The sequence below is a fragment of the Anomaloglossus baeobatrachus genome, chromosome 5, assembly GCF_048569485.1.
Source record: "Anomaloglossus baeobatrachus isolate aAnoBae1 chromosome 5, aAnoBae1.hap1, whole genome shotgun sequence".
NCBI lineage: Eukaryota > Metazoa > Chordata > Amphibia > Anura > Aromobatidae > Anomaloglossus > Anomaloglossus baeobatrachus.
Window position 1 is genome coordinate 400,176,734 of NC_134357.1, and position 72,089 is coordinate 400,248,822.

At 47.7% G+C, this 72,089-nt stretch overlaps 1 protein-coding gene across 1 annotated transcript; it reads right to left on the reverse strand.

The window, feature by feature from the left end:
- Positions 1 to 6,168: 6,168 nt before the first annotated feature.
- On the reverse strand, positions 6,169 to 14,631 carry LOC142311625 (keratin, type I cytoskeletal 19-like). Its single transcript, XM_075350186.1, has 8 exons — positions 14,166 to 14,631; positions 13,392 to 13,474; positions 12,985 to 13,141; positions 12,732 to 12,893; positions 12,522 to 12,647; positions 11,743 to 11,963; positions 10,274 to 10,302; positions 6,169 to 6,331 (listed from the first exon to the last, which is right to left on the reverse strand). Exons 1-8 carry the CDS (start codon positions 14,598 to 14,600, stop codon positions 6,273 to 6,275), a joined length of 1,272 nt encoding a protein of 423 aa, XP_075206301.1. The 5' UTR covers positions 14,601 to 14,631; the 3' UTR covers positions 6,169 to 6,272.
- Between the last annotated feature and the right edge of the window lie 57,458 nt (positions 14,632 to 72,089).

The following is a 72,089-nucleotide window of genomic DNA, read 5'->3' on the forward strand; positions in this document are numbered from 1 at the left end:
CCACCTGAAGTGAGTAAAAACCCTGAAAGACATCCTGCCTGTGTGGTCATTCTGCGACTTGTGGTACTACGCACCTACACTGGGTCCTGGGGCTTGCCTCACTCTCAGGAGGCTATTCCAACTAACTGCACACACCATCAGCCCCAGGCGTCCCCTAACCTGCAGTGGCGGTCCCCACTGACCGCAATACTGAGAGTGGCGTCACGATCAAAACTGAAGATTCCCTACCTGTGACCAGAACCAGCTACGTGGAGTCCCTGAAGGTATGCACCGATACAGCACTTGTGGGGCTTCACATCTGGCGTCACGAACAGGATAAGGACTAGACCTGTTCAGACAGGTGACCATGTGCCTGGGCGGTCCGCTTGAAAAATTGGAAGCGCCGCCATATTGCCACCATGAAAAGCGCGCTGAAAAACAACAGCAGCCCGCGCTGGAAGAAGTTACCGCCCACGAAGAGGTGTGGCTACCCAGAGATCCCCTGCAGAGTTCTGACCTTGCCAGCTATGAGAGTGGAAGCGTCGAGAAACGGCGGAACAGAAAGGGAGCCACAAGCCTGCTGCTGGGAGAGGAGCTGCTGAAAGAGGCAGAGCAGAAACTGGACAGCTTGTTACAGGAGGCAGCGAAGAGTCCACTGCTGGGAGATCGTGCAGAAGACGGCGCAGAAGAAATGGCGTCTGACCGCAGGAACCCAGAACCAGGCTCCGCTGCCTGGTGGTATCGGGAGCTGGCCCAGTTCTGTGACCGACTGGAGACCCGGGTCATAGAGCAGATCAGAGAAGAACGCACGGAGCTCCTGGAGATGGCTGCGGCGGTACGGACCTACGAGGAGGGAGCCGCGCGACGCCTGCCAGACCGAGCGGCGACGACGCAGACCCCGATGCTGCTACCGGTGGGTGAGTCCAGAGATGCCCCGGCCAGCGCAAGTGCCCCGACCCCTGCTGCCACGCCCGCGGTCCCAGAAGAGGCGCCCGGCGCGGCGACGCTGGACCAGGCCGCAGCCACGCTAGAAGCGGCCCGCCAAATCCAGGCTGCTGCAGCCATGCCCCGCCTGTCCCGCAGGGCTCCGACCACCACGGCGGTGCTCATCCGTGCTGCAGGTGTGACGCTGACCCAGGCTGCCACCCTGCTGAACCCGGTCCGCCAAGACCCCAACGCAGCAGCGACGCTCGTCCGCGCCGCAAGTGATATGCTGAACCAGGCCGCAGCCCCGCCGGGTGCGGCCCGCCAAGCTACGGTCACTGCAGCGACGCCCGGCTCAGCCTGCACGGACCCCATCGAGGCTGCGACGCTAATTGAGACCGCGGCTGCAATGCCCAGTCCGGCCCGCCAAGAACCGGCCGCAGTGGTGATGCCCACTGCAACGCAAGCTGCAACCGTGATGCTGGACCAGGCCGCCGCCATACAGGGCGCGGCCCGCCAAGACCAGGCCGCCGCCATACAGGGCGCGGCCCGCCAAGAAAAGACTACCTCATCATTTACCCCGGCCTGTAAGGCCAGAGCAGACACCGCTCCCCGGTCCACAGAGGTCCCTGATAGGCAGCCCACGGTGGGTGAAGACCCTGCATATTGGCAGATGAGGGCTGACATGGAGGCCAAATTTCCACAATGGTTGGTGAGCCAGTACATACCCCCTCCGCATACCCCAAAGAGTCTCCTGATAACTCCTGCAGCAGCTACACCAAAGAGTCCCCCGCCTGGGCCGGCTGAAGAGCATCCATCCCCAGCACTGCCACAGCCGGAGTGCCAAGAAGAACTAAGGGGGAGAGGAGGCCAGGAAGCAGAAGGGTTGACTCCGACTCCAGTGCCACCCGCAGCAGATGTGTATTCAGAGCCGGAAATGCTGCCATACTCCCGCTGGGATGAGGAAGACCTGACACCGTCTGCTGACGAAGATCAGCCCCAAGACCTCACCTGGGAGTTTGTGAGCTGCCCTCTACAGAACCCAGCCCGCAAGACACGGCGCCACAGAACACAGTGTGCTCCAGCCCCACAGTCTCCAGAGCAGAAGGAAGTCACCGCCAGAGACCTACAGGAGAAACGGTCCCTGAGAAGGGCCAAAAGCCAGGCTAGAGGACCCCTGTGTTATGGCGTAGTGGAAGACTTTAATCTGAGAAGCGGCTATGGATTTATTGTAGCACCTGGCATCAAAAAGGGAATATTTGTTAACAGGAGAGATGTCAGCGCACACCTGCCTAGAGGACACCCTGGCAGAAATCTGAAAATGGGAGATTCGGTACAGTTTACCATGCACCAAGGTGAAAGGGGATTGTACGCACTTGATGTAGCCTTACGTACCAGCAAACCCTACAGCCATCCCATGCCACAAGAAAGACAAGAAAGACAAGAAAGACAAGAAAGACAAGAAAGACAAGAAAGACAAGACAGAGATAAAGAAACAGATACAGAAAAGGAATCAGATGCAGACCAAGAAAGGAAAGACACAGAACCTATAGATGAGGCAACCACAGATGAAGACAGAGACAAAGAGCAGGAAAGTCACAGGTGCCAGTGCCCAACGTGCCCTCGCCCTAGTGAAAAAGAGGAGTAAAGTAAAGTACAGAAAAGAAGTACAGAAGTTAAAGTTTTGAAAGTTTTGTTTGCAACGTTTAAGAAATGCGCCCACAAAAACTATTGTGAGAAATAAACTTTAAGGCTATGAACTTGCTATAGCCACAAACTCTCGCAGTGTAAATAGTTACACCAGTGGCACCACCACCAGGGCCAGCCTGTTTAGGGGCTTGGCTCGTCTGCAACCAGGGGGGCCCGTCCGTAGAAAAGGGCCTTGGCTCACCTGCGACCAGAGAGCACGCCTGTTTATGGGGCCTTGGCTCACCACCACAAAGAGGGTACCTGGTCAGCACCAACTGTGGAGGCCGCCTCTGCATCCTGCCAGAAGAGGTTGAGGGCGCGGATCCACCAGGCCAGGTAGACCCTGAAACCACCAGCCCATGAAAGCCGCCTCTACATCCTGCCAGAAGTGGCTGAAGTCGCGGCCAACGGGAGAGGAAGATTGGAGGAAAGGTCTGGGGAAGTGGATGGCCCAGATCTGGTTACCAAAAGGACCGGTGACCTGCCTCCTGAGAGGGTTTTGGGTGGGTTAACGGACTTGTGGGTGGAGGGTGGTGATGTATGGTACCTGGTGCTTTTAAAAATGTTTTACATGTTTTAATGTTTTATGCATTTTAAAATGTTGTCTTGCAGCCCGAGGACGTGCTGGTGATAACTAAGGGGGAATGTGGCGCCCCTGACCTAGTCAGGCACCACTGAGTACTGCACCCATGCTGGGGACAGTACAATACAGGTAATCCAGAAGGCTGACAGGGGTGTGGAACACAGGCGCATAGTGACCAGGTCTCACACATGTACCCATGAGAGGACCCCTGGGGATCCCAGGAGGGGGCAAGCCTTCACCTTCACTGGAATAGTGGAGGGGGTAGAGCCTCCATCTCCTCTCAAGGGGTGTGGTGGAGAGTCTGGTTGCTAGGTGGCGTAGGCAAGAACAGGAGAGGAGGGGCAGTGAGTCAGTTAGAGCAGAGAACTCCATAGGGCTCAGTGAGGAGCAGACCTGTGGGGCTGTTGCTGTCTAACAGCGCCCGCGCAGTGGCTATTGACGGGGGAGAACGGTCAACTAGGAGTGCTGCCTGAAAGCCAGCTTCAGCTAGAGAGTGCAACGGAGTGGGAAGTAAGGAGACTGCTAGAGAGCACCAGGCCCAACCGGGCGGCAGATCCCGAAGCGAGGATAGATTCACCTTTCTTCTGCTAAACCTGCCGGTGTGGGGCTCTCAAAGCCCACACCACATCACCACAAAAGCCGCAGCCACGTAACCGCAGTGAGGGCCCATAGGTCATAGGAGGCAAGAAGCTGGAGTGGCCTGGTCCGGGGAACAAGCATACGGCGAACGAAGGGGAGAGAGGCTGCAGCATCTTCCCTGGGTGACCCCCATAGGGACTAAAAGTCGGGGTCACCCCAAACCACCAAGGGCTAAGGAAGGCGAGTCAGTAGTCACCCTCATAAAGTCAGCCTGAAGGATACCTGGTTCCCACCTGGTTCATCTCAGCTACGCCCGGGTTACTCACCCTGCCACATGAAGTGAGTAAAAACCCTGAAAGACATCCTGCCTGTGTGGTCATTCTGCGACTTGTGGTACTACGCACCTACACTGGGTCCTGGGGCTTGCCTCACTCTCAGGAGGCTATTCCAACTAACTGCACACACCATCAGCCCCAGGCGTCCCCTAACCTGCAGTGGCGGTCCCCACTGACCGCAATACTGAGAGTGGCGTCACGATCAAAACTGAAGATTCCCTACCTGTGACCAGAACCAGCTACGTGGAGTCCCTGAAGGTATGCACCGATACAGCACTTGTGGGGCTTCACATCGCGCATGGTATGAGCACTGACAGACGGACCCCCTCACTCCTTTAACCTCTTCAGCAATAATGGCAGCACTGCTACGTCTTTTTTGAAGAGACAACCTCAAGATATGACGCTGAGCACGTGCAATCAATGTCTATGGTCGACCATAATGAGGCATGTTCTGAGTGGAACCTGTCTTGTTAAACCGCTGATTAATCGTGGCCACTGTGTTGCAGCTCAGTTTCTGGGTGTTGGCAATCTTCTTATAGCCTAGGCCATCTTTATGTAGAGCTGAGCAACAATTTATTTTTTCAGACCCTCAGACAATTCTTTGCCATGAGGTGCCATGTTGAACTTCCAGTGACCAGTATGAAAGAGTGTGTGAGTGATAAAACCAAATTTACGACATCCGCTCCCCATTTACAACTGAGATCTTGTAACACACTTGTAACACTACTGAGTGACATGACTGGGAGGAAAAATGGCTATTTCAGCTAAAATTATTATTCTTTACTTTCCCTTAGGCTATTTGAACCTCTCATTGTCCAATCACTTATACTATAAACTGCTATATCACAGTTTTGCAGTATATAGTGTAAATCTCGGTCTACTTTGAAGCTCAGCATGTATCTGAGGTTCAGAGGAGTACCAAGATGGTGGCGATGAGCGCCTCTTCATGCTGTCTGCCAGAGAGTAGCACTTGTGGGCAGGGAGATGCCATTGTACATCTTCCCAACCTCTCCTCTCTGTCAATCCCTTCACTGGCTTCCTATTGCCCAAAGACTGAAGTTCAAAACCCTAACCATGACCTCTTTCATCCACAACCTCTCTCCTCCTGTGACCTAGTCTCCTGGTACTTACCCGGACATAGCTTTCGATCCTCACAAGATCTCCTCTATTCCCCTCTCAGCTCCTTTTTCCACCACCGCATGCAAGATTTCTCCCGCGCCTCCCCCATACTCTGGAATGCTCTGCCACAACATATCAGACTCTCACCTACCATGGAAACCTTCAAAAGGTACCTGAAGACCTACCTCTTCTGACAAGCCTACAACCTGCCATAACCCCCAGCCCGCTAGAGCACCGCACGACTATCTCTACCCTCACCTACTGTATCCTCACCCATCCCCTGTAGACTGTGAGCCCTCACAGGCAGGGTCCTCTCTCCTCCTGTACCAGTCTGTGCCTTGTTTTGTTTGTGATTATTGTACTTGTAACTACTATGTATACCCCTTTTCACATGTAAAGCACTATGGAATAAATGGCGCTGCTATAATAATAATAATTGTGCATTGCTGGTTATCACGCAGCTGGGTTAGATCGATCATACGGTATTACTCAGGTTGTTGAGCGTTGCTGTCAGTGTGCCACTGATTTGTCAGCATCTAGTTGTTTTACACTGGCTACAGCACTCAGCTAGATTTTTGGTGGAATGATAATTTTTGGGGGTATAATATATATATTTATATAACAGGAGATGCTCTAAGTGGGGGATATTATTATAATCTGGGGTGGAGGGTGATTAATTAATTTACTACAGGAGGTGACTCATTATAATTCACCGTAAATGCCCAATAGAGTGGTGATTCAGTACCGTATTTGGTGCATCTTTTAAGTACCAGTTAAAAATCTTGCCAAATGCCTCAAACAGCCCCACAAATAAGGAGGCTCTGGGATGTTGAGGATAGTGAATACTTGAGTTGCTACCTGACTGGAAACAACTTTTCGGCCTATGAATAAAGTGGACATACAATATTCTTTGAAATTCTGCAGATGATAATTAGAGGAAACGATAATGTTTTATCTGTAACTGTGATGCTTTATTATCGCAAATAGTTTTTGATAACATTTATTGTTCATTTATTCATTTGCAATATTGGAGACAACATGATGGTGTTGTTGTAGATCGCTTCTCACTTCTTGTCTTCTTTCACAACAACCTTAGTAGTGGTTGTTGTAGTTGTAGTGGATCCTGAGAGTTCAGAGAAAGGAAAATAAATATCACAATATACTTGTATTTGTGTAATGAGCATAGTCATCTACTACATAACTTAAAGTCCACAGCACCATTCTTGCCAATAGCTGTCTGAATGAAGTACAATGGAAGATAAGGGTGAAACTGCCCGCACTGCCGTATGAAGAATGAGATGAATCTTATCCTAGATTGTGATTTATTCAACGCGTTTCGAAGTAAAATTCCATCAGGACAATGATGAAGGAGTCTTAAGGTGGCTTTACACACTGCAACATCGCAAACGACATCGCTGTAACGTCACCAGTTTTGTGACGTTACAGCGACCTCCCCAGCGACATTGCAGTGTGTGAAACACATCAACGACCTGGCCCCTGCTGTGAAGTTGTGATCGCTACAAATCGTTCAGGACCATTCCTAGGTCCTTTGTTTCCCGCTGTGCAGCATGATCGCTAGAAAGTCTCAGTGTGTAAAGGGGACTTTACAGCGACTCCGCGGCTCTGTCTGTGTAGCGTCCTGATTAGCGGTCACCTGTGAAGGATTTACCGGTGACCGCTAATCCCCCGAGTGACTGAAGTGTCCCCCCCTCTACTCACCGATCCCCGATCACCGGCGCTGCACGGCATTCACACTGCTCCAGCGGCTTTTCCTTTTTTGAAAAAGCCGTCCGCTCATTAAACAATCTTGTATTCCCTGCTTTTCCCCGCCCACCGGCAAATATGATTGGTTGCAGTGAGACACGCCCACACGCTGAGTGACAGCTGTGTCACTGCACCCAATCACAGCAGCCGGTGGGCGTGTCTATACTGTGCAGTAAAATAAATAAATAAATAATTAAAAAATCCGGCGTGCGGTCCCCCCCAATTTTAATACCAGCCAGATAAAGCCATACGGCTGCAGGCTGGTATTCTCAGGATGGGGAGCTCCACGTTATGGGGAGCCCCCCAGCCTAACAATATCAGCCAGCAGCCGCCCAGAATTGCCGCATACATTATATGCGACAGTTCTGGGACTGTACCCGGCTCTTCCCGATTTGCCCTGGTGCGTTGGCAAATCGGGGTAATAAGGAGTTATTGGCAGCCCATAGCTGCCAATAAATCCTAGATTAATCATGTCAGGCGTCTCCCCGAGATACCTTCCATGATTAATCTGTAAATTACAGTTAAAAAACACACACCCGAGAAATCCTTTATTAGAAATAGAAAACACTAACAAATTCCCTCATTACCAATTTATTACCCACAACAAAGCCCTCCTTGTCCGGCGTAATCCACGGTCCTCTAGCGTCGCATCCAGCTTTGCTGCATGCAGGTGACAGGAGCAGCAGAAGACACAGCCGCTCCTGTCACCTCCACGCAGCTAATGAAGAGAGCCGTGTGATCGGCTGAGCTGTCACTGAGGTTACCTGGATCCAGCGGTGGATGCAGTGGTGGCCGCGGGTAACCTCAGTGACAGCTCAGCTGATCGCGCTACTCACCGCCACTCCGGTCAGCTCCACGCAGCAAATGAGGTGAGTAGCGCGATCAGCTGAGCTGTCACTGAGGTTACCCGCGGCCACCGCTGGATCCAGTGACAGCGGGTAACCTCAGTGACAGCTCAGCCGATCACACGGCTCTCTTCATTAGCTGCGTGGAGGTGACAGGAGCGGCTGTGTCTTCTGCTGCTCCTGTCACCTGCATGCAGCACAGCTGGAAGCGACGCTGGAGGACCGTGGATTAAGCCGGACATGGAGGGATTTGTTGTGGGTAATAAATTGGTAATGAGGGAATGTGTTTGTGTTTTTAATTTCTAATAATGGATTTTTCGGGTGTGTGTTTATTTACTGTCACTTACAGATTAATCATCGAAGGAATCTCGGAGAGACGCCTGACATGATTAATCTAGGACTTATTGGCAGCTATGGGCTGCCAATAACTCCTTATTACCCCGATTTGCCAATGCACCAGGGCAAATCGGGAAGAGCCGAGTACAGTCCCAGAACTGTCGCATCTAATGTATGCGGCAATTCTGGGCGTCTGCTGGCTGATATTGTTAGGCTGGGGGGCTCCCCATAACGTGGAGCTCCCCATCCTGAGAATACCAGCCTGCAGCCGTATGGCTTTATCTGGCTGATATTAAAATAGGGGGGACCGCACGCCGGATTTTTTAATTATTTATTTATTTATTTTACTGCACAGTATAGACACGCCCACCGGCTGCTGTGATTGGGTGCAGTGACACAGCTGTCACTCAGCGTGTGGGCGTGTCTCACTGCAACCAATCACATTTGCCGGTGGGCGGGGAAAGCAGGGAATACGAGATTGTTTAATGAGTGGCCGGCTTTTTCAAAAAAGGAAAAGCCGCCGGAGCAGTGTGAACGCCGTGCAGCGCCGGTGATCAGGGATCGGTGAGTATGAGAGAGGGGGGGAAATCACCAGCAAATGAGGTGAGTAACGCGATCAGCTGAGCTGTCACTGAGGTTACCCGGTGGCCGCCACTGGATCCAGCGGTGGCCGCGATTAACCTCAGTGACAGCTCAGCTGATCGCGCTACTCACCTCATTGTGGAGCTGACAGGAGCGGCGGTGAGTAGCGCGATCACCTGAACTGTCACTGAGGTTACCCGCGGCCACCGCTGCATCCACCGCTGGATCCAGGTAACCTCAGTGACAGCTCAGCCGATCACATGGCTCTCTTCATTAGCTGCGTGGAGGTGACAGGAGCGGCGGTGTCTTCTGCTGCTCCTGTCACCTGCATGCAGCAGAGCTGGATGCCACGCTGGAAGACCATGGATTACGCCGGACATGGAGGGCTTTGTTGTGGGTAATAAATTGGTAATGAGGGAATTTGTTAGTGTTTTTTATTTCTAATAAAGGATTTTTCGGGTGTGTGTTTTTTAACTGTAATTTACAGATTAATCATGGAAGGTATCTCGGGGAGATGCCTGACATGATTAATCTAGGATTTATTGGCAGCTATGGGCTGCCAATAACTCCTTATTACCCCGATTTGCCAACGCACCAGGGCAAATCGGGAAGAGCCGGGTACAGTCCCAGATCTGTCGCATCTAATGTATGCGGCAATTCTGGGCGGCTGCTGGCTGATATTGTTAGGGTGCGGGGCTCCCCATAACGTGGGGCTCCCCATCCTGAGAATACCAGCCTGCAGCCGTATGGCTTTATCTGGCTGTTATTAAAATAGGGGGGGACCGCACGCCGGATTTTTTAATTATTTATTTATTTACACGGCACACAGAGCCGCGCGGCATTAAATGAAGTCGGGTGAAGTTCACCTGCTTTTTTGACACGTCCCCAACGACCAGCTAGTCGCTCTGCAGGTCCGGATCGCTGTTAGGTCGTTGGCCAGGTCTGCCTGTTTGACAGCTCACCAGAGACTTTGTAGCGATCCCGGCTAGGTTGAGATCGCAGGTTGGATCGCTAGAAAGTGCCAGTGTGTAAACCCAGCTTTAGTACGAAATGCGTTGAATAAATCCCAATCTAGGATACAATTCATTCTTCACACAGCAGCACAGGCAGTTTCACCCTTATCTTCTATTGTCAGCTGTATACACCTTGGTCTGTAGGAGCCATGTTTACGTTCTTCCAATGGTTTTGTGTCACAAAACCTCACCAAGTGAGAAAATCCCTGTATACAATATCATTATCATCTCACATTTAAGACCCTATTGTGCTATTGTCTTTCCTGATTCTTCTTATGAATCAAGTACCAGAAATAGGCCATTGGCAGCAAAGGCACAGTTTTTGGAAAAACAAAAAAACAAAAACAGATGTAATCACTCATACTTATGAGGTTTCCAATGTATGTAAAATAAACAATGACACAAACTATTTAATGGACATTCATTTTCACACACACACGCACATGCAAACACACAAATTATTATTATGTGTAACATAGGAACTCTTAGTATGTATATTTTTAACTCAGGGTATAATATATTTACCTGCAGTTTCTTTGTGACATCCACCAATGCTGTGAAAAGAAGGGAAGGACATCAGGTTCTGCATACTGCATTAATTAAATACTGTGGGCTCAATCTTACTTTGGCACAATTACAGATGCAAGTCAATGCAAGGGCAAATAAATATTTGGCTCAGACTTGTTAAATGCCTTGTCCACTCCTTGCCAAGCAAATTGGAGAAAAACACGCTAAATGATATTAAGGTGAAATTTTTGATCAGGACAGTCTAAATGAGTTCTACAAAATCCTAGTTATGAATCATTGCCATAGGATATGCAATAAGTGAATGCATGGTGCCCACAGTGTATAAGGCCGGGGCCACACGGGGACTAATGCGATCCTCGCATGACACTCGACTCGCGCTGGCAGCCTCAGCTGCGGGGAATGGGCCGGCTCTGAGAAGGGGCGGGCCGGCGCTGCGGAAGGAGGGAGGGATCTATCTCCCTCTCTCCTCCGTAGCTGGCTATTGCTATTCTCGCACTGCACTCGCGGACACCGGTGTACCGCGAGTGCAGTGCGATCTTTCTTTCACTCCATAAACTTGAATGGGTGCGAGAGAATGAGTCTCACTTTACAATCGCAGCATGCTGCGATTGTTTTCTCAATCCGATTGGGGCCAAGAAAATAATCGCTCATGGATGCTGACATATAGCTTAATATTGTTCCGAATGGAATGCAATGTTTTAACGCACGCCAATCGGTCCAATTTTCATGCCGTGTGTCTTAGGCCTTAAATCAAAAAGCATAGCTGTGACCACAATTGTAAGTGTGGTAGTCAACCATACTGGCTCAGATGTTTTCATAGCCAGTAGGCGACGAGTTTATTCATGGTTCTCCTACCATTTGTGGACAACTTAGCTCTTACTACCCAATGAAAAGCTCAGGACCCTCAACTAGAAACCAAAGGGCCCAATTCATTAAAAATGGTGATTTCTTAATGAAGGAAACACTGGAGTAAGATGCACTAGATGACTCATTAGAAGGCGTGCACCTCTTTAATTTTGTGCATTTTTCCACTGTCGTTCACCAAAGTGAAAAATGTACACCAGTATACTTTAAAGGCACTTTTCTAAATTATTATGGATTTGTCAGGCAGGTTTGGCCACACAACATCCCACCGATGCTACACTACACCCACTTTGGTGGAGATCGTCAGGACTTGTATAAAATCATCAGAAATTGCAAATATTTGCACAACTTCAGCTTTGGGAACCAGGCCCATAGTCTGATAAGTAATCAGAATACCCAATCAATGAGGCACAGTTGATCAAGATGATGCACCCCTTTCTTATTTATACTGTAGTAACTCCCATAAATCCATATATCTTGGTTCTAAAAGATGAATTTGAAAATTTAATTCAAGAAAATGTTGAAAGGGTATAAGCTATATGGTAATTTTAGCAAAAAATAAAAAGTTTAACCACAGTAGGAAACTTGGTTGTAACAATTACCTTTGGTCATGTTCTTCCAACAATTTACGATATGTAGCAATCTCAGCTTCCAAGTGAGCTTTGATGTCCAAGAGGGTCTTGTACTCCATATTCTGACGTTCCAGATCAGACCGAAGATCTGAAAGTTGAGTCTCCATGCTGCTAATTACATTCTGGATATGATGCAGCTGGTTGGCATACCGAGCCTCGGTCTCGGCTACAGAAGCCTCCAGACCTGCTCTCTAATGGCAAATAACACTATAATGAGCTTCTTATGGAAATGCATTTTATTTCTAGATTCTTGATAGCTTATGCAGTTCACTACTGGCACTAAGTTTTTGCTTATGCTTGACTAATATGACAATACGAGTACTATAAATGTAGGAGATTTTAACTTACAAAATTAGTGGAGGGATATTTTTAATCCTTTGTAGGAACATACTGTATCTCCTGTAAATTTTAAGGTACCCATACACCTTAAATAGCACTTAGTTAACACTTGTTTGGCTAACATCTGTGTCTCCTGACTAGCCTCCCATGAAAACAAAAAGCATTGTATTTCAGTATGCCTGATCTGTCTCTCCCTTGACAAAATGTATTGGGGGAGTGTTGGAATGAAGCCATATACATTAGCTTATCCACAGGTCTGGCTGAAAACTGCAGATTTGGTCAAATGTTATAGCGTGTATATGGAAGCCATTAGAACCCAATGACATTTTGCTATTTTGGTTTTATTAGGCAATTTTGGTTGTTTATGAAGGTTACATTTTGGAAGACTGATTCCTAAACTAATGACTTACCATGCTGTGCTGCGATTGTAGCTCAATTTCAAGTCCATGCAAAGTGCGTCTCAGCTCAGTGACTTCCGTTTTGCTGGACTGTACTTGTTCTGTGTTGGTAACCACTTCCTTCTGGAGGGATTCACTCTAAAAATAGTATTTGGAAATTAATCTAGGCAATAGAGAGATAATAAGATAGATAGATAGGTAGGTAGATAGATACATTGTTACCTGAGTCAAATACCAGGCCTCAGCATCCCTCCTATTCCTCTCAGCAATGAACTCATATTGATCTCTCATTTCACCCAATACTTTGGTCAGGTCACATCCCGGAGCTGCATCCATCTCTACATTTACTGTGCCACTCATCTGCTGGCCCTTCTCACTCATTTCCTAAGGAGACCATCAAATAAAAAAATCAAACTACTGAATGTCTTGCATGACAAGGGTCTATAGTAACATTGACAGACCATGGATGTCTAACCTCCTCATGGTTCTTCTTCAGGTATGCCAACTCTTCCTTTAGGTTTTCAATTTGCAGTTCCAAGTCAGATCGGCTTAGGGTTAATTCATCCAACACTTTACGTAGACCATTAATATCGGATTCAACACTCATTCTCAGGGAATGCTCATTCTCATGCCTGAAAGACAAAGAAGGTTTCAGACATTTGCTCATAGGCTTTATTTGATATGAGAGCTCAACCCAATTCACTTGATCTGCAAAACCAACAGGGTTAATGAACAAGAGGGGTGCAATTACAGTATTAACAAACATCTCATCTTCTAAAAAAAATAGTTTCATCTAAAGGAAATGTAAGAAGATATTAAAGTCCTGATGGCTTGGAAATCACATTTTTTTAAACCTCAGACTCTTAAAACAAAGAAACTTACTTCAGTTTGAAATCATCAGCTGCGAGACGTGCATTGTCTATGGCCAGTAAAACTTGATTATTCTCAATACTTGCATTGAGGATCTGTAAAGATGAAGGGTAAATTACTGGTTAATTCAACTCTCCCAGAGACAATATATACTGTACGAGTCTTGAATCCTGGTCGACCATCTCTTAAACAAGATTTTGTGATCAACACATTATTTTAGACATCAGAGAGGAGGATCCTTCACACAGTACTACCCTCTAGGAGCTCTAGGAGCCACAGTGCCAAGCCTTAATCAAAGAGTTGCTCTTGTTTTACCCTGGTGTCCTGCCTGTTCGGTCATTCATGGGAACACCAGCAAAGGAAACACTTGGACAGTGGTAACTTTCACTGGAAATAGCCATTCATGGAAGGTTTCTGAATCTGGACTAGTGACAATCAGCTGGCCTAGTTTATTGTGTCTCCCTTTGGTTGGATCATATTAAACAACTTTTGTACTAGAATTTTCTTTACTTGGACTTATCAGCTCTGGGAAAACCAAACACCATCATCTCAAATATATTTAATTCCAGACATATGATTAAAAGAGGTCTGTTACATATTTTTACTACTAATGCAGCAATCAGTCTAATTAGTAACTATTCATAATGCATTATACTCATCATATAATAATGAAACACTATCACTTTACATTGAACCTGTAAGTCAAAATTCTAGCACTTTTTCAAAAATAACAATGTTAAGGTACATGCATATTCATCATTCCTCATACAGCCAAATGAACCTTACCTTCTCTCTCAGCTCTTCAATTGTAGTGTAGTAGGCAGAATAGTTTTGTTCACGCACAACAACCGAACCTTGGTTCGCATACCATTCACGGATCTTCTGCTCTAGTTCATTATTGGCTTCTTCCAATGAGCGCACTTTCTCCAAGTAATTAGACAGACGGTCATTCAGGTTTTGCATGGTGTACTTTTCATTTCCAGATAGCAATCCATCTCCACTGTGGGATGCAAAGCCTCCACCAAAACTGGATCCACCTGCACCACCAAAGGATGCTCCACCACCAAATCCAGATGACACTAACCTAGAAGAAACTGATTGGGTAATTCCTGCACCACCATGACCACCATGTATACTTGACCCTCCATAAACTCCAGGAAATCGAGAGGAGATTCCACTGCCTCCCCTGGAAGTGCTGCTATGGGCATAGCTATAACTCATGGTGGCAATGATGGATGGAGAACTGTGCGAACTGTAAAGACACCTGTTGGAATAGATTTGGAGAGTTCACCCAGGCACTTTTTATGCTGTCCCCATCTGCCGTTGTCATGGTAAAGTTGTGTACATGTTTGATGTAGACTCCTACTTGGACCCATGCCATCCGGATACCTTTCCAAACCTTACTTATCGCAGATTCCTCTCTTGCAGATGCGTATCAGAGTTTCATTCTCTTGTTTTCTTCAGAACAAAGACGGTACTCAGCACAGGAACCCTGCCTAAAGCTATGAGCTCAACATCAGGTTACCTTTCACTATTTGTCAAAAAGTAAATACAAGTTCCTGCTGCCTTGTGTCAATAAACTTGCACTTTTCATACAAAGAAGATACTCCTTTTAAAAAGGGCAATTTTAAGTTATGTGAAATTTTTTGCTTCTTTCTTCCTGGGCACAAAAGAAGACAAGATTACAGTATATCAAATCTAAGAGGCTTGAATAAGCCATGACTTATGACTTTTTTTTTTAATACACACTATATCAGATATGTACGGTACATTAGAGGTGAGTGGATCTTTTGAAATTTACATTCACCAATTTTGCTGAACTCTCCCCAAAAATTTGATTTGCAGTGAATAAATTTGTATTGTCATCGTGAATCAAATCTCAAAGTTTTTAATTCTCGTGAAGCCGAAATTCTACTCGAACTAGATCCATCACAGATCACTCTGCTCATCTTTAATGTATAGTTTTATAATTATAGTAAAGTTCTTTAAAGTTTTTGTTAAAAAATCAGATTGTACTGCTTTGTACACAATTTAAAAAAAACAAAAAAAACCAGAAGTTTTACAATCTTATAGTTTGGAAATTTTAGATAAATACTTTATTTAGTTATTATTTTAATTGTAATCAAAAATTCTCTGCTTTGTCCATTGCAGGTCAGTCTTATTTATTTAAGAGCTGCATTACAAGGTGCAGCACAAATTTGATAGATGGTGAGTAGAGATGGGCGAGCCCGAAGATGATCGAGTTCAGCAGGTCGGGCCAGACTTAAAAGAAAGTCTTGACCCGAACTTGACCCCAGACACTAAACCCAATATAACTCTAAGGTACCCAAGCTTAATGTTATAAAATGTTGTTAGCAAGAGCTAGGGGGCTGCAAAAGTTAGCAAAATGGAAATTAAAGTAGGAAAATTCTACTTACTGAGTTTCCGTGCCACTGTCACACTGCTTCCAGGTCTCCTCATTAAAGCTTATGAATATTCACTGCTTTTCCTGCCCACCCTCTATGACAACATCTGTGATTGACTACAGTCAGACTGCTTATGTGCTGGTGTCTGTAATTGGTTGCTCTCACACTAGCTGTCTGGGTCCCTGAAGTGGAGTGTAAAAATAAATAAATAATTGGAAAAAATTACGTTCGGTCCCCTGTATTTTGATACCCAGCAAAGATAAAGCAGACAGCTGGAGGCTTCAGCTCCCAGCTGTGTGCATCATCTTGGCTGTGTATCAAAATGCGAGGGGCCCTATGCGCCTTTTTTTAGTATTTAAAAAAAAAAAATAATTTTAAAAAATGGTGTGTGGTCCCCCATTCAATTCTTGTATCCAGCCAAGATAAAGCAGATAACTGGGTGTTGGGGGAGCCATTGGTTATTGGGCCCTCCTCAGTCTAAAACTAGCAGCCCGAAACCACACAACAATTGGCGCATCCATTAGATATGCCTATCCTGGTGCTTAACCCACTTCCCGATTGCCCTGGAGAGGTGGAAATTAGAGTAATATTAATGACAGCTGGGTTAATGACAGCTGTGATTTGTCAAAAAAGTCACAGCTGTCATCAAGCTGTGGATTAGTAATGGGTAGGGGTCTATGAGACCCCCATACACTAATCATCTAAGTAAAAAAATAATAAACACAGAGAAAAATCCGTTATTCAAAAAACACCTTCTTTCTCCAATTTATTAACCCCAAAATACCCCTGCAGTTCCAGCATAATCCATACCACGATATCTCATGACGATCCTAGCTCTGCTACATCCTGAAGTACGCGGTCACATTATAAAACGTGACTGAGCACTGCGGTATTATGGACACACTGACAGAACCGCAGCTGTAAGCGGTGATTTCAGTGAGTTCACCTGAGGTCACAGCTGTCAATTCCCTTGGTACCCCACCTATGACTTCAGGTGAACTCAACTAAGGTGAACTCATTAAGATCAAATCCAGTAATCCAGTATTGAGTTCAATGGTCCTGAATTACTGCATTATTGACTTCAGTAGTGCCAGATTACCTGATTTACTGGCACCATTGGAGAAAGAGGGTGTTTTTGTTTTTTCTTTTTTTTAAATAAAATGGATTTTTCCTGTTTTATGTTTATTTCTTTTTACTTACATGATTAGTACTGTGGGATCTTTTAGACCCCTACCCACTACCAACCTCGGGCTTGATGACAGCTGTGATTTTTTTAACAAATCATAGCCGTCATTAACTCCTCATATTACCCCAATTGCCATTGTGCCAGGGCAATTGGAATCAGCCAGGTAAAGCATCATGATTGGCACATCTAATGGATGCGCCAATTCTGGGGTGGCTAGAGGCTTCTATCTTTAGACTGGGGAGGGCCCAATAGTCATGGACTTTCCCACCCTGAGAATACCAGCACCTAGTTGTCTGCTTAATCTTGGCTGGGTACCAAAATTGGGGGAGACTTCATGCTGTTTTTTTTTTAATTATTTATTTCAATAATAAAAAAAAGCTACATGGAGTCCCTCATATATTGATACACAACCAAGATAACACACAGACACACACACACACACACACACACACACCTGGGGGCTGCAGCCTCCAGATGTCTGCTTCATCTACACTGGGTATCAAAATATGGAGGACCCTATGCTGTTTTATCCAATTATTTATTTGTTTTTACACTCCACTTCAGAGAGCCAGACAGTTAAGGCCGCTTTACATGCAGCGACATTGCTAGCGATGTTGCTAGCAATAGCACTCGCCCCCGTCGTTCGTGCGTCACGGGCATCGCTGCCCGTGGCAACAATATCGCAGGTACACGTCACACGAACTTACCTTCCTAACGACGTCGCTGTGGCTGGCGAACAACCTCTTTAAGGGTGCGGTTCATGCGGCGTCACAGCGACGTCACACAGCAGGCCACCAATAGAAACGGAGGGGTGGAGAGCAGCCGCATGAACGTCACTCCCACCTCGTTGCCGGAGGACGCAGGAACGCTGTTGTTTGTTGCTCCCAGGGTGTCACATGTAGCAATGTGTGCTGCATCAGGAACGACGAACAACCTGCGTCCCAAACGAGCAACGATATTTTGAAAATGAACGACGTGTCAACAATCAACGATCTTTCCCGTTTTTCAGATCATTAGCGGTCGCTGGTAGGTGTCACACGCAACAATGTCGCTAACGAAGCTGGATGTGCGTCACGAATTCCGTGACCCCAGCGACATCTCGTTAGCAGTGTTGTTGCATGTAACGGGGCCTTTAGTGTGAGGGCAACCAATCACAGAAGCCAGCAGAGAGATGGGGCGCATTATGACTGCAACCAATCACAAACACTGTCAGAGTCACAAAGGGTGGGTGGAGGAGGCAGTGAATATTCATGTGATTTAATGAGCAGGCCTGGAAGCAGTGTGTCAGCTGCTCGGAAACTTGATAAGTATAATTGTCCCACTTTAATCCCCATTTTGCTTCCTTTTTCCTTTTTTAAAAATTGTTTTTTTCAGGTATCTGAACCCAAACAGTAACACTAGATGTCCAGTAAGGACCCCAAACTTTACAGTTCGGATTTGACCATCACTACTGGTAAGTTTCGTTGATTTTATGTATGTGCTAATGGGAACAACTGGTGATCTAAATGCACCCCAAACGTTATTGAGCAGCAGTGAGGGGACTTAAAGTCATCACATTTCCTTGCTCAACACATTTCCTTGCTCAACACCAAGGAAAGGTCTCTCTGAATTAAGCTCCATGCACAATGGACAGCTGTCAGCCTCAACAATCAGCTGAAAGATGGTTATCTTTCAGCTGATTGTTTAAGGTCCAGTCACACTAAAGCTGGTGTCACACTAAACGACAGCGACAACGACGTCGCTGTTACGTCACCATTTTCGGTGACGTAACAGCGACCTTGTAAGTCGCTGTTATGATCGCTGCTTAGCTGTCAAACACAGCAGAAGCAGCGATCATAAGGTCGCTGTGCTACATGTTCAGAGAGCAGGGAGCCGCGCTTAGCACTGGCTCCTTGCTCTCCTGCAGCACACATCGGGTTAATTAACCCGATGTGTGCTGCAGCTACATGTCACAGTTCAGAGAGCAGGGAGCCGCGCTTAGCGCTGGCTCCTTGCTCTCCTGCAGCACACATCGGGTTAATTAACCCGATGTGTGCTGCAGCTACATGTCACAGTGCAGAGAGCAGGGAGCCGCGCACACTGCTTAGCGCTGGCTCCTTGCTCTCCTTGCTACAGTATACATCGGGTTAATTACCCGATGCGTACTGCAGCCACATGTCACAGTGCAGGAGCCGGCACTGGCAGCAAGAGCGGAGGCTGGTAACCAGCGTAAACATCGGGTAACCAGGGAAAGGTCTTCCCTTGGTTACCCGATGTTTACGCTGGTTACAGCTTACCGCAGCTGCCAGTGCCGGCTCCTGATCGCTTCATTTCGTCGCTCTCTCGCTGTCACACACAGCGATGTGTGTGTCACAGCGGGAGAGTGACGACCAAAAAATGAAGCTGGACATTCAGCAACGACCGGCGACCTCACAGCAGGGGCCAGGTCGTTGCTGGATGTCACACACAGCGACAGCGACGGGACGTCGCTGCAACGTCACAGAAAATGGTGACGTAGCAGCGACGTCGTTGTCGTCGTCGTTATGTGTGACACCAGCTTAAGCAACTTACCAGCGATCCCAACAACGATAGGGATCGCTGGTAAGTTGCTAGGAGGTTGCTGGTGAGATGTCACACTGCGACGCTCCAGCGATCCCACCAGCAACCTGACCTGGCAGGGATCACTGGAGCGTCGCTACACGAGTTGCTGGTGAGCTCACCAGCAACCAGTGACCAGCCCCCAGCGCCGCGTGGAAGATGCTGCGCTTGGTAACTAAGGTAAATATCGGGTAACCAACCCGATATTTACCTTGGTTACCAGTGCACGGAGCTACACGTGCAGAGAACAGGGAGCAGCGCACACTGAGCGCTGGCTCCCTGCTCTCCTAGTTACAGCACACATCGGGTTAATTACCTGATGTGTGCTGCAGCTACATGTGCACAGAGCAGGGAGCAGCGCACAATGCTTAGCGCTGGCTCCCTGCTCTCCTAGCTACAGCACACATCGGGTTAATTACCCGATGTGTGCTGCAGCTAAATGTGCACAGAGCAGGGAGCAGCGCACAATGCTTAGCGCTGGCTCCCTGCTCTCCTAGCTACAGCACACATCGGGTTAATTAACCCGATGTGTCCTGCAGCTACATGTGCACAGAGCAGGAGCCGGCACTGACAGTGAGAGCGGCGGAGGCTGGTAACAAAGGTAAATATCGGGTAACCAAGGACAGGGCTTCTTGGTTACCCGATGTTTACATTGGTTACCAGCCTCCGCAGAAGCCGGCTCCTGCTGCCTGCACATTTAGTTGTTGCTGTCTCGCTGTCACACACAGCGATCTGTGCTTCACAGCAGGACAGCAACAACTAAAAAATGGCCCAGGACATTCAGCAACAACCAACGACCTCACAGCAGGGGCCAGGTTGTTGCTGGATGTCACACACAGCAACATCGCTAGCAACGTCACAAAAGTTGTTCGTTAGCAGCGATGTTGCTAGCGATGTTGCTTAGTGTGACGGGGCCTTTAGGCTGACAACTGTTTCTCACAATTCCTCCATACACAAAAGCTCTTGGCTTGACCGAGTGCTCCTATGGCCACTATGAGAAAGTATTAAATGTTTACTGGCAAATGCAAGAAGTCTTGCAAATAAAATGAATGAATTGGAGACTCTTATGTCAACCATGGATTATGATGTGGTGGGCATTACGGAAACCTGGCTGGATGACAGCCATGACTGGGTGACAAACATACAGGGTTATACTACATTCAGCAAGGACACGAAAGACAAAAAAGGTGGTGGGGTGTGTATATTTATCAAATCTAACCTAAAACCTGTGTGGAAAGATGACATTGGGGGGAACTGCAACAATATAGAGTCAATATGGATAAATGTACATGGGGAGGGGCATAATGGAAAAATAATAATTGGAGTTTGCTATAAGCCTCCTAATATACCAGAACAGATAGAGGGTGAACAAATTGAAAAGGCAGCTAATAATAATAAAACTCGGGTTCGTATTATGGGGGATTTCAACTATCCATATATTCAGTGGGACATAGAATCTTCTAGTTGTGCTAAAAGCTGTAAGTTCTTATCTACAATTCAAGACAATTTCTCTCTCAGATGGTAGATAAACCGACGAGGCGAGATAATTTGCTAGGTCTGGTCCTGTCAAATAGACCGGATACAATTTCAGATCTACAGGTCCGCGAGCACTTGGGCACCAGCGATCATAATATGGTAAGCTTCAACATAATATTCAATAGAACATTTTAATGGGGAAATGCTAAAACCTGAAATTTTAGGAAAGCTGACTTTAACAAATTAAGGGAAGAGCTTAAATCTGTATATTGGGACAAAGTCATGGTAACTGGGGATACCAAACATAAATTACCCCATTTATGTTCGGTATCCCTAGTTACCATGACTTTGTCCCAATATAACAATTTAAGATCTTACCTTAATTTAACGAAATACTGCTAGAGTCCTGTAAAAAAACTTTTACCCTCTGGTAATAAAATGTCCAGGAATAAAAAGAAACCACTTTGGATAAATAAGACTGTACAAAGTATAATAAAACAAAAACAAAGGGCGTTTAAAATCTTGAAGGCTGAGAATACAGAAAAAGCATTTTAGAAGTATAAAGATATCAATAGGAAATGCAAAAAAGAAATCAAGAAAAACCACAAAGAACTATATCAAAAAAACACCAAAAAGGAGCCAAGACAAATGATATGTGCACACACAGAATGTGGTGAGCCTTCCTCATAAAGATGGCTGCAGCCGAGGTGCAAGATGCTGATGTCACAGCCACTCAACCTCCACACTAGAGGGAAGGGGCGGCTGCTTAGCATAAGACATGCACACTAATAAGGCTTGCACTGGGAGCCCATCATATAATGAGTGAAATGCACAGTGTCTGAACTGTGACCTATAAATGACGCCAGAAACCCAGGTCAGGCGGGCAAAACAGCACTATATAGGTGCATCTCGCACGGATACATGAGACGCACAGTGTCTGAATAATGGCCTATAAATGACGCACAACACCAGGTCCAGGCGGGTCAGTTAGCACTATGAGTACATAACACATGACAGGCTCACCATTTAACCACCTGAATTCAAAAGGTCCACACACATCCTGCAAAAATGGATAAAATGTGCCATACCTCAAATAGTGAGATATTAGTTTATATTTTGGCCCAAAATATGTAAGCTCGCAATCTGTTCGTCAAGGATTCTCACACTTGCGAGTCCCTACACTGAATTAGTTAGAAAAACCACAAAGAACTATATCAAAAAAACACCAAAAAGGAGCCAAGACAAATGATATGTGCACACACAGAATGTGGTGAGCCTTCCTCATAAAGATGGCTGCAGCCGAGGTGCAAGATGCTGATGTCACAGCTACTCAACCTCCACACTAGGGGGAAGGGGCGGCTGCTTAGCATAAGACATGCACACTAATAAGGCTTGCACTGGGAGCCCATCATATAATGAGTGAAATGCACAGTGTCTGAACTGTGACCTATAAATGACGCCAGAAACCCAGGTCAGGCGGGCAAAACAGCACTATATAGGTGCATCTCGCACGGATACACGAGACGCACAGTGTCTGAATAATGGCCTATAAATGACGCACAACACCAGGTCCAGGTGGGTCAGTTAGCACTATGAGTACATAACACATGACAGGCTCACCATTTAACCACCTGAATTCAAAAGGTCCACACACATCCTGCAAAAATGGATAAAATGTGCCATACCTCAAATAGTGAGATATTAGTTTATATTTTGGTCCAAAATATGTAAGCTCGCAATCCGTTCGTCAAGGATTCTCACACTTGCGAGTCCCTACACTGAATTATATGATGGGCTCCCAGTGCAAGCCTTATTAGTGTGCATGTCTTATGCTAAGCAGCCGCCCCTCCCCCCTAGTGTGGAGGTTGAGTGGCTGTGACATCAGCATCTTGCACCTCGGCTGCAGCCATCTTTATGAGGAAGGCTCACCACATTCTGTGTGTGCACATATCATTTGTCTTGGCTCCTTTTTGGTGTTTTTTTTAAAAAAGAAATTAAGTAAGCAAAATTAGCTACTGAAACAGAAATCACCAATGACATTAAAATAAATCCCAAAATCTTTTATAAATACATTAATGCCAAAAGGAAAACAAAGGATAATATAAAATATAGTAACAAGTTAGTTATAGAAGACAAACAAAAGACTGAGATATTAAACTGGCACTTCTCATCTGTGTTCACCAAAGAACTGACTGTACCAGGGATCATTCAACAAGTGAAAAATCAAAGTTCACCACCCGATATAATTAATTTAACACAAGAAGTAGTATGCCTGCATCTGAGTAAATTAAACAATGACAAATCCCCCAGGCCAGATGGCATTCATCCACGAATATTGAGGGAATTGAGCTCCGTAATCGACAGACCACTGTATCTCATCTTTTTAGACTTGCTTGTAACAGGGTTGGTTCCTCAGGATTGGAGGATTGCAGATGTGGTACCGATATTTAAGAAAGGTAAGAGGGTAGATCCAGGCAATTACCGTCCAGTAAGCCTGACATCAATAGTATGCAAAGTTTTTGAGGGCATTTTAAGGGATGACATGCAAAAATATGTGCAGAAAATAATATAATAACTGACAGACAGCATGGATTCATGAAAGATAAGTCGTGTCTAACCAATCTGTTGGGGTTCTGTGATTGGGTAAGTGCCAATCTGGATATTGGTAATGCAGCTGATGTGATTTATTTAGACTTTGCAAAGGCATTTGATACTGTACCACATAATAATCCATATAAATCACTCCAGTGACCATTTCAAAACATATAATTAATCTTTATTATCATGATTAAAAAAACATATACACAAAAGACAATTTAGTACATAATTAAAAAGTAGATGAGGTGTAAAACGGAGGGTCTGTCAAAATAACCACTAGTCAAGGTTATAATATGAAACCATACAGCTCCATGAAGCACACCATTGATCCTCAAGTGTATTACACATAAGGTGATTTTATTCAACTGAGCCCATCAGGGGTTAATGTATGGTGGTTTTCATAGAGCTTTTAGGTGAAAAGCATCAATCAAATAAGCAAAAGAGTCACATGGAGAGATACATTCGATTTAAACACTATTACATGCAATGCACATATCATCAGTGCATCAATCCATATAAAGCTGATATTCAACAGTTTGTTAGGGTATAATACCTGGTAAAGACAGACCCCCCACACCACTCCAACGATCGTTTCACGTAGCTTCGTCAGGGAGTGACTCCCTGACGAAGCTACGTGAAACGATCGTTGGAGTGGTGTGGGGGATCTGTCTTTACCAGGTATTATACCCTAACAAACTGTTGAATATCAGCTTTATATGGATTGATGCACTGATGATATGTGCATTGCATGTAATAGTGTTTAAATCGAATGTATCTCTCCATGTGACTCTTTTGCTTATTTGATTGATGCTTTTCACCTAAAAGCTCTATGAAAACCACCATACATTAACCCCTGATGGGCTCAGTTGAATAAAATCACCTTATGTGTAATACACTTGAGGATCAATGGTGTGCTTCATGGAGCTGTATGGTTTCATATTATAACCTTGACTAGTGGTTATTTTGACAGACCCTCCGTTTTACACCTCATCTACTTTTTAATTATGTACTAAATTGTCTTTTGTGTATATGTTTTTTTAATCATGATAATAAAGATTAATTATATGTTTTGAAATGGTCACTGGAGTGATTTATATGGATTATTGATTAAGATGCACTCGGGGACCACGAGATTGTTTTTTTGATAAGGATTATCTCCTTGTGAGTAAAATGTACCACATAATAGCCTTATACTAAAGCTCCAGAAGCAAGGACTAGGGGAAACTATATGCAACTGGGTAAGGAATTGGCTAAAAGATAGGAAACAAATAGTAGTCATATATGGTACATTCTCTAAATGGGCTATAGTCAGCAGTGGGGTGCCGCAGGGATCTGTGCTAGGGCTGATTCTTTTTAATCTCTTTATTAATGACCTTGTGGATGGGATTGATAGTAAAGTGTCAGTCTTTGCTGATGACACCAAACTATGTAGGATATTAAAAACTGACATTAATAGTACAATATTACAAAAAGATCTGGATAAGATATCAGAATGAGCAGATACTTGGCAAATGAGATTTAATGTTGATAAATGTAAAATAATGCACCTAGGACGGAGTACTCCTATAGCTACGTATACATTAAATGGAAGTAAACTCGGGACTACAGAACAGGAGAAGGACTTGGGTATTCTCATTACAAATAAACTGAGCAGCAGCACTCAATGTCAAGCAGCAGCTGCTAAAGCACACCAGATTTTAGGGTGTATAAAAAAAGAGATTAGATCCCGGGATCCCAATGTATTGTTACCCTCTATAAATCACTTGTAAAGCCACATCTGGAATATGGGATCCAGTTTTGGGCTCCACATTTTTTAAAAGGACTTTCAGAAGTTAGAGTCAGTTCAAAGGCAGCTAACTAGACTACTACAAGGAATGGAAGGCCTCCCATATGATGAAAGATTGAAAAAAATAGATATGTTTAGCCTAGAAAAAAGACGCCTCAGAGGAGATCTCATTTATTTGTATAAATACATGTGTGGTCAATAAAAAGGACTGGCACATTAATTATTTCTTCCAAAGACAATACTAAGGACCAGGGGGCATACACTGCGAGTGGAAGAAAAGCGATTCCGACAGCTAAATAGGAAAGGATTCTTTACAGTTAGAGCAGTCAGATTGTGGAATGCCCTACCACAAGAGGTAGTAATGGCAGATACTATAACAGCTTTTAAAAAAGGGCTAGATGATTTCCTCAGTACACACAACATTGTTGGTTATAAGTGACATAGGGTCCTGTCACACGTAGCGACGTTCCAGCGATCCCACCAGTGATAAGACCTGACAGGGATCGCTGGAATGTCGCTACATGGTTGCTGGTGAGCTGTTAATCAGGCAGATCTCCACAGCGATCAGAGACCAGCCACCAGCGACCCGTGTAACAACGCTGTGCTTGGTAGCCAGCGTACACATTGGATAACTATGCAAAGCGCTTTTCACAGTTACCCGATGTGTACCCTGGCTACGTCTGCAGGGAGCCGGCGTCTGGCAGCCTGTAACCGGCGTACGCTGGTAACCATGGTACACATCGGGTAACTAAGCAAAGCGCTTTGCATAGTTACCCGATGTGTACCATGGTTACCAGCTTACTGCCGCTTACAGGCTGCCAGATGCCGGCTCCCTGCACATTCAGATCGTTGGTCTCCCGCCGTCAAACACGACAATGCGTGCTGCACAGCGGGAGACCAACAAGCAAAAAATGGTCCTGATCATTTTGTAACGATCAGTGACCTCGCAGCAGGGGCCTGCTCGCTGCTGCTTGTTACACACAGCGATATCGCTGGCGAGGTCACTGATACGTCACAAAACCTGTGATGTTTCAGCGATCTCGCTTGTGATCTCGCTGTGTGTGACAGGGGCTTTAGGGACAAAATGTAGAATTGGTGGAGGAAGGTTGAACTAGATGGACCTAGGTCTTTTTTTCAACCTAAGTAACTATGTAACTATATAATCCTCTGGCATCGGCTTATCTCACAGAGAACAAAAGGATCAGCAATCCAAAATCCAACCTGTTCTCACATTGTCTGATATCTTTTACTAGGTTGATACGCAAGCAAAAGGTCACTGGTTCGAATCGAGGAGCAGCCATGCAGTAGATTTCCCAAGAAAAGAGAAAAAGCATCATCCACTTCATCGATGGAGGTCTCTCGGCTAAGGAAATTGCCAAACTGCATCATTTGAGTGCCATGACATTTATAATAATAAGAAATAAAGTCAATCCATCCATTCAAAACCCAAGAGTTGGACATCCAGGCAAAATATCGGAGTCACCAGGTCGGCTCATCGCAAGGTCTATCAGTTCTAGCACAACAAACACGGTAGTGGAGGCGGCTCGTATGCTTCATAAGAGTAAGATTACAGATGTCCATTCAAGCACTGTGTGATGCACGTTACACAAATCTGGAATGGCAGACCAAAAAAAAGGGAAGGAGCTTCCACTTCAATATCATGATAAGAAGCGTTGGCTCAAATTTGTAAAAAAGTACAAAACGTGGATAATAGACAATGGGAAACAAGTGATTTGGGGCGATGAAATGAAAGTCAATAGACTAGGCTCTGATGGGTGCAAATGGATCTGGAAGAAGCAACTGAAAAAGGGACTAACGGATCGAGAAATTGTTGAAACTGCCAAGTTCAGTGGAGGAAGCCTGATAATATGGGGTTGTTTCACAACCCAAGCCATTGGATACTTGCCCAGGATCGATGGTGGTCTCAATGATGAGCTATTCATGATTATCCTATAACATGAGTTACTGCGTACACTTGAGTACTATGGGTTTGAAAAGGATGACAGTGTTCCAACAGGACAACAACCAGAAGTATATATCAAGGTTGGTGAAGAAGTGGTTCAATAACAATGAAGTAGAGATGCTGGATTTGCCCCCACAGTCCCCAGACCACAACCCAATCGAACACTTGTGTGTAGAGTTGAAAACAAAAGCTGTATACATACCCAAAAGAGTAGACCAACATTGGTAATGTGAAGAAGAGACTAAAGAGTGCTTTACACGCTGCGACATCGCTAACTATATATTGTCGGGGTCACGTCGTTAGTGACGCACATCCGGCGCCGTTAGCGACATCGCAGCGTGTGACCAAGGAGCGACGATCAACGATCGCATAAACATCAAAAATCGTTGATTGTTGACACGTCGCTCCTTTTCCTAATATCGTTGGTGGTGCATGCCACTGGTTGTTCATCATTCCTGCGGCATCACACATCGCTATGTGTGACGCCGTAGGAACGACGAACATTTCCTTACCTGCGTCCACCAGCAATGAGGAAGGAAGGAGGTGGGCGCCATGTTCCGGCCGCTCATCTTCACCCCTCCTCTGCTATTGGGCGGCCGCTTAGTGACGCCGCAGTGACGTCGCTAAGAGGCTGAACACACCTCCCCCTTGAAGGAGGGATTGTTCGGCGGTCACAGTGATGTCCCTGAAAAGGTATGTGTGTGTGACGCTGCTGTAGCGATATTGTTCGCTATGGCAGCAATCACCAAATGTCGCACGAACGACGGGGGCGGGTGCTGTCGCAGCGTGTAAAGCACCCTTTAGGATCAAATTTTGGTTGAGACATGCTTGAATCTAATCGAGAGCATGCCCAGAAGGGTGCAGACAATGTTGAAAGGCAAAAGTAGATTTACAAAAACTATCAAAATAATAAAAATTTAATTTTTTATTTTTAGGAGCAAAACTGTTACAATGCAATCAACAAGAATCTGCATATGCTAAAATATCTGCAAGTCAAATTTATGTATGAGATAGGAAAGACGATTGTCTGTAAAATGAAGGTAGCCTCACTCTCAAAGTTGTAGTGGACGGTGAGATATGGAGCTTGAAAGGCAAAAGTTCAAAACATTGTTACCCTCCTGATGGTTAGTAAAATATCTACACAGAAACCAGAGCTGTTCATTTTATAATTTGTTTATAATTGTACTTGGTGAAATCTAATGCAAAGCTAAACCAAAATCTGCATGTAACACAAAAGTGTGGTATATATGCAACCAAAATGTACAAAAACTCTTCAGATTGTCAGATCGTCATTTTTGTTCACATTAAACTATAAAAAAGGAAGTCTGTAAAAAAATAAATTATTCCTATATATTCAAAAATACTCTACTAATGTCTATTGATCAGTTTTACCCCCATGTTTGTGATGCACAAAAGATCATCATTCTCAGGAGCACATCGTTCATTTTGGCTCTACACCTTGTTGATACAATAAATGTTTGTTTCTGAAAAATTTGTCTTCTGTTTCTACAAATGTTTAGTGTAAAAGTGGCGACACACGTTATACAAAAGTAGTTTGATGGTTGAAAAACCAATGAATGAATGATCATTTGATGAACAATCGTTGGGATGCATTTTTACTGGCCAACCATGGTCGGCAAAAGACTGTTTAGATAAGCAAGCCGCACTTCCATGCGCATAAAGTGATCGTTCATACAAGAGTTCTGTGAGCATAAAATATCATGGTTTTTGGCAGCACATCATCTGTTTTTAAAGGATGGTATGCTGCCCCGAATGATGATTTTTAACCCCTTTACCCCGGGCGATTTTCCTTTTCCGTTTTTTCATTTTTGTTTTTTACTCCCCTTCTTCTGAGTGGTAACTTTTATATTTTTTCGTCAATCTTGCCATATGAGGGCTTGTATTTTGCGAGACAATTTGTACTTGTAAATGAAACCATGAATTTTACCATATAATATACTGGAAAATGGACCAAAAATTCCAAGTGGGGAAAAATTGCAAAAAAAGTGTGTTTACCCGATTGTTTTGGGGGTATTTTATTTCCCCTGTATACTATATGGTAAAACTGATGTGTCGGTGTGTTGCCTCAAATCGATGAGTTTGACAAGAATAGGTTTACTTTTATCTAAGAAGTTAAAAAAATTCAGAATTCTGTCCAAAAACAGTGGCACACTTTTTCTGCCATTTTACGTGACCCGTAGTGTTCTCATTTTTCGGGATATAAGGATCATTGATGGCTTATTTTTTGCACTTCGAGCTGTCTTATTTAATGCTACCATTTTTGCGCAGATGCTATGTTTTGATCTCCTGTTATTGCATTTTGCGCAAAATTTGTGATGACCAAAAAATGCAATTTTGGCATTTGGAATGTTTTCCCGCTACGCTGTTTACCGATCAGAATAATTGGTTTTATATTTTGATAGATCGGGCATTTCTGAACACGGTAATAGCAAAATGTGAATATTTATTTATTTTTTTAACCCTATAATGAAGGGTGAAGTGAATTTTAAGGATTTTTTTAATTTTATTTTTAATTTTTTAAACTTTTTTTTTTATTTTACTAATTCCCCTGGGTGACTATAAGAATTAGCAGTCTGATCTCTTGTTCATTTCAGCTCATCAGAGCTGCACAGCTCGGATCAGCTGATATGCTGCTCTGCTGTTACAGAGGTTGCTCTTCCCGGCTGTAACAAGAAGTGAGTCATGATAACAATAGGAGTCATCACATGACCCTGTGCTATCAAGGCAACCATCGGCTCCCCGTGATCACATCAGGGGGCCTCCGATAGCGGTAGGGAAAGGCGATTTCCCCATCTTGTACATTTACATTGCGTTGTTAGTATTTGACAGCACGATCTAAGGAGTTAAGAGGCGCGGATGTATTGTGGATCCACCTGCTTCTAAGCCGCACATGTCTGTTGTTCAAATCAGCAGACATGTGCGGGGATCACCACCGGCTCACCGCAGCAGCCGGCGGTGATTATCCCAACATTATCTAGGATGTACCCAGTGTATCCAATGATGGTAAGAGGTTAAGCAAGCTTAAAATTTATAACACTCAATGAAAGAGCTTTTTGCAATCATTGGGCTGCTTGGACAGGCCGATAAATTGAAAAAGAGCATTTCCTAAGAATGCTCATTCCCAGGGCCAGCTGCAGGTTTTTGTGGGTCTCGGGCGACTGAGTCTCAGTGGGCCCCATGCACACACAGACACGCACATACACAGATACATATGCATAATGGCATGCATACACATACATATTTAAAGACAAATTCATAAAAATACATATAAACAGATATAGATCTATACACAGCCATATACACTGACATACATAGAGACACATCATACATGCACACACAGACACATTACAGCTATTATTAATATGAGGAAGCCAGCAACAGCCTCACTCATCTTCCCCGCTTGTCTCTGCCCAGCTCCTCCAGGCATGTGGCAATACAGGGCGCATTGCTTGATGGCCATTACTAACAGACATTGACACACAGTGCACACTGATACTGCTGTATTGTTTTGTATTATTTGTTATTGACCAAATACTTATTTTCCACCATAATTTGCAAAATAAATCTTGCCAAATCAGACAAGGTGATTTTCTGGATTTGTTTTGTCATTTTGTCTCTCATAGTTGTGGTCTACCTATGATGTCAGTTACAGGCCTCTCTCATCTTTTTAAGTGGGAGAACTTGCACAATTGGTGGCTGACTAAATACTTTTTTTTCCCCACTGTAAACATTACTGGGAGACGCTGGGGGGGGGGCATACACATTACTAGGGTATGCTGGGAACCTGGGGAGCATACACATTGCTGGGGAATGCTGGGAGCCTTGGGGCATACACATTTCTGTGGGACACTGGGGTCTGGGTGATATACACATTACTGCATAGATAGCACTGTGGCTGGGGCACACACATGCTGGTCCTGAGGTTCTGTGAGCCATATACATAGTGGCCCTGGAGGCCCATGGGGCACACACATACTGGCCCTGGGGGACCATGGGGCACACACATACTGGCTCTGGGGGCATAGGCAGGCGTCAGCACTGGAGGACGCTGGGGGCCAGCAGCCGCTTCTCATACTCTGCGGGACAGGAGCAGATTGCATGCTAACTCCGCCCACAGATTAACCCCAGCCTGGAATGCACTTGCACACTGGGTGCGTGCTCAGCTGGCTTAAAGTGCTGGCAGACAACAAAGAGAGGCTGCCGGCTAGAGCACTGTCTGCGGACCTTGGAAATCTGCCTGGAGGCCGCAGGAAAGCTATTGACGACCTGCTCCTGCCGACCCCAAGTGGGCATCCCCAGCTGTCCAGGGCCCCAGCATTTGCCCAGGTGCACCAGGTGCTGACGTTCACCCTGCTCATTCCCAATGATTGGCTAGTGTGATTGTATTCTTGCAGTGATGGAACTACACACTTTTTAGTTCATATTATGGTTATTTAACTGGAGTATATAGTATATGTTCAATAAAACCAGATGAAACCAAAACAATCTTTCTGGGAATGTTCCTTAAATTAAAAACTATTTGTGGAGGATAGATCTTTTGTTCGCGGAATGATTTTTTTATTCATCTATTAGATGAAAAATTCAAATATGCCATGTTAGTTTAAGACAATGATGGTGTCGCGGGCGGGGAGGAGGGTGTCAGCACACCGCGCTCACCCCTTCTGCTCGGGTCCGGCAGCTGCTCAGTGGTGGCTCGAGCGGTGGGCCGGATCCCGGGGTGTCTCGAGCGACACTCCTCGCCCGTGAGTGAAAGGGGGTGTTTGTTGGGTGAAGGGATTGTTATAGTTCGTGACGCCACCCACGGTTGTGGTGATTGCACCACCGCTGCTCAGTGTGGGGGTCCCGGGGATGGTGATGCGGAGCAGCCAGGTGTTGTGTTGCCCCTCCGTGGGTAGGGGTTGGTGATCCCGGGGCCCGGTGATGAGATGTGAAGTGTAGGGCCTGGAGGGCGCAGGGACGCGGGGGCAGCGCTGTGCCTTGCGGCACTATGGTACTCACTCAGCCTGACACACGGACACAGTTTGTACGGTAAACCAACGGCTGGTAGGACGGTCCCACAGACGGCTGCACCTGCACTCCCGGTAGGTGACGGTGACGTTTCTCTTCCTTGCACCTATGTTGTCTGATGGTAGCGGTGGATTCCCTCCGGTTACCCGCTCCCCGACTGCAATCTGGGCCGGATGAGCTCTACACTTTGCCCGCAGGCGCTGGCCCTGGGGAAACTTGTGCCCTGGCGGTGGCGGTGTCTCCCCGGTAATGGTCGGGCTGTTGCCGTCAATCGGGACTTGGTTGTTGGGGGATCTGCGTCCCCGTCACTGACGGATTTGGCAAATTTGGCGACTCCTAGCCTTGCCGGGGTCCGAGAGGCCCCTGCCCTGGTGCTGACTGTCCTTCGGAACACTGCTCCAGACCACCGGGCACACAGCCAACGGGGTCCTTCCAGGAACTTCCAAACGGTCCCCCTCCAAACAGTCACCGCCGTTGCTGACCTTGCTGTTCTGGCCCTCCCAAAGCTGGGCTCTTCAGGCTGTCTTTCTCTTCTGTCACTTTTCTTGCTTTTCCTCCTTTACTACTTTCTTTCCTTAACTCCTCCACTTCCTCCTCCTGGACTCCTCTCTCAAGCTCTCCCTGAGCTCTTCTCTGTTGTTTACTCTTGCCCTGCCTGGGCTATCTGCTGTTCACTCAAGCTCGTCCCTGAGCTATCTGCCTGGTTACTTCCTGCCTCCAGAGTTGTGAGCTCCTCGGTGGGCGGAGCCAACCGCCTGGCCCACCCCCTGGTGTGCATCATCAACCTCTGGAGGAAGGCAACAAGGATTTGTGGTTAGCTGTGGTGTGCCTACCTGGAGTGTGGGGTGTGGTGGTGTTGTGACCTGTGTCCCCTGGCTTGCCCAGGGCGACACATTCCCCCTTAGCAAAATGCAGACCGTCCGCGGGCTGCCGTCCTACACCGGTTTTATTTTTCTGTAAAAAGGGGATAACAGGGTTAAACAAACATAAATAACATTTTTAATCAAAAACTCTTCCCAAGACGGGAGGCACATTTACTTAAACGTTGCAACGGTATACGGTCACGGTTTCCGCTCTCTCCCACCCAAGCAACCTGGCCCTGATGCTGCCCCTAAAACCCAGGCAGCACCCCTTGACCCACAGTCCAGCACAAGTCACCCGAGCGGGATCTGTCCTTCCCCTCCAGAGGGTGGCCACCGGTTCCTTTGGTGGCTGGGCCCTGGCCTGCTCTGCTCAGGGCCCTCCCTCCAACCTGCCTCTCCGGAGGCGGCATTGCGGAAACGGTAACGGTACCCAACATATTTACAAGCCACTTAACGTTTGTGGTGCCCTGCAAGTTCACGGGCTTGTCCATGGATAGTTCCCATGCATATAAACGGTCCCCACGGGGACAACGGTGCCGGCTCCAGCCGGTTGCAAATCACACGGTGAATCAGGTGAAGTACTCGGTCATTTTCATTTTCATCATTTCAAACTTTCTAAACCTTTCAAACAGACACACAACTTCAGTGATGGTCCCAACGGGGACGGTGCCGCGGGCATCCATTGCCCTACTCCGGTCTTTCAAGCGCTGGGGCTGCTGGCAAGGGGTAGAGGTCTGCGCTCGCTCGGGCCTCCGGGCCCCTCCTGAGGTTAACGTCCAGCGCAAATCACCCTCGCTCCCCAAAGTGCCGGGTATAGTGCACAATATCTCCCGGCATCAGGTTACGGCCGGGATGTTCTTCGGGCAGGTGAGCATGTACATCCCGCCGGGCTACAAACACCTCGGCCTCCAGGCCTGGCTCGTAGATGAACCCGTAGCCCCGGCGGACATCAAACCGCCTCACCTGTCCCTCGTGCAGCGGTCCCCGGTCACGGAATGTCGCTTGCCGGAGATTCTCCTTCTCCCGGATCGCTCTGGCCACCAGCTCGGCCTTCTTCCTTTCTCTTTCGGCGATCTCCAGGCCCAGCTTTGTCGGCTCCCTGTCCCAGTATGGCGCTGCTACCTGCTCCGGCGCACGGGTTGAGCCCCGCGGGACATCCAGCACGTTACCCACTGTCAGGAAGGTGGGTAGCGTATCCCGCGGTGTCATGGCCTTGGGCGCTGCCTTGCAGCAACAACCCGGCGCCACCTCAGCCGAGGTGTGGGGGATGGGCACAGGGGCTTTCCGCAGCCGGGCCTTCGGCTTGGAGCGGGTCGTCGGCTCCGGCTCGGGGAGTTTCTCAGGGGATGCCTCCGGTTCGGTCTTCGGAGTCTTCCACGGCAACACCGCTGACTGGCTGCGGGCTCCGGCTACAGGTTGGCCCGCTTGGGCGGGGACGCTGGGTACTGCTACCGGTTGCGGTGGTAGCAGGCCTAGTGGCGGGGTCACGGCCTCCGGGACGGGTGGCGAGGGAGGCAGCGAAGGGAGAGGGCTTGGACCGGGCCCCACAGCCGCGATGACCGGCCCCTCAAGGGCATCGGGACGTGGGTCACTCACCCTCCCTTTCTCCGCTTCCTCCTCGCGTCTCCGCACGGTGGCTACAACGTCCGCCATGTCGGCCTCCCACTCCTCCATGAGGAGCTGCATCTTCACCTGCAGCCGTTGGTAGAGCTGCGCGGTCCGGATCTCCACCCACGCCGCGGTTCCAGGCGCGGGGGGTACGGTGTCGCGGGACGGCATCCACATGATGGCTGGTTCGTTTGCTTCCAGGAACGGGATGTTTGCAGAGTCCTGGCGTCCCTGCTTTTATAGCCGCAGCTACATGCGGCCGGCCGCCATCGCGTCCCCCTTAGCTCTTTTCGGCCCCTCCTCTTTCGGGGCGGGGTGTTGGCCTTCGCGCCTCTAATGCTCGAGAAGACGCTCGAGCGGGAACTTTTCGCGCCAAAGATGGCGGCTTCTGAAATTTTTCTGCCGGATGCCTCCGGCGGTAACAAGGCGCACCTCTACCTGACGGCAGAGCGGTAAGATCCTGTTCGTGACGCCAAGTTGTCGCGGGCGGGGAGGAGGGTGTCAGCACACCGCGCTCACCCCTTCTGCTCGGGTCCGGCAGCTGCTCACTGGTGGCTCGAGCGGTGGGCCGGATCCCGGGGTGTCTCGAGCGACACTCCTCGCCCGTGAGTGAAAGGGGGTGTTTGTTGGGTGAAGGGATTGTTATAGTTCGTGACGCCACCCACGGTTGTGGTGATTGCACCACCGCTGCTCAGTGTGGGGGTCCCGGGGATGGTGATGCGGAGCAGCCAGGTGTTGTGTTGCCCCTCCGTGGGTAGGGGTTGGTGATCCCGGGGCCCGGTGATGAGATGTGAAGTGTAGGGCCTGGAGGGCGCAGGGACGCGGGGGCAGCGCTGTGCCTTGCGGCACTATGGTACTCACTCAGCCTGACACACGGACACAGTTTGTACGGTAAACCAACGGCTGGTAGGACGGTCCCACAGACGGCTGCACCTGCACTCCCGGTAGGTGACGGTGATGTTTCTCTTCCTTGCACCTATGTTGTCTGATGGTAGCGGTGGATTCCCTCCGGTTACCCGCTCCCCGACTGCAATCTGGGCCGGATGAGCTCTACACTTTGCCCGCAGGCGCTGGCCCTGGGGAAACTTGTGCCCTGGCGGTGGCGGTGTCTCCCCGGTAATGGTCGGGCTGTTGCCGTCAATCGGGACTTGGTTGTTGGGGGATCTGCGTCCCCGTCACTGACGGATTTGGCAAATTTGGCGACTCCTAGCCTTGCCGGGGTCCGAGAGGCCCCTGCCCTGGTGCTGACTGTCCTTCGGAACACTGCTCCAGACCACCGGGCACACAGCCAACGGGGTCCTTCCAGGAACTTCCAAACGGTCCCCCTCCAAACAGTCACCGCCGTTGCTGACCTTGCTGTTCTGGCCCTCCCAAAGCTGGGCTCTTCAGGCTGTCTTTCTCTTCTGTCACTTTTCTTGCTTTTCCTCCTTTACTACTTTCTTTCCTTAACTCCTCCACTTCCTCCTCCTGGACTCCTCTCTCAAGCTCTCCCTGAGCTCTTCTCTGTTGTTTACTCTTGCCCTGCCTGGGCTATCTGCTGTTCACTCAAGCTCGTCCCTGAGCTATCTGCCTGGTTACTTCCTGCCTCCAGAGTTGTGAGCTCCTCGGTGGGCGGAGCCAACCGCCTGGCCCACCCCCTGGTGTGCATCATCAACCTCTGGAGGAAGGCAACAAGGATTTGTGGTTAGCTGTGGTGTGCCTACCTGGAGTGTGGGGTGTGGTGGTGTTGTGACCTGTGTCCCCTGGCTTGCCCAGGGCGACACAATGGTTTGATATCGGTTGGATAAAAGGTTTCTTTGTTGTTACATGTGAGCCATATGATCAGTCATTTTGATTAACAACGTTCGTTTACGTCAACTAAAATCTAATATCTATGGGCACCTTTAGCGTTCTTTTACATGGATAGTTAATCTGTAATGATCGAGAATATCACAGGTCAATCATATTTTCTAACAGTTTAATGTACATGCGGCAATCATCTGCTTATGTAAACTTTCCATAGCTCAGCAACACAGTACATGTGCTGCCCAAAAGGTATGGATAACTGGCAAATGTGGATTTGCTTTTGCTTGTTTGCAGGCTGTTATTGCAATGATTATTACACAGCATTACTATGGTTGTCCGGTGTTATTTAGTCTTAATATGTCAATTATTCAAGTAGATGACTGGAAAGAGGACCAGAGGAACAGTGCAAGCCTATTGAGTTCCATCAACCAGAACAGGGTTTTGGGAGCCCTTATGCTCAGGAATGATGTAGGTCACAGAGTTCACAGAGTTCAGATCTTTGTCCATGACCTGATGGTCAGTCCTGCCTTCTTTCAAATAAGAGTTATTTCGAGGTCCTCTTAATTTTGGCAACTGTTAGGATAACAGAGCTAGGATCTCTGACAAGTCTACTCTAATAGACCTGAGTAGTCTTGATGCTTGCTATTTACTACTATCTTTTCAGTGAGCCATTAAAATTAGAAGTGAGCGAATACCGAAATATTCGTAATCGCTATACTCGTGCTGAGTACTTTGTAATACTCGCGTATTCGTTCCGAATAGTGAGTACAATGCATGTCAATGGGAAGTGCGTCTGGGGGATGGGAAAGTGATGAAACTGAATGGGGAGAGTCTCTCTCTCTCATGTTTATTGGCTGCAAATCAGGCGCCAAATCTCCTGGGCGGGACATCCGGATATAGCGAGGCGAGTACACAAAAACTCACAGTATAACGAGTAACCCGAGTACCGTACTATCCATGCAGGTAGCAAATAGTAACAATTACACTTGCTCACCACTAAATAAAATATATGCTCGACCAAGGACTCTCAATTCTTAATATTTTTCAACATTGCTCTATGTCTGTGACCAGGAATTCAAGGAGCCTCTCACTATTGATAATTATAGGGCTCACAGAGGCTGCAGAGGAAAGCCCTGCTCTCTGTCTGATAACTGACATTTTTGGACATGGACGGAGTCACAGAGGCCAAATGTGATAGTCAATAACAGATATCTAGGGGCCAGTTATTTCTGGCACCCAAAGGGGTCACAAAGGTCAGACCTGATGGACAGGTCATTATTACAGAGGGACAATCCCTTTAAAATTTCCTCCAAAATACAGTATCAATGCAAATATACGCATTGTACTTCTAATTTAAAAAAATATATTAAAGGGTCATATTTGAGTTCCTTGTAAATGTTTTTTGCAACTTTTGGTTGTTACAGTATATATATATATATATATATTTTGGCCACTTCTGAATGTACTGAGCTTTCAGCAAGTCCAGCACAGTTTACAGAAAATAAAGTTGCTTTGTTCACAGCTTAGCGGTTTGGCATGGAATCTTATCATGCTTGATGAGTAAGCATTCTGAGGAGTAGGATTCCAAGAGCAGAATAAGAAGCAAAGCCAGCACCAAACACAAGAGATACTGTATTGTCAGTGACTGATGGCTGATTATTCAATACCTTGTTCTAGATGAATAGCCACAAAGCAGAAGAACAGGTCCTAACAGCTCAACGTAGAGGCGAAAGTTCAACATTGCTCAACATTCGAAGGCTGAACTCTCATATCCAGTTTCTACCCAGAAGGTCTGCTATTAACTTAACTGTAAAGATTTTACTTTGACACCATTACCCTATAACATATATGCAGGACTACTTGGCCAGTGTATGAATTGTAACGGAAATAAACATCAACCATTGAAAAGTCTGAATTCTTAGACCATTATTATATAAGTGTTATATCTCTACAGTCCAATACACCCCATTCATAATGGGGGTTCACATAAAAAAGGCAGCCTTCCTTACCAACACTGATTGCAATACCAAAGCACTACAGGATGCTTCAGACCCTAATGATAAAGGTGGGGGCAGCAAAGGTGTAAAATACTGGTCAAAACCGTTTTTTTTTGGGGGGGGGGGGGGTTGCCAAGAAATGCAAATTTAGTGCTAAACTTTATACACTATATTCCTGCACCAAATCTACATCTTTTGGCAAAAAAAAAAAAAAGCGCATCAAAACACAATACAGTTTTGATGTGATATTAATGTGGTTTTCTGCCAGGAGATGCAAATTTGGTGCAGAAATCTGCTCCCGACATTTCAGCACCAAATTTGCATCTCCTGTCAGAAAACCGCCCTGAAATGGCATCAAAACCATTTGGGGTTTTTTTTGGCAAGAGATGCAGATTTGGTGCATGAATATAGTGCAAAATTTCAGTACCAAATCTGCATCTCTTGGCAAACCCTCCCCCATGGTTTTCTGCCAGGAGATGCAGCTCTGATTGAACTCAGTTCACCAGAGGTGAGGTCACTGAGTTCAATCAGTTCACCTGAAGTAAATATTCCTGCTGGCACAGGTTGGCTACCGTGGGAAACTCCAGCTGTGACTGCACATAAACTCAGTGATGTCACTGCTCACAGCTGCGGCTCAGTCAGTCTCTGCCTGCAGCCTCAGTGGGCAGTCATGTTCTGTGCCTGCACACTGCAACTGCAGGATGTAGCAGAGCGGGATCATCGTGGGATCTCGTGTGGATTACGTCGCACTTGGGTGTTTGGGGTGTTAATAATGGGGTTACAGAGGGTGGACAGTTTTGTATTTTATTTCAAGTAAAGGATTTTTTTGGTGTTTGTGTTTATTTCTTTTCACTTACAGATGGGGGGGTCTCATAGACGTCTCCCATTACTTATCTAGGGCTTATTGGGAAAACTGCCAGGATTGTCCCCAGCCTAAGAATACCAGCCCCAAGCTGTCGGCTTTATCTTGGCTGGGTATCAAAATTGGGGGGGACTACATGCTGCTTTTTAAAATTATTTATCTAATTTTTAAAAAAGCCGCAAGGGGTCCCTCGCATTTTGATCTACAGCCAAGATAAGCACACAGCTGGGGGCTGCATCCTGTAGCATTATGCATTATCTGCGATAAGTATCAATTTGTGGGGGACTCTATGCCAATTTTTTAATTTATTTTTACACTCTATTAGGGAACTAAGATAGCATGTGTTATTCCAACCAATCCCAGATGCTTTCACACAGGTTGGGGGTGTGGTGTGACTACAACCAATCAGGGATGCTGAGACTGTCAGTGGGCGGGGGAAAAAGTGAATATGTATGAGGATTAATGAGTGGACCCACAATCAATGTGCAGCATGGGAGACTCAGTAAGTATAACTGTCCTGCTTTACTCCTTTTTTTTGTTGCAGTCCCCCTATCCCTTACTAACGCCAGCCTCCCTAGCCCTTACTAAAAGATAAGTTTTGCCTCCCGTTGAATTTTATGGTGTTCACATATGTTTGTCAAGCAGTTTCTTACCTATCTACATATAGTTTCCCCTAGTCCATGCTTCTGGAGCTTCATTATAAGGCCGTTATGTGGTACAGTATCCAATGTCTTTGCAAAGTCCAAATAAATCATATTAGCTGCATTACCAACATCCAGATTTGCACTTACCTCCTCATAGAAACCCAACATGTTGGTTAGACACGACTTATCTTTCTTGAATCCATGCTGGTTGTCAGTTATATTTTTCTCTGCAATATATTTTTGCATGTCATCTTTTAAAATGCTCTCAAAACCATTGCACACCACTGATGTCAGACTTTCTGGACAGTAGTTGCCTGGATCCATCATCTTAACTTTCTTAAATATCGGTACCACCTCAGCCATCCTCTAATCCTGAGGCACCAACCATGTTAAGGCCACTTCACATGCAACGACATCGCTAACGAGATGTCGTTGGGGTCATGGAATTCGTGATGCACATCCAGCCTCGTTAGCGACGTCGTTGCGTGTGAAACGCAGGAACGACCGTTAACGATCAAAAATACTCACCATATCGTTGATCGTTGACACGTCGTTCTAATCTCAAATATCGTTGCTGCTGATGGTACGATGTTGTTTGTCGTTCCTGCAGCAGAACACATCGCTATGTGTGACACCGCAGGAACGAGGAACTACATCGTACCTGCGGCCGCCGCCAATGAGGAAGGAAGGAGGTGGGCGGGATGTTACGGCTGCTCATCTCCGTCCCTCAGCTTCTATTGGGCGGCCACTTAGTGACGCCGCTGTGATGCCGCATGAACCGCCCCCTTAGAAAGGAGACGGTTCGCCGGCCACAGCGACATCGCTAGGCAGGTAAGTATGTGTGACGAGTGTTGGCGATGTTGTGCGCCACGGGCAGCGATTTGCCCGTGACGCACAACCGACGGACGCGTGTGCTTTCACTAGCAATATCACTAGCGATGTCGCTGTGTGTAAAGTGGCCTTTTCAAGACAGTGTAAGAAAATGAGATACAGCAGTCTGTCAAATACTGAGCTCAATTCGCTTAATATCCATGATTGAATGCCATCTGGCCTGGGGGATTTACAAATGTTTAATTTGCTTAGATGCAGGCATACTTCTTCATGTGTTAAATTAGTTATACTAAGTGACAAACTTTGATTTTTGTCTTGTTGAATGACCCTTGAAACAATCAGTTCCTTGGTGAACACAGATGAAAAGTGTTTGTTTAATAGCTCAACATTTTTTTTGTCCTCTATAATTAACCTGTTATTATCTTTAAAGGGGCCGATGCCATCCTTTGTTTTCTTTTTGGCATTGATGTATTTTTAAAAATTATTGGGATTTATTTTAATGTCAGTGGTGATTTGTGATTCATAAGCTAATTTTGTTAGTATGATTTATTTTGAAATTTCCTATTGAGATCTTTGTACTCCCGAAATGCTATTTCTGTATTTTCAGCCTTCAAGATTTTGAATGCATTTTGTTTTTGTGTTCTTATACTTTGTATTGTCTTATTTATCCGTAGTGGGTTTTTTTTTACTACTGGACATTTTATTATCAAATCGTATATGTTTTCTACAGGATTCTTGTAATATATATTTAAACTTGCCCCATATATGTTCGGTATCCCCAGTTACCATGACATGGTCCCCAGTCTACACGATTAAGCTCTTGCCTTAATTTGATGAAATCAGCATTCTAAAATTTCATGTTTTTGCATTTCCCCTTTGAAATGTTCTATTGAATATTACATTGAAACTTACCATATTATCATTGTTGCTGCCCAAGTGCTCCCAGACATGTAGATACGAAATTGTATCTGGTCTATTTGACAGGACCAGGAGAGGTTGGAAAAGTTGCATTTGTTTAGCTTAGGGAAAAAACATTTAGAGGGGATCTCATTTATATGTGTTAATAAATGTGTGGTCTATAGAAGGGACTGGCACATGACTTATTCCTTCCAAAGACAATACTAAGGACCAGGGGACACTCAAAGGCAATTCTGACAGCTAAATAGGAAAGGGTTCTTTACAGTTAGAGCAGTCAGACTGTGGAATGTGTGGCGCCCCTGACCTGGTCAGGCACCACTGAGTACTGCACCCATGCTGGGGACAGTACAATACAGGTAATCCAGAAGGCTGACAGGGGTGTGGTACACAGGCGCATAGTAATCAGCTCTCACACATGTACCCATGAGAGGACCCCTGGGGATCCCAGGAGGGGGAAAAGCCTTGACCTTCACTGGAATAGTGGAGGGGGCCAAAAGCCTCCATCTCCTCTCAAGGGGTGTGGTAAGAGAATCTGGTTGCTAGGTGGCGTAGGCAAGAACAGGAGAGGAGGGGCAGTGAGTCAGTTAGAGCAGAACTCCATAGGGCTCAGTGAGGAGCAGACCTGTGGGGCTGTTGCTGTCTAACAGCGCCCGCGCAGTGGCTACTGACGGGGGAGAACGGTCAACTAGGAGGGCTACCCGAAACCCATCTCCAGCTAAAGAGAGAGCACAGAGTGGGAAGTAAGGAGACTGCTGGAGAGTACCAGGCCCAAACGGGCGGCAGATCCCGAAGCGGAGATAGATCCAGCTTTCTTTTGCTAAACCTGCCAGTGTGGGGCTCTCAAAGCCCACGCCACAACACCACAAAAGCCGCAGCCACGTAGCCACAGTTAGGGCCCATAGCTCACAGGAGGCAAGAAGCTGGAGTGATCTGGCCCAGGCGACAAGCACACGGCGAACGAAGGGGAGAGAGGCTGCAGCATCTTCCCTGGGTGACCCCCATAGGGACTCAAAGTCGGGGTCACCCCAAACCACCAAGGGCTAAGGAAGGCGAGTTGGTAGTCACCCTCATAAAGTCAGCCTGAAGGATACCTGGTTCCCACCTGGTTCATCTCAGCTACGCCCGGGCTACTCACCCTGCCATCAAATGTGAGTAAAGCCCTTGAAAGACAGTTCTGCCTGTGTGAGTCATTCTGCGACTTGTAGTACTACGCATCTACACTGGACCCTGGGGCATGCCTCACTCTCAGGAGGCTACTACATCTGACTGCACATATCATCAGCCCCAGGCACCCCTAACCTGCAGTGGCGGTCCCTACTGGCCGCAATACTGAGAGTGGCGTCACGACAAGAAGAAGATCTCCTACCTGTGACCAGATCCAGCCGAGTGGAGTCCCTGAAGGTAATGCACCGACACAACACCTGTGGGGCTTCACATCTGGCGTCACGAACAGGATAAGGACTAGACCTGTTCAGACAGGTGACCATGTGCCTGGGCGGTCCGCTTGAAAAATTGGAAGCGCCGCCATATTGCCACCATGAAAAGCGCGCTGAAAAACAACAGCAGCCCGCGCTGGGAGAAGTTACCGCCCACGAAGAGGTGTGGCTACCCAGAGATCCCCTGCAGAGTTCTGACCTTGCCAGCTATGAGAGCGGAAGCGTCCAGAGACGTCGGGACAGAAAGGGAGCCAGAAGCCTGCTGCTGGGAGAGGAGCTGCTGAAAGAGGCAGAGCAGAAACTGAACAGCTTGCTATCAGAGGCAACGGCGAGTCCACAGCTGGAGAGTCGTGCAGAAGAGGGCGCAGAAGAAATGGCGTCTGACCGCAGAAATCCAGAACCGGGCTCCGCTGCCTGGTAGTATCGGGAGCTGGCCCAGTTCTGCGACCGACTGGAGACCCGGGTTGTGGAGCAGATCCGGGAAGAACGAATGGAAATGCTGGAGATGACCGCGGCGGTTCGGGCCTATGAAAGGAGAGCCGCGCGCCGAGTGCCAGACAGGACGGCGATGACGCAGACCCCGATGCTGCCACCGGTGGGTGAGTCGAGTGATGCCCCGGCCAGCGCAAGTGCCCCGACCCCTGCTGCCACGCCCGCGGTCCCCGAAGAGGCGTCCGGTGCGGCGACGCTGAAGCAGGCCGCAGCCACACCAGGTGCGGCCTTCCAAGCCCCAGCGGCCGCAGCGATGCCCTGCTCGGCCCACCAAGACCCGGTCCCTGCAGCAACGCCCAGTCCGGCCCGCAAAGAACCGGCTGCCACCGCGACCCTCATCCGCGCCGCAGGCGTAACGCTGACCCAGGCCGCCGCCCTGCTAGGCCCGGCCCGCCGAGACCCCACCGCCGCAGCAACGCTCGTCTGCGCCGCAAGTGAGGTGCTGAACCAGGCCGCAGCCACGCCAGGCGCGGCCCGCCAAGCCCCGGCCGCCGCAGCGATGCCCTGCTCGGCCCACCAAGACCCGGTCCCTGCAACGACGCCCAGCCCAGCCTGCACAGATTCCATCACAGCTGCGACGCCGATCCAGGCCGCCGCCATACAGGGCGCGGCCCGCCAAGACCAGGCCGCCGCCATGCCGAGCGCGGCCCGCCAAGACCAGGCCGCCGCCATACAGGGCGCGGCCCGCCAAGACCAGGCCGCCGCCATGCCGGGCGCGGCCCGCCAAGACCAGGCCGCCGCCATACAGGGCGCGGCCCGCCAAGAGATTGCATCACCACTTACCCCGGCCTGCAAGGCCAGAGCAGACACCGCTCCCCAGTCCAAAGAGGTCCCTGCTAGGAAGTCCCTGATAGGAGAGGACCCCGAATACTGGAAGCTGAAGGCTGACCTAGAGGCCCAGTTCCCACAAGAGATGGTGGATCGGTATCTGCTCCCCCCGCACACCCCCAAGAGGATTCCAGCAACCCTTGCAGCAACCACGCCAAAGAGTCCCCTGCCTGAGCCTGCTGAAGAAAGCCCATCCCCAGCACTGCCACCAAAGGAGTGCCAAGAAGAACTAAGGGGGAGAGGAGGCCAGGAAGCTGAGGAGCTGACTCTGGAGCCACCAGCAGTGGAGCAATACTCAGAGCCGGAGATGTTACCCTATTCCCGTTGGGATGAGGAGGACTTGACACCGTCTGCAGATGAAGATCAGCCCAGAAACCTCACCTGGGGCCCTGCAGGCATTGAGGTAACAGCCCAGCAGAACCCAGCCCGCAAGACAAGGCGTCGCAACAGAACAACGCTGTCCCCTGCACCACAGTCTCCAGAGCAGAGAGAAGTCACAGCCAGAGACCTACAAGAAAAACGGTCCCTGAGAAGAGCCAAAGCCCAGGTCAGAGGACCCCTTTGCAGAGGAGTAGTGGAGGATTTCAATTTGAAAAGTGGATATGGATTCATTGTAGCCCCTGGTATCAAAGAAGGGATATTTGTCAACAGAAGAGATGTGAACGCTCATCTGCCTAGAGGACACCCTGGCAGAAACTTAAAGATGGGAAATACAGTACAATTCACTATGCATGAAGGCGAAAGAGGATTGTATGCCTTAGATGTAGCACCATGTCCCAAAGAAGAAAGAAAAGACAGAGATAAAGAAACAGATGAAGATCAAGAAAGAAAAGACAAGGAACCTACAGATGAAACTACCTCAGACGACGACAAAGAGCAAGAAAGCAACAGGTGCCGCAGCCCAACAGGCCAAAGCCCTGGTGAAATGGAGGAGTAAAGTAAAGAAAGAAGTTACCAGTTAAAGTTTTGAAAAAGTTTGTTTTGCAACGTTCTCAAGTTCAAGTAATGTGCCCACAAAAACTATTGTGAGAAATAAACCTTAAGGCTATGAACTGGCTATAGCCACAAACTCTCGCAGTGTAAATAGTTACACCAGAGGGCACCACCACCACCAGAGTCAGCCTGTTTAGGGGCTTGGCTCGTCTGCAACCAGGAGGAGCCCGTCCGTATATAGGGCCTTGGCTCACCTGCAACCAGAGAGCATGCCTGTTTATGGGGCCTGGCTCTCCACCACAAAGAGGGTACCTGGTCAGCACCAACTGTGGAGGCCGCCTCTACATCCTGCCAGAAGAGGCTGAAGGCGCGGATTCACCAGGCCAGGTATACCCTGAAGACCACCAGCCCATGTAAGCCGCCTCTACATCCTGCCAGAAGTGGCTGAAGTCGCGGCCAACGTGAAAGGGTTTTGGGTGGGTTGACGGACTTGTGGGTGGAGGGTGGTGATGTATGGTACCTGGTGCTTTTAAATGTTTTACATGTTTTAATGTTTTATGCATTTTAAAATGTTGTCTTGCAGCCCGAGGACGTGCTGGTGATAACTAAGGGGGAATGTGGCGCCCCTGACCTGGTCAGGCACCACTGAGTACTGCACCCATGCTGGGGACAGTACAATACAGGTAATCCAGAAGGCTGACAGGGGTGTGGTACACAGGCGCATAGTAATCAGCTCTCACACATGTACCCATGAGAGGACCCCTGGGGATCCCAGGAGGGGGAAAAGCCTTGACCTTCACTGGAATAGTGGAGGGGGCCAAAAGCCTCCATCTCCTCTCAAGGGGTGTGGTAAGAGAATCTGGTTGCTAGGTGGCGTAGGCAAGAACAGGAGAGGAGGGGCAGTGAGTCAGTTAGAGCAGAACTCCATAGGGCTCAGTGAGGAGCAGACCTGTGGGGCTGTTGCTGTCTAACAGCGCCCGCGCAGTGGCTACTGACGGGGGAGAACGGTCAACTAGGAGGGCTACCCGAAACCCATCTCCAGCTAAAGAGAGAGCACAGAGTGGGAAGTAAGGAGACTGCTGGAGAGTACCAGGCCCAAACGGGCGGCAGATCCCGAAGCGGAGATAGATCCAGCTTTCTTTTGCTAAACCTGCCGGTGTGGGGCTCTCAAAGCCCACGCCACAACACCACAAAAGCCGCAGCCACGTAGCCACAGTTAGGGCCCATAGCTCACAGGAGGCAAGAAGCTGGAGTGATCTGGCCCAGGCGACAAGCACACGGCGAACGAAGGGGAGAGAGGCTGCAGCATCTTCCCTGGGTGACCCCCATAGGGACTCAAAGTCGGGGTCACCCCAAACCACCAAGGGCTAAGGAAGGCGAGTTGGTAGTCACCCTCATAAAGTCAGCCTGAAGGATACCTGGTTCCCACCTGGTTCATCTCAGCTACGCCCGGGCTACTCACCCTGCCATCAAATGTGAGTAAAGCCCTTGAAAGACAGTTCTGCCTGTGTGAGTCATTCTGCGACTTGTAGTACTACGCATCTACACTGGACCCTGGGGCATGCCTCACTCTCAGGAGGCTACTACATCTGACTGCACATATCATCAGCCCCAGGCACCCCTAACCTGCAGTGGCGGTCCCTACTGGCCGCAATACTGAGAGTGGCGTCACGACAAGAAGAAGATCTCCTACCTGTGACCAGATCCAGCCGAGTGGAGTCCCTGAAGGTAATGCACCGACACAACACCTGTGGGGCTTCACAAATGCCCTATCATAAGAGGTAGCAATGGCTGACACTATAACAGCTTTTAAAAAAGGGCTGGATGATTTCCTCAGTGCACAAAACATTGTCGGTTATAGATGATTTAGTGACAAGAATGTATAATTGATGAAGGAAGGTTGAACTTGATGGACCTAGGTCTTTTTTTTAACCTATGTAACTACGGTATGTAATGTATGATATGCTGGAAATTAAGGGCCAAGTTACCTCAACTGGCTCACAGCAGACCAGAATACAACACCACACCCAAACGGGCGTTTCACCACATCCTTTGTTCAGGGTAATCCGAAACACTATGCTAGCACGATTACATTTGGAATGGCACATGTTGAGGTATTATATAGCATAAAATCAACAAGAACATGGATTATTGACCCTGCCAAACCCACCACTTTCCACAATTAAAGAGTTGGACAGTCTCATGAAATGTAGTTAAAGAGTCTTTTTAAAGGGAAAGTGTCATCAGAAAGTGACCTACTGTTTGAGTCAGGTTAAGTTAAATGCATTTTTACACATTTTATTCATATCATGATCTATGTAAAAAAAAAATCCAAATCTTGCCATTTTCACACTGGGTAGGGAGGCTATTCTACGCTTATACTTTCTGTTCTTTAAGTCAATCCATACGTAGTAACTGCAATATCACCAATAGGCTTACTTTGACCCTATCTTTTATATTGAAGCATATAATGAGCATGTGCCAAGGTCATTGTGTAGGGACGGTGAGCAGTGTCAGGTGTGACATCGCCTATTGTGAATGGAGGATCCTGTTTTATCAGCTGTGTATAGAGGTTTTACTTTTCATTGTAATTCTGTCTTTGATGATAATGAGACTGCCGAAAAGTCATTTGTGCAGAACAGAAAATTGGAGCACTAGTAGCCAGTGTCAAATTTGCAAGATATTTGTTTATACAGATTCTGATATCAAAAAGAAGACATCCATTTTTAATATTTTAAACACAAATACCTGATTTAAACAATAGGTAATTTTCTTATGATACATTCCCTGTAAGGTGATATAGTTGGACCTGCTAATGAAAACCCTAATTTTTATGACGTACTAAGAACCATGAATGAATCAGTGCTATGACCTGGCTTAGGCTAAGCTTACAAATATCATTAGTAAAACTTCATGCACATGGTAGAACTGTGTCTTAAGGCTACTTTACACACTGCGATATCGGTCCCGATATCGCTAGTGTGCGTACCCGCCCCCATCTGTTGCGCGACACGGGCATATCGCTGCCCGTGGCGCACAACATCGCCCAGAGCCGTCACACATACTTACCTGTCCGGCGACGTCGCTGTGACCGGCGAACCGCCTCCTTTCTAAGGGGGCGGTCCGTGCGGCGTCACAGCGACGTCACTGAACCGCCGCCCAATCGCAGCGGAGGGGCGGAGATAAGCGGGACGTAACATCCCGCCCACCTCCTTCCTTCCGCATAGCGGCCGGGAGGCAGGTAGGGAGACGTTCCTCGCTCCTGCGGCGTCACACGCAGCGATGTGTGATGCCGCAGGAACGAGGAACAACCTCGTTACTGCTGAAGTAACGATAATTGGGAATGGACCCCCGTGTCGCCGATTAGCGATTTTTCACTGTTTTGCAACGATGCAAAATCGCTAATCGATGTCACACGCAACGGCATCGCTAATGCGGCCGGATGTGCGTCACGAATTCCGTGACCCCAACGACTCCGCATTAGCGATGTCGTAGCGTGTAAAGCCCGCTTAAGGCTATGTGCGCACTAGAAAGTGCCTTTTTCTTAAGAAAAATCCGGACCCTTTTAAAGAATCCCGCACCCGCGGTAAAAACCTGCAGCGAAATCCGCATGCAGTTTTACCTCGGTTTGCCGCGAGTTTGCCGCAGATTTACCGTGGGTTGGTCCCTGCAGATTTTTACCATTATCTATGGCAAAAAGCGCAGGTACCTGCAGAAAAGAAGTGACATGCTCATTAATTCTGCAGCGGAAAATCCGTGGGTAAATCCGCGGGTATAAAAAAATGCAGTGTGCGCACAGCATTTTTTAAAACCCATAGGATTTGCTGGGGAATGACTGCAGCAATGTTAGGCTATGTGCGCACGTTGCGTACAAGCCCTGCAGAAATTTCTGCAGCGATCTGAAGAGCACACGTGCGCTTCAAATCACTGCAGAAAATGTCCGTAGAAAAAAAAAAAAAAAAGCCGATTCCATGCGCTCTGCCTGCAGCTCCTGCCATAGACAGGGCGGGGGCTGCCGGCAAAACGCACGGAAGAAGTGACATGTCACTTCTTGAACGCAGCGCTTCGGGCAGCAGCCGAAGCGCTGCGCTCAAAGACGCCACGTGCGCACGGCCCCTGCACAATCTCCATAGATTATGCAGGGGACGCAGGACGCATGCAGTTACGCTGCGCTACAAAGCGCAGCGTAACTGCATGAATTACGCACACGTGCGCACATAGCCTTAGACACATTTTCTGCAGCAACTCCGTGGCAAATCCGCGGCAAAATCGACTGTAAATTTGCAGCGTGCACACAGGGCCTAAGGAGCCTTGGGGGGTACACAGAGTCCCTAGTAGTGGAAGGTGTAGACAGGTTCCTTTGTATCTCATTACAGAAATAGTGAACTGTAAAAGGAACACTTCTGAGCCCCCAAAACTTCTATTTTGCCAAAACTTAAAGTGCTCCATTCCTGCAATCAAAGGAATATGGCACAAGATACATCTTTGTGTTATTCTATAATGAAAATATGTCACCTAGCTCCGGTTCTTAGCTAAGGTTTTTTTTACTTTTTTTTTTTTTTTTTGTTACAAAGCGGCTCCCTATACTTTTGAGCGTTGATGGTCCTGTAAGGACAATAGGTTAACACAAATTAAATTTTTAATTTCTCTTATTTAGTGTGCTTTTAAGGGGGATGAGAATGCAGGAACTTTGCATAGAGATCGTCTTTTACCCAATGGCTGCAAATTAGAAATAAACCTGTCGTAGTGTAGAATTCGGGCATGGCAAGTAGACAAGCTTGGACTGTAGAAAGATAAAAGGAAGACATCTTCACACACTTTCTAGTTTTAGGGTACAGCGATGTAAGGGAAAGACTTTGTGATGTACATACCATCAAATGCCTGCAGTATGAGAGGCAATTGAGGCTGTAGCGTATCAGCTTGCATTGCGTTGGGTGCAGAAGAAGTCTGCTCCAAAGGTTCAGATATCCGTCTATGTTGAGTGTCAGAGAAGCATTAGATGGAGAACATAAGCCATAACTCAGTGATCAAAGTGAGCTGATACTTGTGTTGAGATGCTTTGATCTCCTGAGGCCTAATTCTTGATGATTAATGGACTGTTACCACACAGATGGTGGAGACCTCTGTAGATCACTGCATTTATTTCTGAGTAATATTCATGCAAAGTCCACTTGTCACGCTAGGTATGGGGAAGTACACAGCGAACTGTGAAAGGGAAGGGAAAAGCCATTGTCTAGGGAAGGGGGAGATGGTGACCCCTAACCAAGCCTACCGCTGGGCCCTGACTTCCCTAAATAGGTTCCGCACCTATGCATCAAGATACCTGACCCTAGGCTAACCCTGATCTGGGCCCTTGGTAGGGAACGGATGGGATGAGCTCTTTGTCAACCCCATTAAGAGCTAAAGGACACACAGGTATAAAGAAAACAAGGAAAAATAGCAAACAAGTTATCTCCAAGAAGATTCAGTGAGAAGGACTGCAACATGCAACAAAGCTACTCCAGATGATTTTAAGCCAACTGCTTACACTCAGGATCTGTAGCTAGTTAGAGCTATCACCAGCACAGACCAGCAAGGAATGAGGGTATTTAAAGACACAAGCGGAAGTGCTGATGAAAACAGCTGAAAGGATGAGGAACTCTTCAGGGTCCTAAAGGTAAAGGGATGAACTCAAAGTACAGCAGATACATAAGATACCATATACACCAAGCAGGAGTAATAGAAGTTCAGGGAGAAGTTTGCACAGCCAAACGATGCAACCTTCTAAAGCCGGACACCACAGGACTATCTGTCAGCCGTGACACTTCTATTGTATTTTAATCCTGGTCCCATGGACCTGTAGAGACTTTGAACTGCTGACTGTACCCTGTTATTAATGCTTCAAAACACCTGAAACAAAAATTTTGGATGATATCACAAACAAAGCTTCCAATCAACAGGACAATATGCAATTGATCTACAATTAATGGACAAAGCGATGGCGGCTTTCACCACTAGGTCAATTATTGGGGAACTCACAGTGATGGTATAGTATTTATATGACCGATTCCAACTCATGGAATATATATATACCTTGGTACAGTCATTACCAAGCTCCACAATAACCCAAGAAAAACTACTAGCTGCCACCACCAATCACTTATGTAGGCTGATTGAACACCAATTACAACTAGCCCATGCCTTAGGGAAAGTGGTTTATAGAACAAGATAAATAAAGCTATTAAATTTTAGATATTTAGCCCAAAAAGTTGATAGTGTTTATAAAAATATATAAAAGATGCTACAAAGAGAACAAAACAATGCAGTACATACATTTACATAAAGTAAAAAAGGATAAAAAAAAATAAAAGTACTAAACTTGCATCACAGCAATGGCTCAGATTTATGGAGGGACACATTCCAATAAAAAGTAAAATAATCCTGCAGAGCAATGCATCTTCCTGGCATTGAACAAGGTGTCAATTAAAACTTCTGTATTTATTAGACAACAGTCACTCCCACAAACCTCCCCTCTGGGGACTCATAATAGGGCTGGTCATGGGATGTGGCTTCAGTCTTTACAAAATTATGAGAGCTTCAACTTTCAGGATATCTTCACCCATGGAGGTCCCAGGTGGAAGATATCATGGTCATGTTTCTTATCACAATATTACCTTTCTGTAGAGATGAAACATGGCATGGATAGCATAATCCATTTAACCAATAGTAATTTAAGGCTGAGGTGCTGAACGCACAATTATATAAAAATATGCATGTTCTTACCCTTCAGATCCCAAAACTGAAAATGTCCCACCCATAAATACCGGATAACTACAAACTCCAATTTTTAGCACAGACCACCGGCCCTAAAAAGTCTGGTAGAGCTACCTTCAGAAGTGACACATTTGATGCATTTTCAAGCCCTGGATATACAGACCCCAAACTTATATTCCCCAGTTATTAATCCCATATGTTCAATGTTGGGGGATGGATATGTCCCCTCTTCCAGAGACAAAAGAGATGTCTTTATGGATTTTACAATTTCTCTAGGACAGATGGAACCATAAATTCTTTAGTGGCAGTAGGAGATTTTTCATCTATGTCCAAATGATACCTCATGCAGGTTTACAGAGCTGTGCTAAGTGTGGTAATGGAGCATGACAGATATCGGGACTAAAAGCCACTTTATTCAAGTACTTTTCAAGGGAAAACAAGCAAGTTTCACAATGAATTAATAGACTCTAAACTACAAAGGAAAACTGCTATAAAGAGTTACCAAATAATTCAGGTCAAAATGTCGGTTGTCTTTTCATATAAAAGTTAGCTGAAAAGTGGATGTTGCAATCTCCATTTTGCTCACAACCTTTACTAAATTGGAACTGCATGTAGACAAAGTATGTCTCTGGCCAAATGCCAGGATTAAATATTATCAGCATACAGTGACAATACACTGGTGGATATCAGGATTATATATTTGATGTATATAACTGATTCACTTGGGAACAGAAAAATTGGAGGATGTATATGCATATGACCAATCAAACACTAGGGCTAATGTCTACTAACATTATTTTTTTTTGCATTTTTGGCTATCAAAATAAATTCATACATGTAGATTTATTTTATTTATGAAGAATCTACATAACGAAATAAAAATTAAACATGCATAAATAGTTGGCATTGATATACTGCACATTTATTGTGATCATGTCGGTATCCCAGTATCCTCTATATCTTTCTTCTATAGCTCTTAAATTTTGGTGGATTAATTCCCCCTGCTCTTCACTTAGGTCACTGGGAAAATTCTGTACAACCATAGTAAAAGAAGACCTTGCAACTGCCTCAGCATCATTCAATGAATCTTTTAAGTGTTGATCTTTCATGGGTCCTCTGATTTGAGGACCATCAAAAATAACCACCTTCAGATTTTCCATGATCAGTGGTGGAAATTGTCTTCAGATATAGTCAAAGTGTCTTCCCTCTTTGTTCAGACCCTTTACAAACTGCTTCAGAAAACCTAATTTGATGTGCAGTGATAGTAAACTTATCTTATTCCTGTCAACCAATAGTTCTGAAATGGCATTCTTTTCTCCTCCTACCATGTGTTTTCTCAGATGCCACTATTTTCTCACCCAGTACTCATTTTTTGATCTACTGTGACAGAGACAGATAAAACAGGGATACGTAGTGTATCCACTCTATTGTCCCAGGTGAATCTTCACCATCTTTAGATCCACACAGGTTGGTCACTAATGATTGTAGTATGATATTTTATCTAGGACCAAAGCAATTATGTTTTGCTCTTAAGTAATCTTAGTTGAGTTACCAATTAGGATTGATCCATATTTGTTTCCATTGTGTAAAAGCACACATATTAGGCTTCGCTTAGAACTGTCTTTGACTAGCCGCCATTCGTTTGGTTGATATAGAATCCCAGATGGTCAGTTTTGTATTTGACTAATACCTTAATACTTACGGTACTTAAATGCTCATTCCATTAAACAAATGTTCAAGTATTTGTCACATACCTTACGCACCATCTTTGATTCTATAATACTCGTGGCAAGAAAAAATATCACAAATTCATGTGTGGGCAACTGTACATTATCTCAAAAAGTAGAGCTAAAACAAAAAAAATGAATGCCCTATTCTGAATATACCTAAAATCAAGTCTAATACCTGAGGCTCCAACTTTTTTCTTTTTATTTGTTCCCCAGTGTCATGATTAAATCAATAGGCCAGTCTTCTTGGATAGGTGTCGGTCACTTTTCAGGTTTTTCCTATGCCTCTATCTGCATGAAGACTGCTTTCAACAACAACCTGTGACTACAGAGTTTGCTGGCCAGACATCTTAGAGGACCTGCGGTGGAATGCATCAATTTGTTCCACCACCGGGTTCTCCATGTGTTCCACCACAGGTCCTCCCACTCCACTGCACCTTGTCCAAGGTTCTTCTGCCGACCAGAAGCAATTGGTATCGCCAGATGTGGTGAGTGTGTGTATGCGATCTGATGTGTGTGTACGATCTGATGTGTGATTGTGTGTGTATGTGATCTGATGTGAGTGTGTATGATCTGATGTGTGATTATGTGTACGATCTGATGTTTCTGTATGTGCGATCTGATGTTTTTGTGTGTGTGTGCGATCTGATGCGTGTGGGTGTGTGATCTGATTGTGTACGCAATCTAATATGTGTGGGTGTACAATCTGATGTCGGTGTGCGTTCCAATTCCTGTCTTCCTGTTCAGCGTCTGGTGAGTATGATTGGAGGGTCTTCATTGTTCTTTCTTCTCTCTTTTCGGGGTGTCTGCTTTCTCTAATGAAGTGTCTTGCAGTATCTTTAACATTTTAGCTGCATGGACACTTCATTATAGAATCGTGACTAGAGCTTATTTTTGGGGTAGGGCTTATATTTAAGCCTTACACCGAAAATGCTAAAAATTCCTGCTAGGGCTTATTTTTGAAAAAACACGATACTTTACAGAAAATATTAAAAAATGAACATTGGGCTGCTCAAAAATTAGCAGTGTCTGCATTTGTCTTTACATACTCAGAATCTGTACTCTTTTTATTTTGGATTTAGCATTCCGTAGCCAGGGTAAATATCGAGTAACTAAGCAAAGCGCTTTGCTTAGTAACCCGATGTGTACCCTGGCTACGTGTGCAGGGACCCAGCACTAAGCGGTGTACGCTGGTAACCAGGGTAAATATCGAGTAACCAAGCAAAGCACTTTGCTTAGTTACCCGATATTTACCCTGGTTACCAGCGTACACCGCTTAGCGCTGGCTCCCTGCACATGTAGCCAGAGTAAATATCGGGTAACTAAGCAAAGCACTTTGCTTAGTAACCCGATGTGTACCCTGGCTAGGTGAACAGGGAGCCAGCGCTAAGCGGTATACGCTGGTAACCAGAGTAAATATTGGGTAACCAAGCAAAGCACTTTGCTTAGTTACCCGATATTTACCCTGGTTACCAAGCGCAGCATCGTTACAGGAGTCGCTGGTGGCTGGTCGCTGGTCTCTTCTGAGATCTGCATGATTGACAGCTCACCAGTGACCATCTAGCGACGCACCAGCGATCCTGACCAGGTTTTATCGTGGTCGGAATCGCTGGTACGTCGTTTAGTGAGACGGTACCCTAAGCCTTTAGTTATGACCAGGCACAAGGGATCATGTTTTAGTTCTATACTACCATCACTATTCTATTATTCTTATTCTTATTAGGCAACTCTTATGTACATATAATATATTACTAAACAACTATTATTTTGTGTCTGTTAAATTAGGGTCTGATAAATAAGATCTCAGTTTCTGTGATTTGTACACAAGACGCTTTTCTTAGCCCTACTTATCTAAGGAATGTTGAAAAATGGTGCTTTTAATGCACATCCATTTATTTTCCTCTTTCATAAGACTTATGGTCTCCTTTGCAGATAAGACTGCATTAGATAAAGCAGGGGTGACAGGGAGGGAACCATAGTATTGTGGGTAAATATTTGTACAGCATCTTGGTGAAGTAAAGCTTTTAAACTCCTCGTATATCTGCTGTTGACAGACACAAAGGAGGAAGATGTCTCAATGTGAACCCAGGGCTACATGAATAATGCCTTCTCATTGCTATGTTTTCTAGGACGATCACACACATCCTGGCACGGATTGGATCTGTTGTATACCTTGGAATCTGTGAATTATCAAACTTGACCAGATGCCAGAAAGCCAGAAGAAAGATAGAAAACAATTTTAGGTATTAGCAGATACAATGTCACACATGACATATGGCCAGAGATGAGCGAACCTGAGGTTTAGTGTTCATACTAAACACAGACTTTACCAAAAATACAGCGTTTAGGCCGCTTTACACGCTGCGACATCGCTCAAGCAATCTCATTGGGGTCACGAAATTTGTGACGCACATCCGGTCGCTTTACCGATGTCTTTGCGTGTGACACCTATGAGCGATTTTGAATCGTTGCAAAAACGGTCAAAATCGCTCATCGGTGACATGCCCCCCTATTCTCGAATATCGCTGCTGGTTGGTGTACAAAGTAGTTCGTCGCTCCAGCAGCAGCACACATCGCTATGTGTGACACCGCAGCAACGAGGAACCTCACCTTACCGGCAGCCGCCCGCAATGAGGAAGGAAGGAGGTGGGCGGGTTGTTACGTCCCGCTCATCTCCGCCCCTCCACTTCTATTGGGCGGTGGTTCGGTGACGCTGCTGTGACGTTGCTGTGACGCTGAACGCACCTCCCCCTTAGAAAGGAGGCGGTTTGTCGGTCACAGCGACGTCGCTAGGCAGGTAAGTAGTGTGACGGGTCAGCGCGATGTTGTCCGCCACGGGCAGTGATTTGCCCGTGTCGCACAACCGATGGGGGCGGGTACCCACGCTAGCGATATCGGTCACGATATCGCAGCATGTAAAGCGGCCTTTTGTGTGTTTTACGTTTCAACACCACTCACGTGACTATCGCTGTGCTTGGGTACGCTCAGTGCGCCACTTGCAATGTTCAAACAGCTGCACTTGTGGTAACAATAGCGTGATTGGATGTACACAGTGTGCAGAATTATTAGGCAAGTTGTATTTTAGAGGATTTTTTTATTATTGATTAATAACTATGTTGTCAATCAATCCAAAAAACTCATAAATATCAAAGCTTAATATTTTTGGCAGTTGGAGTGGGGTTGTTCTAGATTTGTCTATCTTAGGAGAATATCTGTTTGTGCAAGTAACTATTACTGTGCAGAATTATTAGGCAACTTAATAAAAAACAAATATATTCCCATCTCACTTATTTATTTTCACCAGGTAAACCAATATAACTGCAATATTTAGAAATAAACATTTCTGACATGCAAAAATAAAACCCAAAAATATTAGTGACCAATATAGCCATCTTTCTTTATGACACTCAACAGCCTACCATCCATAGATTCTGTCAGTTGCTTGATCTGTTTATGATCAACATTGCGTGCAGCAGCCACCACAGCCTCCCAGACACTGTTCAGAGAGGTGTACTGTTTTCCCTCCCTGTAGATCTCACATTTTATGAGGGACCACAGGTTCTCTATGGGGTTCAGATCAGGTGAACAAGGGGGCCATGTCATTATTTTTTCATCTTTTAGACCTTTACTGGCCAGCCACGCTGTGGAGTAGTTGGATGCATGTGATGTAGCATTGTCCTGCCTGAAAATCATGTTTTTCTTGAACGATACTAACTTTTTCCTGTACCACTGCTTGAAGAAGTTGTCTTCCAGAAACTGGCAGTAGGTCTGGGAGTTGAGCTTCACTCCATCCTCAACCCGAAAAGGTCCCACAAGTTCATCTTTGATGATACCAGCCCATACCAGTACCCCACCTGCACCTTGCTGGCGTCTAAGTCGGAGTGGAGCTCTCTGCCCTTTACTGATCCAGCCTCTGGCCCATCCATCTGGCCCATCAAGAGTCACTCTCATTTCATCAGTCCATAAAACCTTTGAAAAATCTGTGTTAAGATATTTCTTGGCTCAGTCTTGACGTTTTATGTTTCTTGTTCAAAGGTGGTCGTTTTTCAGCCTTCCTTACCTTGGCCATGTCCCTGAGTATGGCAGACCTTGTGCTTTTTGATACTTCAGTAACGTTGAAGCTCTGAAACATAGCCAAACTGGTGGCAAATGGCATCTTGGCAGCTTCATGCTTGATTTTCCTCAATTCATGGGCAGTTATTTTGCGCCTTTCTTGATCAACACGCTTCTTGCGACCCTGTTGGCTATTTGCCATGAAACGTTTGATTGTTCGGCGATCACGCTTCAAAAGTTTGGCAATTTCAAGACTGCTGCATCCCTCTGCAAGACATCTCACAATCTTGGACTTTTCAGAACCCATCAAATCTCTCTTCTGACCCATTTTGCCAAAGGAAAGGAAGTTGCCTAATAATTAAGCACACCATATATAGGGTGTTGATGTCATTACACCACACCCCTCCTCATTACAGAGATGCACATCACCTGATTTACTTAATTGGTAGTTGGCTCTCAAGCCTATACAGCTTGGAGTAGGACAACATGTATAAAAAGTATCATGTGATAAAAATACTCATTTACCTAATAATTCTGTACACAGTGTAGTGTGCAGCAAAAAAAAATTGTAAAAGTCCACCCACCTACCCCCGAAAGTGATCTGTTCATAGCCGGCTGCATGTGGGTGGAGACCCAAACTGCACAAATAGTGACTTCCATTGGGGTTCAGGTGAAGTCCGGTTTCCAAACCAAACTTTATCTAAAGTCAAGATGAACCAGCCGAACCAAACTTCCACAGGTCTGCTCATCTCTGCTTATAGCTCATTTAACCATCCAACAGGTCCACCAGAGAGCAAAAGGATCATCTGGGGGGGCACAGGTTTATGCACAATAATGGTGTTGTATATGAGAAATTCATTACTTAGTCACCACTTGAGTACCAATGTTATATTAGTATGACACAAAGCAGCTTAATTATTACGAACCCCTAAAATAGAAAAAGATGACAATGCAGCCCTCCGATTAAAAAAGGTTGTGCACCCTTGCTCTAAACATAAAGGATGCCTCCTCTTCATTTATACAGGACTAGTGAAAAGATCATTAAAAAGATCTCTGTACTATCTCTTCCTATACTTGTTCATTGTAATAAGATTTAAGATTGCCCCCTAAGTAGGGATGAGCGAAACCGAACTGTAAAGTTGAGGGTCCGTACCAGACACCTTGTGTCCAGTGCTGAACCCTAAACACAGACATTTCACTGTACATCCAGTTCCTGTTTTGTTCTGTCACCCAAATAAAGCTTGTTGAAAGGTTGCAGATTAGAAAGAGAAAAAACTTTCAACTCACTCAAGTAGATACGTTCCAGGACTTTGTGGAGTGCCTGCGGTAGACCGGACAGGCAGGTCCGGACTCAGAAGCCAAAGGAATGAGGGGGGAGGACTCAGAACCGATTCCAGTCGGTGCTGGGTCGGTGAAAGGTTGCAGAGCAGCAATTCAGCAAGCTTTTAGGCTGTGGGCTCTTCCGGAGCCATCACAGTCATGCCAAGTATTGGCATGGTTATGATTGGCTGGCTCTTCCCATGACTCGGCCTGTATAAAGGTCGGATCACAGGCGGTGGCGTCATTTTGCCTTCACTGGAATAAGGAGAGTATGCTGTTGGAGTGAGGGACAGTGATAGGTGCAGTTAGGGAAAAAAAATTCATTGTAGGGATAGGACGCTGTAGGAGTGAGGGACAGTGATAGGTGCATCTAACACACCCACGCCAGGGCCATGGGGTGACTCGTTACCGGGCCGCGGTTCTCTTTCTGGGATTCCGCAGTGGCGAGACCTGGTTCCGTGACCCCAGTGTTGTCATTTAAATATGAAGGGGATGATGACAGTTATTCGTGACGCCACCTGTGGTATGCGACAAGTTAGGTCCTGCCGCTGCGGGATAGGGACCTCTGGGGCAGATGGTGATGCAGCTTAGATAGTGCAGCTCTCCACAGGCAGAGCTGGGTCCCAGGACGGATAAGGGTAGTAGTAGGTGATGGCGGGGGTGCAGGGTCGGAGGCACAGGCGAATAACGGAGCGACACAGGGATGCAGTCTCAAGGTTTTTACTCACTGTAGCAGGTTCCAAGGTAACACAACATGTCAGTGACCACCTTTGGAGTGCTGGGGTTTCACTGTGATGGACTCCAACCGATAGTTCGGAGGTCAAGACTGGTGCACCCTTCTAGTGTTCCTTCCCAGGTCGACTTCCTGCGCTGACTTCTCTCTTGCCTGTCCCACGCCTACGCACACAGTGCCCTGAGCCATTGTCCGCGGGCCCTGTCGGGGTGGCTTGAAGTTCTATCCCTTGGCCCTATGTGGTTACCTTCCAGCGGATTCGTGTACAGAGTTTGCTTGGGTACTAAATGGTCCTCAGCCTCTGGTTTTACCAGCAGAGCATGTTGGTTTTTCTCTTCTAGTCTAGGGACCAGTCCTCGATCTGCGGCCAAGTCCTTCCACTCCGTTCCTGTATGTGGAATGAGGCCACAGGAGTATGTCGCACTTCCCGTGGTCTTTAGGACCCCTTCTGTCTTGCGCCTGGGTCGACCATGTGCGCTACGTGTGTGTATGTACTCGGTGTATCCATGTTTGTCTGCTATGTGTATATACATATGTGTATATATGGGCTCAGAGTATACATATGTGTGTGTGTATGTGTGTGTGTGTGTGTGTGTGTGTGTGTGTGCGCGCGTGTGTGTGCAGTGAGAACCTGGAAGCCAGAGGATCGCAGGGACAGCATCGGGGACTCATCAGAGTTCCCAATGAACTCTGATGAACCCGTGAGGTCACCGTCTTGACACCCGCTGTAGCGCGGGTGTCGCGGGGGTGTCATCAGTATGTCATCAGAGTTAATTGGAAACTCCAATTACCTCCTGGACGTCACCACACAAACTGCTTGCTTTGTGTATACTCACCTGTCCCCGCGATGCTGTCCTCGGTGGTACTGTACCCAGTGCTTTCCCCTCAATGCTCCTTCTTCCAGCTCCTCACTACGGTGAATATTTTATAAGTATAATGAGCAGTGGTCAAGAGCGGAAGGCAGCAGAACCGAAGAAAACAGCGCTGGATACAGGTAAATATAGAAATTCTTTTCATTTAAAAGACCCGTGTTGTCTCCGGTACATGGGACACATATGCACACACAGATGTCCCACGTGTGACATATGCGTGACACACGCGTCACACACGTATGACACACGTATGCCCATAACCATGCGTGTGACTTGTACCTGATTAAACATGGACGTCTGAAACCGGCCTAAAGGGTGCTTTACATGCTGCGACATCGCTAACGATATATTGTCGGGGTCACATCGTTAGTGACGCACATCTGGCGCCGTTAGCGACATCGCAGCGTGTGACACCTAGGAGCGACGATAAACGGGTGCAAAAACATGAAAAATCGTTGCTCATTGACACATCGCTCCTTTTCCAAATATCGTTGCTGCTGCAGGTACGATGTTATTCGTCATTCCTGCGGCAGCACACATCGCTATGTGTGACACCGCAGGAATGATGAACATCTCTTTACCTGCGTCCACCGGCAATAAGGAAGGAAGGAGGTGGGCGGCATGTTCCAGCCGCTCATCTCCGCCCCTCCTCTGCTATTGGATGGCTGCCGTGTGACGTCGCTGTGACGCCACACAAACTGCCCCTTTAGAAAGGAGGCGCATGGCCGGCCGGCGCGACATCGCAGGGAAGGTAAGTCCGTGTGACGGGTGTTATCGATATTGTGCGCCACGGGCAGCGAATTTGCCCATGACGCACAACCGACGGGGGCGGGTACGCTCGTTAGCGATATCGGTACCGATATCGCAGCGTGTAAAGTACCCTTAAGAATCAGTGCCCTGCCAAAAGCACAGAGTTGGCACATGAGGAGCATAGGCATCTTCCATCAACGTCATCTCAAGCAAATCAATGGAAGCCTCAAAAAGTCAGGCACCTGTCCCTGTGTTTCTGAGCACTCTGTTGGATGGGATCATTGGCCCATCTCTGTTTTAATTTGGTTCTGTGTGGATCTCAGGCAATGAGAGCTGAGGGTCAACCGGGCAAACAGACTGTTTCATGGCCTTTTTACAATTCAGTAGTCTGTGACGGAACTTTGTGAATCTTGGCTCTGAGGCTGAACTGGGAATACAGGTTATATAGGGGACATTATTTGTTAAACTTGTTGCTCTGTGGGTAAACTATGCAAATGTTTTATGTCTGCCTGCTTTGATCAAATTTTTTTCAAAGTAAATGCTTTGGATTCTGGTGATAGACACTGAGAAGCATGGGTGAGCTGTTTCAAGTCTAAATGGCACTGGCAGTATCATATATGTATGGTAATATACGGCCCATACTGCATTGAGCTGCATGAATGCACATGCACTGTTTACGCAAATTAATAAACTATGCCACGGCTGTGACATCATTTGACATCAATATTTTGTGGGTTTATGTTTAATGTGCTAAAATATCAAAATTGATTATTATTTTCATGGTCTAAATTATCACCCTTTCATTATGTGTATCTCTTTACTATTCAGGGTGATAATACAATGTCTGCATTTATGCTCATAGCATTGCCCACTACAGCATTTTTTTATACAGTAACCAATGTGTTATACATCCCTAAAGCCCGCTTTACACGCTGCAATGTATCTTACAATGTGTCGGCGGGGTCACGTCGTAAGTGACGCACATCCGGCATCGTAAGGTACATTGCAGTGTGTGACAGGTACGTGCGATTGCGATTGAATGGTAAAACGTTCATCGCATACACATCGTACCTGTCTCTAGAATTGCACATTAGATTGTTCATCGTACCCGGGGTAGCACACATCGCAGTGTGTGACACCCCGGGAACGATGAACAGATCTTACCAGCGTCCTGCGACTCCCGGCCCACAATGCGGGTGAAAGGAGGTGGGCGGGATATTTACGTCCCGCTTAGCTCTGCCCCTCCGCTTCTATTGGCCGGCTGCCGTGTGACGTCGCTATGTTGCCGAACGTCCCTCCCACTCCAGGAAGTGGACGTTCGCCGCCCACATCGAGGTCGTATGGACGGGTAAGTACGTGTGACGGGGGTTACTCGTATGTGCGGCACATTCAACAAATTGAACGTGCCACACATACGATGGGGGCGTTGCAAATCGCATACGAAATCGTATGCGAAATTGCAACGTGTAAAGCTGGCTTTAGAGTGCACCTTTTCCATCTCATATAAAGGATGCCCTCATTAACTATACGTCAACATATGTACCATTATGCTGAATATGCCTTAAAACGTGTTTGTATGCCCTGTGAGTATGGATGATGCGGACAATTAGCGCATGCGCTCTGAATGCCCATGTCTCTTGGCAACATGCGGTTGATTTACTATTATATACGCATGTGTCACCCACACAGCAAAATAGTCTGTTATATCCTGGATCTTTTTTGTGCTCAGGTATTGCTTTACTTCTGGATTCACAGCATGCGGGAGCCGCTACAGTGGACTCACTTCCGGCTCTTGCCGCTCTGGGTGTACTCAGCTCTGACATCTGGTAATACCAATTATTCGGCCTAATTGTTTAAACACTGTTTAAGACATGTACTGGGCTTAAGGGTGCTTTACACGCTGTGACATCGCTAGCGATCTCGTTAGCGATGTTACACGCTAGATCGCAGATAAGATTCGCCGAGATCGCACATAGGTCATTTTTCGTGTTTTTTTTTTTTTTTGTAGTGCCGGTCACATATGCGATCCCGGTAAATCGTATGTGCGATCTGCTGTGTTACATCGCTAATGAGATCGCTAGTGATGTCGTAGCGTGTAAAGCACCCTTTGGTCTGCACTCTCCCACCCCTGAGGAAGCCACTTTTTGTGGGTGGCGCTATGCATAGGGTTCTTCTTTTCCACCCCCCAGATGGCTTTATCTTATCCATCTCTCATGGTTTGCCCCAGGCAATTTATTGCACTCTAATTCATTAAGGGATTTATTCATATCTCTCTGTCTCTTTTTTTGCAATAGGTTTATATGGACTTTTGAACTTTGTTGCTATATGCTATTTTTAATTGGAACATTTAGGTTCCAGCCTTATATTTGATGCTGTTGTATATTATTTGCTGATTTAAACCTGCATTTATGTGACCATCTGTCTGTGGATCTTACTGCCTATTTATCTGGGGGTTGGATTTTGGGGTTTGCTCATTTTCTTGCAGACCCCCTGGTATTGTTTGCACTGATTGCAGTGTTTTAAACTTGTGTGCTATCATGTCCTTAATTTGTTTAATCAAGATTGTTCATTCACTATATTTACGATGATCCCAAGTTTATACACACCAGCTTTGCCTGGTCCTTCCCAACGAGAATGTAAATAGGGTGTGACAGTGTCAGCTTTATGAGTAGTCAGAGAGATGGGTGGGATTGGCTGTTCACATATCCCCACCCTGGGGCGTGGTATGATGGACATAAAGTCCAAGTGAATTCATTGTTGTTTTGTGTGTGGAGGTAAGAAGTCCTCCTATGTAAGTCTCCATGCTTGGACTTGTATGCTGATCTAATACTGATGTGCCATTGTTAGGACTTTGTATCCTGTTTTCTTGCCATGAAAGGCCATTTATTTTCCTTGTGTGTGGCTTGCTTTAAGGAGCTTTAATTTAGCTGCCTGGACATTTTCTTTAAAGTCGCCTCCCGTGCCTGCTGCCGAGTGATCCATATCTTTACCATTAGTGAAGAATACGGGCATGTATCCCAAGGGGCACATATGACTGCCGCAGGCAAAACCACATGGGCTTGGTAAAAGTTACAGTAGGAGAGAAAATAGACAACATGGAGGAGGTAGTAAATCAACTGGTCCTGGAGCAGCAGGCCCAGCAGAAGACCAATAGACTCCTCAAAAAGCAGATCCAACAGCAACGGCAGGGAAGACGCACCCCCACCTAACCGAGATGATGATACACACATAAGGAAGACGTTAAGGAGAGCCTTGCAAAAGGTGACAGTAGGTGATGATGTTGAGGCATTCCTGTTGATTTTCAAAAGGATGGAGGAATGGGAGAAATTACCTGCGGAGCAATGAGGAAGGAGCAGACGCCATATCTAACGGGAGACCTGCAGAAGGCGGAGCAGAAGGCTCCGCAGGGTGCAAAAAAGTGGACTGGTGTTATGGCAGTGTGGCGCCCCTGAGGCTTCCGTCGCCACACACGCCACGCCACGCCACGCAGAGACAGAAGGAGTCGCAGGGCCACGGGTAGTCCTGGAGGTACCACGAGCAGTCCTTGTTAGGTACCGAAGAGAGGGCCTAGAGGCGCCACGGGTAGTTGCAGGCTGCGGTGGCCTGTTCCACATTAACATCGGTGGAGTGATTAAGCTGCGACAGGGGACGGTCCCTAGAGACTGGAGGAGTGCAAAGACAATCTCCAAACAGTAAAAACCGAGGCCCAGGGAACGTTGTAAACTCCCAGGGCCAGAACCCATAGCAGACCTTCAGAAAAGGGGTAATCAGCCGACAGGTGACCCCCCAGCCTGGAGGCTGTAGTGGAGGCCAAGCCAGGTCCACCCTAACAAAGGCAAGGCTAAGGGAGACAGCCGAAGAAAGAGACACTAAGAGAAGGGCACCGGCTTTTACTCTCTGAAACACCCAGAAACAGCGGAGGTCCCTGACAGTGGTCCCAGCAGCCCGAGGGTCCCTGCAGAACTGTGAGTAAAGAACTTGAACTGCACCCTTGAAGTGGTTTATGTTATTTCAGCTGCATAGACACTCACAAGCACCAACTGTGCCCCGGGCATTGCTCCACCTGTGGGGAGCAGGATCACCATTGCTGCCATAACACCATCCCGGAGGCCTCACACAGCAGCGGCGGCTTAATAGCCGCACACCACAGGTGGCGTCACGAACACAAACTTTATTCACCAAGCCACATATAGTACTGACACCCACCAGGGCCACGGAGCCGGGCCCAGCCACCACTGACTACCACCGGACTAGTCCGGCCCGGCACCGGGTGTCCCACAGCCCTGGGGTGGGCGAGTCAACTTTGGCGTCACGAACAGGATTTCGTGCCCGGTCACACCGGGTACTGTGTGCCTGAAGAATCGTGAAATAGCCTGTGTTTTACTGTGAGAAACTGCCGCCATTGAAGACACTGAGCGCGGGAAGAAGGGGGGCGTGCAAGAAGAAAGGGCGCGAAGAGAAGCCCCGCCCCCTTGTCCAAGAAAAGAGCGCGAAGCGGTGCCCGCCATGGAAGGCGGAAGAAGAAGAAATGGCGCGCTAAGAATGCTGCCTAGAGGAAGAGAGAAGATGGCTCCTGTAAGCGGAGGCCAGGAAGAGCTCACCTGGATCAGGCCTGTGACCGCCGCTGAGCTGAAGGCTGAGGTCGGGAGGATGGCTGACAGGATGAAGGAGCGGGAAGTTACCAGCCTGCTGCTGAGCAACATCAAAAGTCTGCTACTAGAAGAAGCGACGAGCCTGCTGCTGGGAGATCGTGCAGAAGGAGACGCAGAGAGAATGGCGTCCACACGCAGCGATCCAGAGCTAGACTCCGCTGACTGGTGGAGCTGGGAGATGGACCAGTGGTGTGAAAGGCTGCAGGCAGAGGTGATGCAGCAGATCCGGCAAGCGACGCGCGGAGCAGCGACCGCCAGAACACCGGAGATGCTACTGAGGGGTGAGTCATTTAATGCCCCTGCCAGCGCGAATGCCCCAACCCCCGCTACCATGCCCGCGGTCCCTGGAGAGATGCCCGGCACGGCGACGCCGATCCAGGCCGCAGCCACGCCAGGTGCGGCCCGCCAAGATTTCGCCGCCGGAGCGACGCTCATCCACACCGCAGCAGCGACGCCAAGCCCGGCCCGTCCAGCTCAGGCCCCAGCAGTGATACCCCACTCGGACAAGCAAGATCCCGCCGCAGCGGCGACGTTAATCCACGCCGCAGATGCGGCCCGCCAAGCCCAGGCCGCAGCCACGCCAGGTGCAGCCCGTCAAGAATCAGTCACAGCAGCGACTCCAATACAGGCCGCCGCCATGCCAGGCGCGGCCCGCCAAGACCAGCAGACGCAGACTGTGCTGACCGCTGTCTACCTGCTGCCAGGTGGGGAGCCGGAGAAGAATCCCTACATGTAAAGAAGTAAGAAGATGCTGAACTGTAAATAGCCCCTGTCTGCCCCTCATTCTTTTTGAAGATGTACCATGTGTTCTGCCCCAATGTTCTTTTCGAAGATGACACCCTTTCCTGATGTACTGCCCCTTATGCTTTTTGAAGACGTTACCCCCCATGTTTATGTGTACCGGGCCACTGAACTGGAATGTGGGCCCCGGTAAATGTTATCTTATGTGTCTTATATAACCAGGCCATTGGACTTAGTGGCTGGTTGATTATGTCCCATTGTTGATTGAAAAAGAAACGAACTGCCAGGCTACTGGACTTGTTGTAGCCGAAAATGTATATAGTTGCACCCGTTGTGCCCCCTACCAGAATTATGGGGGAAGTGCCCAAACTGTGCAATGAACTGAAAGTGCACACATAGTTTCTTTATAAGAAGTTGCAACGTTAAAGTGATTATGCCTCCCATAAAGGGAAGAAATGTTTTATGGTTTTATGTTTTGCATACCAAAAATGTTTTGCAGTTTTCCACAAGTTTTTGTTGAATTTTCAGCCCGAGGACGTGCTGGGATTTGCTGTGGGGGAGTGTGGCGCCCCTGAGGCTTCCGTCGCCACAGGTCATTGCACCCCATCCAGCGGTGTGATGCCCATTCTGGGAGAGGAAGAGAGTGAACTCCGGTCCCCTGGTAAATCCACACTACACCCATTGCTAGGGACACACGGGACCAGGGAAAGTGGCAGGCAACCCTCCCATGCTGCATGCTGAGAGGGGCTGTAAGACCCATCCCTGCTCCCATAGGGTGATAGCTTAGCAACTGGGGAGGTGGGAGGAGCCACCAGAGAGCAGACACAGAGAGGAAGGTCTAGTTTAGTCAGTTTACCTCAGGGAGTGAGGGAGTGAGGAGTGAGCATGTAGTTGGAGAAGAAGAACGAGAGAAAGGAGGGAGGAGGAGGCCGGCTGGAGGCAGGCAAGGAGGAGGAAAGAAAGAAAGACGGAAAGAAAGGCTCCAAGTCAGTCAGGAGCAGAGAAACTGAAGGAGACGCTTCCTGGTGAAGAACCTGGGACCCAGAGGTCCAGGTGACACCACGCAGAGACAGAAGGAGTCGCAGGGCCACGGGTAGTCCTGGAGGTACCACGAGCAGTCCTTGTTAGGTACCGAAGAGAGGGCCTAGAGGCGCCACGGGTAGTTGCAGGCTGCGGTGGCCTGTTCCACATTAACATCGGTGGAGTGATTAAGCTGCGACAGGGGACGGTCCCTAGAGACTGGAGAAGTGCAAAGACAATCTCCAAACAGTAAAAACCGAGGCCCAGGGAACGTTGTAAACTCCCAGGGCCAGAACCCATAGCAGACCTTCAGAAAAGGGGTAATCAGCCGACAGGTGACCCCCCAGCCTGGAGGCTGTAGTGGAGGCCAAGCCAGGTCCACCCTAACAAAGGCAAGGCTAAGGGAGACAGCCGAAGAAAGAGACACTAAGAGAAGGGCACCGGCTTTTACTCTCTGAAACACCCAGAAACAGCGGAGGTCCCTGACAGTGGTCCCAGCAGCCCGAGGGTGCCTGCAGAACTGTGAGTAAAGAACTTGAACTGCACCCTTGAAGTGGTTTCTGTTATTTCAGCTGCATAGACACTCACAAGCACCAACTGTGCCCCGGGCATTGCTCCACCTGTGGGGAGCAGGATCACCATTGCTGCCATAACACCATCCCGGAGGCCTCACACAGCAGCGGCGGCTTAATAGCCGCACACCACAGGTGGCGTCACGAACACAAACTTTATTCACCAAGCCACATATAGTACTGACACCCACCAGGGCCACGGAGCCGGGCCCAGCCACCACTGACTACCACCGGACTAGTCCGGCCCAGCACCGGGTGTCCCACAGCCCTGGGGTGGGCGAGTCAGCAGCATTTATTTTACTCTTTTATATACTGTACTAGAAGGTGGCCCGATTCTACGCATCGGGTATTCTAGAATTTACGTATTGTGTAGTTCATGTATGATTTTTGTTATATATATATATATATATATATATATATAGATGTTGTTGTGTGTAGTTACCAAGTGTTTGTGTAGGGCGCTGTACATGTTCTGGGTGTTGTCTGGGTGTGATGGGGGGTGAGAGCGGTGTTGTTTGTGTGTTGCGTTGTTTGTGGAGCGCTGTGTGTCTGTAGCATTGTGTGTGTGTTGCGCGGTTTGTGTGTGTGTGGTGTGTTTTGGGGGGAGGTATGTTTTGTGCAATGTGTGTGTTGTGCGGTATGTGCGTATATTTGTGTGTGCAGCGTTGTCTGTGTGTGGGTGTCTGTGTAGGGCAGTTGTTTGTGGTTCCCAGTGTGTGTGTGTGGTGTGTTGTGTGTGTTTGTGTGTGTGTTGGGGGGAGGTGTGCACTTCCCATCGTGCTCCATCCCCCATGCAGTGCACTCCCCATCGTGCTCCATCCCCCATGCAGCGCACTCCCCATCGTGCTCCATCCCCTATGCTGCGCACCCCCCATCGTGCTCCATCTCCCATCCTGTGCACTCCCAAACGTGCTCCATCCGCCATGCTGCGCACTCCCAAACGTGCTCCATCCGCCATGCTGCGCACTCCCAAACGTGCTCCATCCGCCATACTCCGCAATCCCCATCGTGCTCCATCCGCCATGCAGCGCACTCCCCATCGTGCTCCATCCCCCATGCTGCGCACTCCCAAACGTGCTCCATCCGCCATGCTGCGCACTCCCCATCGTGCTCCATCTCCCATGCTGCGCACTCCCAAACGTGCTCCATCCGCCATGCTGCGCACTCCTAAACGTGCTCCATCCGCCATGCTGCGCACTCCCAAACGTGCTCCATCCGCCATGCTGCGCACTCCCAAACGTGCTCCATCCGCCATGCTGCGCACTCCCAAACGTGCTCCATCCGCCATGCTGCGCACTCCCAAATGTGCTCCATCCGCCATGCTGCACACTCCCAAACGTGCTCCATCCGCCATGCTGCGCACTCCCAAACGTGCTCCATCCGCCATGCTGCGCACTCCCAAACGTGCTCCATCCGCCATGCTGCGCACTCCCAAACGTGCTCCATCCGCCATGCTGCGCACTCCCAAACGTGCTCCATCCGCCATGCTGTGCACTCCCAAACATGCTCCATCCACCATGCTGCGCCAGCATCAGCCTCTCTGCCCGCAGCATCAGCCTCTCTCCTCCCAGCATCAGCCTCTCTGTCCCCAGCATCAGCCTCTCTGTCCCCAGCATCAGCCTCTCTCCTCCCAGCATCAGCCTCTCTGCCCGCAGCATCAGCCTCTCTGTCCCCAGCATCAGCCTCTCTCATCCCAGCATCAGCCTCTCTGTCCCCAGCATCAGCCTCTCTGTCCCAAGCATCAGCCTCTCTCCCCGCAGCATCAGCCTCTCTGTCCCCAGCATCAGCCTCTCTGTCCCCAGCATCAGCCTCTCTGACCCCAGCATCAGCCTCTCTGTCCCCAGCATCAGCCTCTCTGTCCCCAGCATCAGCCTCTCTCATCCCAGCATCAGCCTCTCTCATCCCAGCATCAGCCTCTCTCATCCCAGCATCAGCCTCTCTCATCCCAGCATCAGCCTCTCTCATCCCAGCATCAGCCTCTCTGTCCCCAGCATCAGCCTCTCTCATCCCAGCATCAGCCTCTCTGTCCCCAGCATCAGCCTCTCTGTCCCAAGCATCAGCCTCTCTCCCCAGCATCAGCCTCTCTGTCCCCAGCATCAGCCTCTCTGTCCCCAGCATCAGCCTCTCTGTCCCCAGCATCAGCCTCTCTGTCCCCAGCATCAGCCTCTCTCATCCCAGCATCAGCCTCTCTGTCCCCAGCATCAGCCTCTCTGTCCCCAGCATCAGCCTCTCCATCCCAGCCTTCCCAAGGATCAGCCTCTCTCATCCCAGCATCAGCCTCTCTGTCCCCAGCATCAGCCTCTCTGTCCCCAGCATCAGCCTCTCTGTCCCCAGCATCAGCCTCTCTCATCCCAGCATCAGCCTCTCTGTCCCCAGCATCAGCCTCCCCATCCCAGCCTTCCCCAGGATCAGCCTCTCTCCTCCCAGCCTCCTCCAGCACGCCATGCTCCTCTGCCGACACTCACAGATCCGATCGCATACACTCACACACACTCACACACCCGATCGCATACACTCACACACACCCGATCGCATACACTCACGCACACACACATTGACGATATTGCACATACGCGCTCATCCTCAACATCCGGAGATACCACATGCTTCTGGCCATGTGATCCTCCGGCAGGTCCTGGAAGGTCACAATAGCACAGTATCGAGGCCGAGAAGCAAGCGATATCGCCGGATGCTGTGAGTGTGTGGATGCGATGTGATGTATGTGTGAGGTGTTTGTGAGAGTGAGTGTGATCTGATGTGTGTGTATGTGTGTGTGTGTGCTGTTATGTGTGTGCGTGTGGATCTTCCGCCGCTGCAGGACCTTGATGTGCTGGTAACTATGCTAGCATGGTTACCAACGTATCCCGTCCCCCGCTCGCACGGGAGCCCACACCAGCATACGGCGGCAAGGCCAGCAATGCGAGGGTCAGTGTCGGCTTAGCGTACGCTGATGTGGGCTCCCGTTGGGGGGGGGGGGAGTACAGTACTCACCTGGGAGTCGTGGCTCCGTGACCATGTCAGTTCGGGGAATGCGCGGGGGGGGCGGGGCCAGAGCTAGCGTACATTGCGTGAGGTGGGCGGGGCGTGGCGTGGCTGAGTTGCCAATGCCTGCAGGGTGCCGGGGCGAGAGGCCAATCTGTGGGGGGGGGGCGGAGCCTGGTCGAGCGGCTGGCCAATCCGTGTGGGGGCGCAGCCTGGGTGAGCGGCCAATCCGTGTGGGGGGGCGGGGCCATGGCGAGCCCAGCGGCCAATCAGCTTTGTGTCACCGTAAGGACACAATGTCACCGTAAGGACAATTTTG

Coding starts and splice junctions, on each gene's coding strand:
- LOC142311625 (XM_075350186.1), bottom strand. CDS start 14,600: ATGAGTTATAGCTATGCCCATAGCAGCACTTCCAGGGGAGGCAGTGGA. Junction 13,475..14,165: donor TTGAAGAGCTGAGAGAGAAG/GTAAGGTTCATT, acceptor TCATCTTTACAG/ATCCTCAATGCAAGTATTGA. Junction 6,332..10,273: donor ATGTCACAAAGAAACTGCAG/GTAAATATATTA, acceptor CTGAACTCTCAG/GATCCACTACAACTACAACA.